The 72,089-nt window shown below is 46.5% G+C and overlaps 1 protein-coding gene and 1 pseudogene across 1 annotated transcript; both read left to right on the forward strand.

Annotated features, from left to right (window-relative positions):
- The first annotated feature begins 24,427 nt into the window (after positions 1 to 24,427).
- Positions 24,428 to 26,540, forward strand: LOC134945662 (E3 ubiquitin/ISG15 ligase TRIM25-like). Its single transcript, XM_063935100.1, has one exon. The coding sequence runs from the start codon at positions 24,428 to 24,430 to the stop codon at positions 26,228 to 26,230; it is 1,803 nt and encodes a 600-aa protein (XP_063791170.1). The 3' UTR covers positions 26,231 to 26,540.
- An 11,266-nt stretch (positions 26,541 to 37,806) lies between these two features.
- On the forward strand, positions 37,807 to 37,925 carry LOC134947213 (5S ribosomal RNA; annotated as a pseudogene).
- The last annotated feature ends 34,164 nt before the right edge of the window (positions 37,926 to 72,089 follow it).

A 72,089-nucleotide genomic window follows, 5' to 3' on the forward strand; every position in this document is an offset into this window, starting at 1 on the left:
CCAGGGACCAGCTCACCTCCAGCTGCACCCAGTAACACTGCCAGGGACCAGCTCACCTCCAGCTGCACCTAGTAACACTGCCAGGGATCAGCTCTCCTCCAGCTGCACCTAGTAACACTGCCAGGGACCAGCTCACCTCCAGCTGCACCTAGTAACACTGCCAGGGACCAGCTCACCTCCAGCTGCACCTTAGTAACACTGCCAGGTACCAGCTCACCTCCAGCTGCACCTAGTAACACTGCCAGGGACCAGCTCACCTCCAGCTGCACCTAGTAACACTGCCAGGGACCAGCTCACCTCCAGCTGCACCTAGTAACACTGCCAGGGACCAGCTCACCTCCAGCTGCACCTAGTAACACTGCCAGGGACCAGCTCTCCTCCAGCTGCACCTAGTAACACTGCCAGGGACCAGCTCTCCTCCAGCTGCACCTAGTAACACTGCCAGGGACCAGCTCTCCTCCAGCTGCACCTAGTAACACTGCCAGGGACCAGCTCTCCTCCAGCTGCACCTAGTAACACTGCCAGGTACCAGCTCTCCTCCAGCTGCACCTAGTAACACTGCCAGGGACCAGCTCTCCTCCAGCTGCACCTAGTAACACTGCCAGGGACCAGCTCTCCTCCAGCTGCACCTAGTAACACTGCCAGGGACCAGCTCTCCTCCAGCTGCACCTAGTAACACTGCCAGGGACCAGCTCTCCTCCAGCTGCACCCGGTAACACTGCCAGGGACCAGCTCTCCTCCAGCTGCACCTAGTAACACTGCCAGGGACCAGCTCTCCTCCAGCTGCACCTAGTAACACTGCCAGGGACCAGCTCTCCTCCAGCTGCACCCAGTAACACTGCCAGGGACCAGCTCTCCTCCAGCTGCACCTAGTAACACTGCCAGGGACCAGCTCTCCTCCAGCTGCACCTAGTAACACTGCCAGGGACCAGCTCACCTCCAGCTGCACCCAGTAACACTGCCAGGGACCAGCTCTCCTCCATCTGCACCTAGTAACACTGCCAGGGACCAGCTCACCTCCAGCTGCACCCAGTAACACTTCCAGGGACCAGCTCACCTCCAGCTGCACCTAGTAACACTGCCAGGGACCAGCTCACCTCCAGCTGCACCCAGTAACACTGCCAGGGACCAGCTCACCTCCAGCTGCACCTAGTAACACTGCCAGGGACCAGCTCACCTCCAGCTGCACCTAGTAACACTGCCAGGGACCAGCTCACCTCCAGCTGCACCTAGTAACACTGCCAGGTACCAGCTCACCTCCAGCTGCACCTAGTAACACTGCCAGGGACCAGCTCACCTCCAGCTGCACCTAGTAACACTGCCAGGGATCAGCTCTCCTCCAGCTGCACCTAGTAACACTGCCAGGGACCAGCTCACCTCCAGCTTGCACCTAGTAACACTGCCAGGGACCAGCTCACCTCCAGCTGCACCTAGTAACACTGCCAGGGACCAGCTCACCTCCAGCTGCACCTAGTAACACTGCCAGGGACCAGCTCACCTCCAGCTGCACCTAGTAACACTGCCAGGGACCAGCTCACCTCCAGCTGCACCTAGTAACACTGCCAGGGACCAGCTCTCCTCCAGCTGCACCTAGTAACACTGCCAGGGACCAGCTCTCCTCCAGCTGCACCCAGTAACACTGCCAGGGACCAGCTCTCCTCCAGCTGCACCTAGTAACACTGCAGACTGCATGACAGGAGGGATGAGCACATAACATATAGTATTACAAGCAGCTGCAAAATATAGAAGTAATACTGAGCAGACGTCTTATTTACTATTGTAAAGCAGAGCGGCAGAGTTTCCAGCAAGAAGTCCAGTGAATTACTATATACAGTATCTAGTTGCATTTGCAGCCTCTCTGGATGTTATATTCCATGTGATCATATGAACTCTACTGTGCAGTACGTCAAAGCATAACCATATTGCAGTAATACGCTAACTAGACAATATCTGCACAAAAACTGTTCAGTCATAAGTCTCAATAAAGAAGCTATACGTATGCAATTGCATCAGTCACAGTAAAAGTAAACTAGAGGAGGATTACAGCTTATGTGCACCACCATTCTTGAAGCAACTTTGTGACACTAAAAGCATATGCAAATTTCAAGGGGCTTATACTGCAGTATAAGAAGTTACTCAGTAGTTTGTAATCAAAACGCTGAATGTCATTATTCTATACGCAGAATGTCTTTTTAAGAAATGGAGAGTTAGAGCATGTTATAATTTTCTAGGATAAAATTCGCTTGCAAAAGTAGATTAAAAGGAAATATACATAAGGTATAGATGTGTGTAACTTCATAAATCTTCTAAGGATTTATATTTAGCCTACAGGGACCCTGACATAATTAGTGTGCGCACTGGGGGGAGGAAAGTTATATTGTGTGTTGATAACCTATTGCTTATCACCTTATCGGAAAATCATCCTGTGAAGAGTTCCTGCAAAATAAAGAACTGTTATCTTATTTCCGAAATGTTTTCATTAATAAATAGAAATCTTAATGATGATAATATTTGCATATTTTGGTTGTAATGATCCATTTAGTTTGGGATTAACTGTTAATGCATAGGGCTTACCCAAGCAAGCCCCATGAGATACCTCTAACAACGTAGCTTGGGTGGAGGCACAAATTATTTCACTTAACCTACCTAGACGAGACCTAAGGTAGGTTACAAATTGGAGGCACTGCTGATACGAAGTTGATTTCTCAGGAAAAGCTTCTGTTTTATAAAGATGATGCACTTAAAGGAGGAGGAGATTTTTGAGTGGTGTAAGAAAAAGGATGTCCTCCCAGATAAATCTATGGCTTTATCTGGGAACTTAGATGATGTTAGAAGTGCAGAAGTGGAGATTGCTGTTCAGCAACTCTATGGGGTAAAGGAACCTAGAGTGGTGGATTGTCGGAAAGGGGAAATGGGAATGCATAGTGCTGTTTTAATAACCACCAAAGAGCCATTAGAAAAGGAAATGTTCCCTCCCTTGGTACCTGCTCCTGAGAATCCTGGAAGTAGATGGAAAATTATCTGGCCTGTACATAAACACAATGAAAAAGATGTGAGGGATTCAGGGGATAGCAATAGTCACATGCATACACAGGAAACAAATGACAACCAGGGGGAGATCACTCAGCAGCATGACCCTAATCTGGGCAAGGATCAAAATACAGCCATGTTATCAGCTGTTGATAAGATTGTGGGAGAATTTGGTAGGATTCATTATGAAGGGGGGTACAGAAGATTAAGGAGTTTTTCAGGAATTTGCCCTGTACCTGTGGGAGAGGATAGCTTTGAAATTTGGAGGGAGACAACGATACAGCAATCAGAGGAGTGGCATTGTCCTGATACAGTGAAAAAACAGAGATTGGCAGAGAGTCTAAGGGGTCCAGCAATGGAAGTAATTCAAGCGACTCGCAGATGTGACCCTAATGCCAGTTTCAAAGATTATTTAGCTGCTCTGGATTTAGAGTTTGGCACTCTGGAAAATACAGGTGATCTTATGTATCGGCTACGCCATACATACCAAGAGTCTGGTGAAAAATTAACCTCTTATATCTATAGGTTAGATAAATTGATTCATCAAATTGTAGAAAAAAGGGGTATGACTCCTGATGAGATTAACAAAAATAGAATGCAACAACTGTTAGAAGGGGCTTTGACAACCGATCCCATTGCCCAAAAGTTAAGATACACCACTGTGAGTCGTCAGCCCCCCACTTTTATGCAATTGATGAGGGAGGTCAAACAAGAAGAGGCTCTTGTAGAGGCCCGGGAAAAGAACACTAAAAAGGTCAAGGTAGTAATGCCCAAAGTCAATGATAATGTAAACCCAGTAGTGGATCTGACCAAAATAGTAGAATCCTTGAGGGAAGAAGTAGGACAATTGGCCACGCAATTGGGTGAGGTGAAGAAACAAACAGAGTCTTTTAGACCCATAACAGGGGTTCGTAGTGAGGTCCATGGGGAAAGAAATTTTAGACAACAGAAGTGTTACAAATGCGGTTATCCAGGACACAGAGCATTTGAATGCAGTCAGCATTGGAATAGTGAAGGGAACTATGTCCCTCCAAGGTCGAGTAGAGGTGCTAGGTCATCGGGAAACGCTCAAGGGAGGCCGATGAACCCCGCATCAGCCCCCTAGAAAACTCTCAAACTGTAATGGGGAGTTCCCGTGGTGGAAATTCTTTACCGGATGGTTTAATGGGACCGGCTCCACTGATACCAGCATTTATTAATGGACATTCCTGCACTGTATTATTAGACAGTGGATCCCAGGTGTCTATCATATTTGAAGGGTGGTATAGACAACATTTGGCTGACATTCCTATCTCGCCTCTGTCAGGTCTTGTAATCTGGGGATTGAGCGATCACAGTTACCCCTACTTAGGGTTTATAACAGTAACCCTTAAATTTTCATCAGAAGTAGCTGGAGTGAATGGGGAAATTACAACCATGGCTCTTATCTGTCCAGAATCAGAAGGAGAGGATCCCAGTGTCCCGGTCATTATTGGAACCAATGCTAATCTATTTAGGACATTAGCACAGTGGTGTCGAGAGGTAGGTGGAGATACCTACTCGCAGTCTTTAAGTATACACCCATCTTGTCTAAAAGTATATAAAAAGATTGAAGAGGAAGAGCATCCTAAACTTAATGTTTGGACTCAAGATGCTTTCAATCCATGTTTTCAAGGCAGTGATATACATAGTGATGATAAGAACCTTCTAGTGAAGGATCTAATGCATAGACAAAAGGTTTTCTCCCAGCATGAGTGGGATTTAGGACTAGCCACCGATGTGCAACATAGTATCCGGTTGACTGAAGATACTCCTTTTAGGGAAAGGTCTCGGAGACTGGCACCAGGAGACCTAGAAGATGTCCGACAGCACTTAAGAGAGCTACTGGATAATGATGTGATTATAGAGTCCAAAAGCCCATATGCATCTCCCATTGTCATTGCCCGGAAGAAAAACGGTGATGTGCGTATGTGCATTGACTACCGCACACTCAATAAAAGGACCATCACAGACCAATACACTGTTCCAAGAGTAGATGAGGCCTTAGACTGTTTACAAGGGAGCCAGTGGTTCTCAGTACTAGATCTAAAGAGTGGTTTCTACCAAATTTCCATGAATCCAAAAGATGCAGAAAAAAACAGCATTTATTTGCCCTTTGGGATTTTTTGAGTTTTTGCGAATGCCCCAGGGAGTAAAGGGTGCCCCAGCTACTTTCCAGAGGAGCATGGAGAAAGTGGTGGGAGACATGAACCTCCGCGAGGTTGTAGTTTATCTGGACGATGTTATAGTTTTTGGTAAAACACTCGAAGAACACAATCAGAGAGTTCTGAAAGTGTTAGATCGGCTAATGGATCATGGATTTAAACTTTCCCTAGAGAAGTGCCAACTCTGCCAAAAGACTGTTAAATACATAGGCCACATTGTAAGTCGAGAAGGGATTTCTGCTGATCCTTCAAAGGTGGAAGTTGTACGAGATTGGCCAAGACCTACACAACTTAAAGAACTACGATCCTTCTTGGGCTTTTGCAGTTATTATCGACGATTTGTTCCCCAGTTTTCGAAAATTTCAAAGCCTTTGAACAATTTAACTAAAGGATATCCACCTACAAAAAAAACACTGGCTACAAAAAAGAAAAAGGAGCTAGGTCCTTTCTACCGTGTCAATGATAATTTTGGAGAGCGGTGGACTTCCCAATGTGAATTGGCTTTCCAAGAATTAAAGAAGAGTCTGACGCACACACCAGTTTTGGCCTATGCTGATCCCACCAAGCCTTATGTGTTGCATATTGATGCATCCTTTGAAGGGTTAGGTGGAGTACTCTACCAAAGCCATGATTCAAAATTACGCCCAATATCGTATATTAGTAGGGGTTTAACTTCCAGTGAGCTAAATTACCCTGCTCATAAATTGGAGTTTCTTGCTTTAAAATGGGCAGTAGTGGACAAGTTACATGAATATCTATACGGAGTGGACTTTGAAGTTCACACTGATAACAATCCACTAACATATGTGCAAACCACTGCTAAATTGGATGCCACTGGACATAGATGGCTGGCCGCATTGTCCGTCTACAATTTTCAACTAAAATACAGACCTGGAAATCAGAACATAGATGCTGACACTTTATCCAGATTAAAGCGTGACTCTTTGGAACACCAAGAAGAGGAATGGATTGAAATTCCAAAAACAGAGGTGAAAGGACTTTGTTACCTGACATCTTCTTTTCAGTATGATGCCGATTATGTTGGGTCATTAGGGGCCACAGGGCAAGCACTTCCTCTAGCCTACTGCTGGTTGTCACAAATGGAATTAGGAGAACTCCATAGGATGAGCCGGAGCCAAATTAAGGACGAGCAACGGAAGGATCCATATATTCAGGATATATGGAGGGCAGTTGAGAAGGGCTATGGGCGTCCGCCATTGGTCTTACCAAATGAGAAGGCTAAAATTCTAGGCCGTCAGTATAGTAAGTTATTTTTGAAGCATGGTGTACTATATAGGAAAGTAATCACCAAAGGGGGAACAAAGAACCAGATGGTTTTACCTGAGAAGCTCCGTTCTTTGGTTTTCAAGTCCCTACATGATGATCATGGCCATTTCGGAGTTGAGAAAACATTTGGGCTGATATCTGACCGTTTCTATTGGCCAAAGATGGGTACTGATGTGACTCGGTACTGTGATACTTGTGGATATTGTATTCTTAGGAAGACCTTGCCTGGGAGGAATGCCCCTCTTCACAATATCACCTCAGATGGACCCATGGATTTGGTGTGCATCGATTTTTTGACTATTGAGTCTGAAGCAGGAAAGAAATTTAATATCTTAGTAGTCACGGACCACTTTACTCGCTATTCCCAAGCATACCTAACAAGGGATCAACGGGCTATAACTGTGGCGAAGACCCTATGGGAAAGATTTTTCATTCATTATGGTCTCCCTGCTCGCTTACATTCTGACCAGGGGCGGGATTTTGAAAGTCGGCTCATCAGGGAGTTATGTGAGGTCTGTGGTATAAAAAAATCAAGAACCACACCTTACCATCCACAAGGAGACCCGCAACCCGAAAGGTTTAACCGTACCCTTCTTAATATGCTGGGCACCCTGGATCATAGACAAAAGTCTCAGTGGAGTCGGTACATATGTCATCTAGTGCACGCATATAATTGTACGAAGAATGAAGCCACGGGATACTCCCCTTATTTATTAATGTTTGGAAGAGAGGCACGTTTACCTATCGATGTTTGTTTAGGAGTTTCGGCAGAACAAAGGTGTTCTGTTCCCCATACTAAGTATGTAGAACAGTTGCGGAAAGACCTTAAGATAGCTCATCAGCTTGCCCAATTAGCAGCAGAAAAGTTAGGGGAAAAAAATAAGACCCGTTATGATTTAAAAGTTAGGGATAGAGTACTGCTTCCTGGGGATAAAGTTCTCATCCGAAACTTAGGACCTTCCCAGAGGTGTAAACTAAGTAATAGATGGCGTTCCGAACCGTATGTTGTGGTGGAGCAGCTGTCCGGTTGCCCATCTTACAAAATCATACAGGAAGGAACCTCAGGTCCTATAAAAACTTACCACCGGCAACATCTCCTCAATATTGGCCGTGAAGTTAGACTTACCTCAGATCTCTCATTAGAGCCTGAAAGGGAAGAAGGGTCTCTGAAAAAGGATAAAAAACGACCCACAGAGTGCAAAGTAGACTTCTCTGATGAATATGATTCTTCGGACGAAGAATTAATGGGTTGTATCTATCAAGAAAGTGATAGAGTAAACACGCAAAGAGGGAAACAGTCTAATTTAAGTGAAATCTCAGGATTTTCATCAGGTGATCTGTCATTTAAGTATCCAACACAATCCCCACCTACTGTTAGTGAATTTGAGATAGGAGATATAGAACATTGCGAGGACTTGGGTATTTCAGATGCTGAGTCTAGAGAAAGCAGGAGCATTTTTGAGGAGGATATTTCCCGTCCCAAAAGAAATAAAAGGCCTCCTACAATTCTGACATATGATACATTGGGGGATCCATCAGAAGTTTTGCGGACAGTAAATCCTAATATAATTTACTCCTGGCCTTATTTTGGGTGGCTATTTAAGAGGTGAAGAGAAATTTGTGTAGGCAATGGGAATGTTGAATTGGTTAAATAATATCTTATTAGTTTATGGTGTACAGACCCCAATTCATAGTTCTTGTTGTCAGCACACCAGGGGGAGAGTGTAACCCTTGGTTATAACTATAAGTTAGAAATTATAAAGTGTATGTATATAGATGTTTATAAACTGTGTATAACATAATAAATGTTTAATGTATCCCTCCCCTAAAGTGATAGTAGACTGTGTGGCTAGAGAGAGTTAGTAGCAGCCCTGAATTGGTTAAATGCAGCACTGACTGAGTTAAATGCTGCTTTGAACTTTCTAGAGTGTCCACGAGCTGCAGGAGAGTTTTTTTCTAAAAGAGTTCACGAGCAAGGAGCAGGATACATCCGGGAACTGTGTGAATCTCTATAAATAGCTTGACCTTTTGCTCTGAGGGGAGAGGAGTGAGAGACTGTCAGTGTGAGCAGCGTCTGCAGCAGGACTTTACCTCAGGTCTGCACAGACTATGCCTCTGTCTGCTCCATGTCCCTGCTGCAGGGGAATGGAAGGAGTGTAGCCCGACTGCCAGGATCCTGTTCTCTGATCCACCCCTCTGATGTCACTGCTGACAGAGGGGAGCTCCAGCATTACTGAGCTTCTTACTAATAAGAAGGGGCCTGTTCATGAGGAGAGGAAGGTGCCGCCCAGTGTGACCATATAAGGGTATGTGCCTGATCAGCTGTATCTCCCTGAGAGAGCCTGCCAGAGACAGAGGGACCATAGAGGTAATACAGAAGCACTTCTAATGTACAGCAGAACAGTGACCTGTCATAGGTACTAGCAAACAGCAAAGTATTGATTAAAAGCAGTTTATTAGCACATGCTATTGTGCTTGGATAACATCATAAACAGTCTCCTCAGCATGTCATTAATGCAGATCTATTGCAGTTTCTCACACTTAAGCCATCCTTGTAAGATCTACTATAATCTGCTGGGAGACAGGGAGACACTGCCAGGGACCAGCTCTCCTCCAGCTGCACCTAGTAACACTGCAGACTGCATGACAGGAGGGATGAGCACATAACATATAGTATTCCAAGCAGCTGCAAAATAGAAAAGTAATACTGAGCAGACGTCTTCTTATTTACTATTGTAAAGCAGAGCGGTAGAGTTTCCAGCAGGAAGTCCAGTGAATCGCTATATACAATATTTAGTTGCATTTGCAGCCTCTCTGGATGTTATATTCCATGGGATCATATGAACTCTACTGTGCAGTACGTCAAAGCATAACCATATTGCAGTAATACGCTAACTAGATAATATCTGCACAAAAACTGTTCAGTCATAAGTCTCAATAAAGAAGCTATACGTATGCAATTGCATCAGTCTCAGTAAAAGTAAACTAGAGGAGGATTACAGCTTATGTGCACCACCATTCTTGAAACAACTTTGTGACACTAAAAGCATATGCAAATTTCAAGGGGCTTATACTGCAGTATAAGAAGTTACTCAGTAGTTTGTAATCAAAACGCTGAATGTCATTATTCTATACGCAGAATGTCTTTTTAAGAAATGGAGAGTTAGAGCATGTTATAATTTTCTAGGATAAAATTTGCTTGCAAAAGTAGATTAAAAGGAAATATACATAAGGTATAGATGTGTGTAACTTCATAAATCTTCTAAGGATTTATATTTAGCCTACAGGGACCCTGACATAATTAGTGTGCGCACTGGGGGAAGGAAAGTTATATTGTGTGTTGATAACCTATTGCTTATCACCTTATCGGAAAATCATCCAGTGAAGAGTTCCTGCAAAATAAAGAACTGTTATCTTATTTCCGAAATGTTTTCATTAATAAATAGAAATCTTAATGATGATAATATTTGCATATTTTGGTTGTAATGATCCATTTAGTTTGGGATTAACTGTTAATGCATAGGGCTTACCCAAGCAAGCCCCATGAGATACCTCTAACAACGTAGCTTGGGTGGAGGCACAAATTATTTCACTTAACCTACCTAGACGAGACCTAAGGTAGGTTACAGTATATTTGTTAGGTTTTCTATTTTCAGGGAGCCTGCTGGCAACGGACTCCCTGCATCGAGGGACTGAGGGGAGAGAAGCAGACCTACTTCTGTGAGTTTCAAGGCTCTGCTTCTTAGGCTACTGGACTCCATTAGCTCCTGAGGGAGTCAGAACACAGATCTCACCCTGGAGTTCGTCCCGGAGCCGCGCCGCCGTCCTCCTCACAGTGCCGGAAGATAGAAGCCGGGTGACTATGAGAAGAAAAGAAGACTTCAGAGGCGGCAGAAGACTTCATGATCTTCACTGAGGTAATGCACAGCAGTACAGCTGTGCGCCATTGCTCCCACACACCTCACACACGGCAGTCACTGTAAGGGTGCAGGGCGCAGGGGGGGGCACCCTGGGCAGCAATATAAACCTCATTTCTGGCAAAAGAGATATATATACAGTTAGGCACTGTATATATAAAGAGCCCCCGCCAGATTTTATTATATTTAAGCGTGACAGAAGCCCGCCGCCAAGGGGGCGGGGCTTCTCCCTCAGCACTCACCAGCGCCATTTTCTCTACAGCACAGCTGAGAGAAAGCAGAGAGGAAGCTCCCCGGACTCTCCCCAACTTATCCACGGTGAAAGGGCGTTTCAGAGAAGAGGGGGGGCGGGCACATAATTGGCAGCAAATAATAGTATTACAGGCCTTGTGGGGGAACTGTCTTCAGATAAGAGGATTCCCTGAGTGTGTGGTGTGTCGGTACGTGTGTGTCGACATGTCTGAGGTAAAAGGCTCTTCTAAGGAGGAGATGGAGCAAATGTGTGTGTGTGGTGTCTCCGTCGACAACGCCGACACCTGACTGGATATGTGGAATTAAGTGCTGAGGTAAATTTATTGCACAAAAGATTAGAGAACAGACAGGGATTCTACCCATGTCTGTCCCTATGTCTCAGGGACCTTCAGAGCCTCAAAACGCCCACTATCCAAAATAATAGACACTGATACCGACACGAAGTCTGACTCCAGTGTCGACTACGATGATGCAAAGTTACAACCAAAACTGGCAGAAAAGTATTCAATATATGATTATTGTAATAAAAGATGATTTGCATATCACTGATGACCCATCTGTCCCTGACACGAGGGTACACATGTTTAAGGGGAAGAAAGCTGAGATAACATTCCCCTCCTCTCATGAACCAAATGAATTGTGTGAAAAAGAGCGGGAATCTCCAGACAAGAAACTGCAGTTTCCCAAAAGAATTCTCATGGCGTACCCTTTCCCTGCTAGGGCCAGGATACGATGGGAATCCTCCCCTAGGGTGGACAAGGCGTTGACACATTTACCAAAAAGGTAGCGCTGACATAAGATACAGCTACACTCAGGGATCCTGCAGTGTACTTTCAAAGTACTTTGAAATCCATTTACACACATTCTGATACACTACTCCGGCGATTGTGTCGGCATGGGTTTATAGCGCTGTAGCAGCGTGGACAGATACCTTATCAGCGGAGATTGAAACCCTAGATAAGGATACCATGTTATTGACCCTAGGATGTATAAGAGATGCTGCCTTATATATAAGACATGCCCAAAAAGACATTGGTCGACTGGGTTCTAGAGTCAGCGCTATGTCGATTTCTGCTAGACGTGTTCTGTGGAACATGCAATGGACAGGTGATGCCGACTAAAAGAGGCATATGGAGTTTTTACCTTACAAGGGTGAGGAATTGTGTGGAGAAGGGCTCTCGGACCTGGTCTCCACAGCTATAGCTGGAAAATCTGATCTTTTGCCTTATATTTCCTCACACCCTAAGAAAGCACGACATTATCAAATGCAGTCCTTTCGGTCGCAGAAAAACAAGGAAGTACGAGGAGCGTCCTTTCTTTTTTTTTTTTTTTATAAATTTCTTTATTAGACAGCCATAGAGTTACATCATAAGTTACCAGAGTCAAATTACAGGAATATTCAACAGTGACACAAACAATCAAATTCAAGGAGAATAAAAATAGAGTAAATTGAGGGCTGTACAGCTTTTTTTTTTTTTTTATTTGTAGTAAAAGAGAAAGAAAAGTGAAAACATTTCACATAGAGTAATTTCAACTCAGCTGTCTGGCACAATAGTAGGGGGTATGATTCACCGGGGTGCACCTTTATCCCCAACATCAGGCAATATACATAATATGTAAACTAAACATCACAGCTGTTAGAAAGAAAGAGAGACAGGAAAGGAAAGGATAGAGATGGAAAGTAAAGAGAAAGAAATATTGCAGAGATACTATAAACAAATGGTGTATATATTGTTGGGGGGGGGTGGATGGGGTGGAGGGTTAGTCGGAAGCACAGTCTGGATTAGGAGGTGAAGTCCTGGTTTTGGGGTGAGCATTGTAGTGTGCATTACAACATCTCTGGAGGATCTATGTTATAAGTGGGGTCTACCCAGTAATTCTATCTTTTAAAGTACATGAGATCAGCTAATAGTTCCCGTTATCCGGATAGTCCAGTACCATGTTGTGTCCCGGAATACCCTCCAAAAGCATTCACGTCTGTCCAGGGGTAGACTCTCAATATACATTCCCCATTTTTTATGAAAAAGTATAACTCCATTTTCAATTTGGAAAGTGGCCATGTTTCTCTCACAAAATAGTACGTCCAATAAAGCGGATTCCCATTCACCTACTGATGGGGCAGTTTTATATATCCAGTGCCTCAGTATCACTTGTTTTGCCAACGTAACCATCACAGTCAGTAGAGGGATCATCGGGGTGAGATCAAACTGTGACAGCCAGGGCGAAAAGTCAGCAAACAGCAGCGGGGCCACTAGGGCAGGAAGAGTTACTTTGAGTAGTCGGGACAAATATTGGAGAATCTTACACCAGAATCGTTTAATTTTCCCACATAACCAGAGATTGTGTGTCAGGGATGCTCCACTTACTCCGCATTTAGGGCAATTGCCCGACTCACCTGGGCGGAAGTGTTGTCTTTGGGAGGGGGATATATACATCCTGTTTATTACCCTTAGATGTATTTCTTGTAGCTTAGCGGACTTTAAGGCCTTGAGGACTCGGTCAATGTTCGTGGAGACCTCACCCATGTCAGGTGCCCCTGGGAGTTCCCGCCGCCAGGTATCAGAGAGAGGGGACCAAGAGGGGGCTGACACCTCAATCAGGTCATTGTAAAGATATCAGATTTTGAAGGGATTTTGTCTGCAGAACGTGAGAGTGTCGAGAACTGTTCGAGTAGAGGCCACTTTGCCTAAGGGGTCATTAAGAGAGTTAATATAATGGCGTGCTTGGAGAAACATGAAAAAGTTGGAGTGGGGTAAAGAGAATTTGTCTCGTAATTGCATAAAGGAGAGCATCCTTCCACCAGGATCAAAGACATCTCTAATAGTGTGTATCCCCTTACATTTCCATGTGTAAAAGTGGCGGTTATCTAAAGAGGAGGAAAAGTTGGGGTTTCCCCATAAGGGTATGTATGGTGACTCAAATGGATCAGTACAAAATAGTTTATGGATGGAGGCCCAGGCCCTATAAGTGTCCAAAAACAAGATATTAGTCTTAACTTCCTGAGGTAGTTTAGCCTTTGGTGTGTGAAGCAATGCTGTAGGTGAGTAAGGAAAGAACAATGCCTCTTCCAGTTCCAGATTCGTGAATATGTCTGACCGTAGAAGCCAATCTGAGGCGAACTTAAATAGTGCTGACCTAGCAAACATCGTTATATTGGGCATACTCAGCCCGCCTTTTTGCTTATTAACATAAGTTCGGGCTTTGGGCATGCGTGGTTTTGAGTTTTTCCAGATAAATTTTGAGAATATTTGCGAGCAGAGTATGGTGTCTTGCTTAGTCATCGTAATGGGGAACATCTGAAGCAGGTAAGCCAATTTTGGGAAGACAATAGCCTTTATCACCACTACCCTACCCAACAGAGAAAGTTTGAGGTCTTTCCAAGATTCTAACCGTGTTTTGATTTGTTGAATAATGGGTGTATAGTTAAATAGATATAATCGGGAGAGTACCGAGGGGATATAGATACCTAAGTATTTTAGTTTAGTAGGGGTCAGCGTGAATTAAGAAGAGAAGTCAGAATAAAGAAGAGGGTCTGCTATGTTAGTCAAAGGGAGTAGTTCGGATTTATGGGTATTTATGCGGTAGCCAGCAAAGGTACTAAAGCGGTGTATGGTGTCAAAAATGGCAGGTATCGAAGTGCGGGGGTTGGAAACAAATAAGATCATATCATCCGCAAATAGTCCAAGTTTAACTTCCCTTTTCCCCACTGATATTCCCGAGAAGGTTGGTAATTGTCTCAGTGCTACAGCCAGGGGTTCTAATGCTGCTGCAAAGAGTAAAGGGGACAAGGGACATCCCTGTCTGGTCCCCCTATGAATCATTAAGGGCTGAGATAAATATCGATTTGTGAAGACTTGTGTAGATGCATTATGGTATATGGTTTGTATAATGGCCACGAATTGGTCTGAAAATCCGAAGCGTCGGAGTGTCTCAAATAGGTGATCCCACGTCACCAGGTCAAATGCCTTTTCCGCATCCAATGATAATAGGAAGGCGGGGTCACCCGTCGCAACCTCCTTCAGGGATTGTAAAACTGTTAGAACTTTACGGATATTGGTCACCGAGTGTCTGCCTGAGATAAAACCGGTTTGATCACTGTGGATTATTTCAGGCAGGATAAATTTTAGCCGATCTGCTAATAGTTTAGTAAATAATTTGTAGTCTACATTAAGTAAGGAAATAGGGCAATAAGAAGATGGGAGGAGTGGGTCTTTGCCAGGTTTGGGTATCACTCGGATCAGAGCTGAGTTAAAATAGTGTGGGATAGCAAGGTTGGAAAAAATAGAATTGAAAAAGGCTGTTAAAGAGTCCACTATTTTAGGTGAGAGTAATTTAAAGAATTCCCCAGATAAACCGTCAGGGCCTGGTGTCTTCAGTGTCTTAAGGGCTTTAATAGCCTCCGTCACTTCAGTGACTAACAGGGGTCGTAAGGGATTCTGATTGTTCTGGGGAGATCTGAGGCAACTGTAGTGTGTCCCAGAAGGAGGTTTTGGTAGATTGGTCAATATTACTATGAGAGTATAGATCGCTAAAGAAGGAGTAGAAGATGTCAGTGACCGCCTTCCCTTCGGTCCGCACTGCTGAGGTCGAATCCCTCAAAGCTGTCACATATTGGGGCCCTTTGTCAGTTTTAAGTAAGTTGGAAAGCATTCGTCTCGGCTTATCTCCATATTGAAAGAGTTTGTATTTACCTGCTATAAGGAATCTATTATCCATATGTGTCAGAGTATGGTCAAATTGGGTCTTAGCGTCTCTATATTTCTGTTTGTTAGCTACCGTAGGTGAGGATTTAAAGCTCTGAAATGAGGAAGTGAGTGCAGATTGTGCCGCCCTATATGTGGCGTCTTGGTCTCGTTTATATTTTGTCATGTATGCAATTATATCCCCTCTTAGAACCGCTTTAGCAGTCTGCCAAAATAAGGCAGGGTCAGATATATGGTCAGAGTTATTGAGAACATAAGAGTCCCAGGAATTCATAAACATAGTTTTAAAGTCTGGAGAGGCGGCCATCTTAGCAGGGAATCTCCAATGTGAATTAGAACCCAAAGTGAGTCTACCTTGAAGCACTAGTGAGATAGGGGCATGGTCTGAAATAGTTATAGGGTTAATAGCTGTCTCAGTGATCCTTGGTGACAAATCAGTGGAGACAAGGAAATAATCTATACGCGAGAAGGAATTATGGGATGAAGAGTAGTAAGTATATTCCAGTTCTACAGGGTTATGGAGGCGCCATATATCAACCAGTCCCAACTGTGCTGATATGTAATCTAGGTTGATCTTGGGTAGTCGGGTTCTCTGAGACGAGGTACCCTTCCTGTCCAAAACCGAAGAGGATACCATATTCATATCTCCTCCAACGATGAGAGAGGTATGCGAATATGGGCAGAGAATATTAGTTATCTCCAGATAAAATGATTTTTCATAGACAGCCGGGGCATAAATATTGCATAAGGTTAATCTGGTGCCTTCCAAGGTGATATCTAAGACTATGTATCTACCCTGAGGGTCAATAATCTGATGATGTATGTCAAATGTCACCCCCTTACGGATAAGAATAACGACCCACCTTGCTTTAGATGAAAATGAAGAAGATGCCACAACTTCTTGTCTAAGCATAGTAAGTTTAGCATGTTCAGGAGGGGTCAAATGTGTCTCCTGGAGCATGGAGACGTCAGCTTTTATCTTATTTAAATAGGTAAGGATACGTCTCCGTTTAATAGGAGAGTTAATACCCCTAACATTCCACGATATTATATTAAGTTGTGACATCTACAACATCATCAGAGGAGTATAGAAGGATAGTAAGAGGCCTTATGATAAGAAATATCGTTATACAAGTAATCCAGAGTATCATAGAGACACACAATTTCCACCCCCGCATCTGCAAATAAGAGGCATCAGAGAGGAAAGTAAAGGAAGTCAGGGAGAGGAGAGAAAGGTAGAGACAAAAATAAAGAGAAAGATAACATATAAGAGCGTCTACACCAGCATACATCAGTAAAAACTTTCAACGTGAAGCCACCGTAATGTAGAACAATAAAATAACATAATAACCAACAGGCAATCTGAAGATGATAAACTCAAGGGATCGTCCCTATGACCCGTATAGAAAAGTAAGTGCTTTTCTAAATGGTCATGATAGGAGTGGAACCCAAATTACCTCTCAATAGAGTAGAACAAGTAACTACATCAACCAGTATAAGAATATGAATCGAGTCCCGGTATCAGATTTCAGACATTATCATCTGCCTTGCTTGGAGAAGATGGTATTGAGGTCGAGGACGACCGTGTGGATCCGCTCAGCTCCGTCATAAAGCCTCTAGCCGAGTCCACCGAAGTGAAATCTTTTGGACCCTGCGGGGTGAAAATGCGCAGCCGCGCAGGGTAAAGAAGAGCAAATCGGATACAATTTTTCACAAGATGAGAGCATATTGGAGACATTTCTCTTCTAGCTCTAGAAACTTCTGCTGAGTAGTCCTGGAAGAGGAACAGCCATTGACCATCCCACTGGAGTGAACCTTTGCTTCGGGCCGCAGACCATATCAGTTCTTTGTGTCTGAAGTTTAAGCATTTGAAGATTACCGGACGGGGTCTAGATTGGTTAGAGTCACGTGGGGGACCCAGTCTATGGGCTCGTTCAATTTCCAACGATGAGAGTTCCTCGGGAATACCCAAGAGGTCTGGAAAATCAGAGCGGAGGAATTTCAGAAGGTCCGGTCCCTTCAATGTTTCTTTAAGACCCACAATTCTCAGGTTGTTACGTGTCGAACGATTTTCTAGGTCGTCCATCTTCATCATCATATGTTGACGTGTAGTTGTTAAAGATACGACTTGTTCTTTAAGGTCATCAATTTCTTTGAAGTTAACTCCAATCCTGTTCTTGTTCACCGATATTCTGCGGGACATAGAGCCGAGCTCCGATTTCAGGTCTGATACTGCGGACATACATTTATCTGCCTGAGTTTGTAATAAAGGTTCTACGGTTTCCTTAATTGCTTTCACTATATCCGAGTAGGAGGGAGGAGCGGGGGGAGCCTTTGGTGCCATGGTAGGCAATGATTCAACTGTGTTATCTAAACTGATAGGCTGGTAGGACAGTAGCGGGGAGGTGGTGTCTGATTCTCCACGTTTCTCGCCACTCCTGTATCTTTGGGGTTTCGGTGTAGAAGATCTTAAGAATTTGTCCATATTAGTAATTATGAGCTCATGAGGGTCGGATGAGTGATATGGTTTGCCGTTGGTTATAAAAATGAGGGGGGATCTACATTACAGTTACGGGCGGTGCAAATTCACATAACACTGTGAAATGTTTCCATCAGTGGAGAACTGAGAGCGTTTGTATGACGCCAAGTTGATAGAAAAATTTAATTGTGTCTACCAGGTAGAAAGTTGCTATCACCAATATATGTGGTAGCAGCAAGACTCAGAGAGCGTGGTAAATAATGTTGGTAATGTAGTATTTCAATGACAACGGCAATCCGGCCTGCGTCATCACCGAGTGAGCACGCCAATTGGAGATAAATTAGTAGGTACTGAGTAAATCTCACTCACCTCCCACACACACAGCGATGGGGAGGGGGGATGAAGATGTAATTCACTTTGTGGCAGCGGACTGGAGAAATAGTGCTATATCTTGGGATCAGCTGTAGTAGTGATTAGTGTGATCTGTTTCAGTACGATGCTATCCAGGATATATCAATCTGTAGAGGGTGGGGGGAAGGAGGATATGACAGATCTGTGGTGTCTCTGTGGTTGTTTATATATGGGCAAGTGTTCAGATAGATATCATACCTATAAATCGTCTCCCCTCCGGGTCCCTCTTCTGCCCCACTGCTGGTACAGATGATAGTTCCAGGGGTAATGAGAGTGAGGTGCAGGGAGGTTGTTACCTCCTCAGATGGACTCCGCTGAACTCCGAGGGAGACCCGTGCCAGCGCAGCACCGGAAGTGCGGTCCCGCGGCTCTCTCTGTCTCCGAGCGCCGGGTCCCGACTCCTGCCTCGCAGGGCTTCAGGTACAATGCAGGTGGGGTATCTTCCAGGCTCCCCAGCAGGCCGCAGGGTCCACCAGGGTGTTTTCGCGGTCGCGGGTAGTCCCGGTGTCCGCGTCCATCTCCCGGAGCTTCCCGGCGGGCAGATGTTGAAATTTAGGCCGCGGCTCCGGCATCCAGTGTAGGCCACAACCTGCAGAGACCGCAAAAACGGTCTCCCGGCTCCGCGACCAGGCACACCGATACCCTGAGCCGCAATGTGGGTAGTGAGGGTAGGTTGGGGGAAATTATTTCTGCTGGTTTTATTGCTTTTTCTAAAGGGAAAGCAGGAGGTTCAATTCCCTGCTTCCAGTCGTCTCTCCAGTCAGGCCACGCCCCCCCCAGGAGCGTCCTTTCTTACCAGAGGTAAGGGCGCAGGGCACAGCTAGTTCCCAGGAACAGAAGTCCTCCCCGGCCTCTACTAAATCCACCACATGACGCTGGGGCTCCGCTAAGGGAGTCCGCCCAAGTGGGAGCACGTCTTCGACTCTTCAGCCACACCTGAGTTCACTCACAGGTGGATCCCTGGGCAATAGAAATTGTTTCTCAGGGTTACAAGCTGGAATTTGAAGAGGTGCCTCCTCGCCGTTTTTTTCTTATTGGCCCTACCGGCTTCTCACCCAGAAAGGGAGATAATATTAAATACAATTCACACATTGTATCTCCAACAGGTGGTGCTCAAGGTTCCCCTCCTTCAACAAGGAAGGGGATATTACTCAACCTTGGCTGTAGTCCCGAAACCGGACAGTTCGGTCAGACCTATTTTAAAATTAAAATATCTGAACCTATACTTGAAAAGGTTCAAATTCAAGGTGGAATCGCTAAGAACGATCATCCCCAGCCTGGAAGGGGGGGGGGGGGATTTTATGGTGTATCTAGACATAAAGGCTGCATACCTTCATGTTCCCATTTATCCACCCCATCAGGCGTACCTGAGAATTACGGTACAGTATTGTCATTACCAATTTTAGGGTAATTGGCGGAAATTATGGTGCTCCTACGCAAGCAAGGAGTCACAATTATCCCATACTTGGACGATCTCCTAATAAGGGCGAGATCAAAAGATTAGTTGTTGAACAGCGTGTCACTTTCGCTGAAGGTGTCACAGCAACTCGGCTAGATTCTCAATATCCCGAAGTCACAGTTGGTTCCTATGACTCGTCTGCCCTTCTTGGGTATGATTCTGAATATGGACCAGAAATGGGTTTATCTTCCAATAGAGAAGGCCCAGGAACTAATGACTCCGGTAAAAAAACCTATTAAAGCCAAAACAGGTGTCAGTGCATCATTGCACTGGTCCTGGGATAGATGGTAGCATCTTACGGGGCCATTCCCTTCGGCAGGTTCCATGCAGGGACTTTCCAATGGGATCTACGGGACAAGTGGTCCGGATCACATCTACAGATGCATCAGTTAATCACCCTGTCCCCTAGGGCCAGGGTGTCTCTCCTATGGTGGCTGCAGAGTGCTCACCATCTGCAGGGTCGCAGGTTCGCCATCCAGGACTGGATTCTGGTAGCCACGGACGCGAGCCTCCGAGGTGGGGGAGCAGTCACACAGGGAAGAAACTTCCAAGGTCTTTGGGTCAAGTCAAAAAACTTGTATTCAAATCAACATCCTTGAGCTCATGACCATATACAACGCTCTTTGGCAAATGGAAACATTGCTTCGCGACCTACCGGTTCTGATCCAGTCAGACAACATCACCGCAGTGGCTCATGTAAACCGCCAAGGCGGAACAAAGAGCAGAGTGGAAATGGCAGAAGCCACCAGGATTCTCCGCTGGGCGGAAAATCATGTAAGCGCATTTTCAGCAGTTCATTCCAGGAGTGGACATCTGAGAAGCAGACTTCCTCAGCAAACACGACCTGTATCCAAGAGATGACTTCTTTAGGAAGCCTTTGCACAGATTGCAAGTCAATGGGAACTGCCACAGATAGACATGATGGCCTCCCGCCTCAACAAGAGGCTACAGGTATTGTACCAGGTCACGAGACCCTCAGGCAGTAGCTGTAGATGCCCTAGTGACACCGTGGGTGTTCTAGTATATGTATATGTATATGTATTTCCCCCTCTTCCTCTCATACCCAAGGTGTTGAGAATAGTAGGAGGGAGAGGAGTGAGAACAATCCTCATTGTTCCAGATTGGCCACGAAGGATCTGGTATCTGGATCTGCAGGAAATGCTCACAGAAGATCCGTGGCCTCTTCCTCTAAGACAGGACCTGTTGCAACAGGGGCCACGTCTATTCCAAGACTTACCGGGGCTGCGTTGGACGGCATGGTGGTTGAATGCCGGATCCTAGCGGATAGGGGTATTCCGGATGAGGTCATTCCTATGCTAATAAAGGCTAGGAAGGACATGACATCTAAACATTATCACCGTATATGGCGAAAATATGTTTCTTGGTGTGAGGCCAGGAATGCTCCTACGGAAGAATTCCATCTGGGCCGTTTCCTTCACTTCCTGCAAACTGGAGTGAATTTCGGCCTAAAATTAGGATCTATTAAGCTTCAGATTTCGGCCTTATCCATTTTCTTTCAAAAGGAATTGGCCTCTCTCCATGAAGTACAAACTTTTGTGAAGGGAGTACTGCATATTCAGCCTCCTTTTGTACCTCCGGTGACGCCTTGGGACCTTAACGTGGTGTTAAGTTTCATTAAGTCACACTGGTTTGAATCACTTAAAACGGTGGAGTTGAAAGATCTCACTTGGAAGGTGGTCATGTTATTAGCCTTGGCTTCGGCTAGGCGAGTGTCGGAATTAGCAGCTTTATCACATAAAAGCCCCTATCTGGTTTTCTATATGGATAGAGCGGAATTGCAGACCCGTCCTCAATTCCTGCCAAAAGTTGTTTCATCCTTTCATATGAACTATTGTGGTGCCTGTGGCTACGCGTGGCTTGGAGGATCCCGAGTCCCTTGATATGGTCAGGGCTTTGAAAAATTTACGTGGCCAGATCGGCTACAGTCAGAAAAACAGAAGCACTGTTGGTCATGTATACAACCAACAAGATTGGTGCACCTGCTTCAAAGTAGACTATTGCTCGCTGGATCTGTAATACGATTCAGCAGGCGCATTCTACGGCGGGATTGCCATTACCTTAATCGGTCAAGGCCCATTTCACTAGGAAGGTGGGCTCTTCTTGGGTGGCTGCCAGAGGGGTCTCGGCGCTACAGCTGTGCCGAGCTATTACTTGGTCGGGTTCAAACACCTTTGCAAAGTTCTATAAGTTTGATACCCTGGCTGAGGAGGACCTCCTGTTTGCTCAATTGGTGCTGCAGAGTCATCCGCACTATCCCGCCAGTTTGGGAGCTTTGGTATAATCCCCATGGTTCTTACGGAGTCCCCAGCATGCTCTAGGACGTAAGAGAAAATAAGATTTTAAACCTACCGGTAAATCTTTTTTCTCGTAGTCCGTAGAGGATGCTGGGCGCCCGTCCCAAGTGCGGACTACTTCTGCAAGACTTGTATATAGTTATTGCTTAAATAAGGGTTATGTTATAGTCTCATTGGTCTTGGACTGATGATATGTCGTTTTCATACTGTTAACTGGATAATATATCACAAGTTATACGGTATGATTGGTGTGGGCTGGTATGAATCTTGCCCTTGGATTAACAAAAATCCTTTCCTCGTACTGTCCGTCTCCTCTGGGCACAGTTTCTCTAACTGAGGTCTGGAGGAGGACATAGAGGGAGGAGCCAGTGCACACCAGATCTTTCTTAAAGTGCCCATGTCTCCTGCGGAGCCCGTCTATTGCTCAAGCGGCTCCTTGCTGGTTAATCTTAGACCCAGATTGGGGTAATGGAGGTTTGAGGTGTGGTGCCTCTGGACTGGCTGAGCTGGATGGCCTCAGTGTGGCATACCTTTACATTCTATTAACACTTTTCACTTATTAATTTTTTAACACTATTTCTCTATTTTAATTGCATTTCATTTTGTATCACTTTCTCTATAGCTTCGGCTTCCTAAATACTAATTTATTAACACTATAGTTTTTTCACTGGTATGCAACGCTGGGCTTTCTGGCTTATGCTAGTGTTTTGGGGTGCCACAACCTGCACCTAGATATAGCGCTAGGGACCCCAAATATACAGAGACGCCTTGATGCGGCTTTGGGGCTTATTCACACATTTGCGCAAATATGTATAACGAAGATCTCTGAATTCTAATATTATGTGGAATTTATATCTGGTTACTGTTATCATTCAGGGTGCTGGGGAAACCAATGGCTTTTTTACCCCACTGCGAACGCCTGGACACGCCTACGTTTTTCCAAACACTCCCAGAAAATGGTCAGTTGACACCCACAAATGCCCTCTTCCTGTCAATCTCCTTGCGAACGCCCGTACGAAAAGATTCTTCGTACAATCCATCGCTGGACAGCGATCTGCTTTGTACCCGTGCGACGCACCTGCACACTGCGGTGCATGCAAAAAATGGCAGCGTGCAATCAGGTCGGCATGACCCCACGAGTACGCAAGCTTTGCACGGGGCGGTTTTTTACTCTGTCTGGATGGCGCCTATCTGATTGCAAACCTCAGCAAATTGACAGAGGAGGGATCAGGTGTGAATTAGGCCCATTGTCACTCTGTTTGTGTAAGTGTCAGTGTTGCTACTGGCAACTACAGTGTGAAGAATTGTAAGTAGAACTTCTGTATAAATGAGGCGTGTAATATGGCCGGGGCATTTCTTATTTATGAAATAAATGAACAAGTGGAAATATATTTCACAGCACAAATCTCTGCACATCTGTAAGAAAGTTCATTTGTTTTACCCTTAGAAAAATGTGTCACATATCTTTTCCCTGACTCTACGTCAGCAGTCCACACATACACGCACACACATATAGATTATTATCTCAATTATTACACAAAACTGCAACTTGTGAACATGAATAAATACACCCATAGGTGAAGACAGCCGCCGCCCATAGAGAGTGAAAACCCGCCCCATGCAAGTGTGCAAATGCATGTGTACACCGTGCAAACACTTCGTCAGGCAGCGGACATCTGCAAATCCGTTCCCAACTCACTCACCATGGAATGATTTTTCCATACTGTGTAGTCTCTGCGCAGCCCGGGACTTACTCCTACAGTGCAATAGAATCAGGGTGATCGGGGCCAGAGCTGACGTCACACACCCACCCTGTAAACGCTTGGGAACGCTTGGGAACGCCTCGGTTATACCTGACACTCCCAGAAAACGTCCAGTTACCACCCACAAATGACCGCTTCCTGTCAATCAGCCTGTGTACGCCTAGAGATAACATAAAATGCAGGATTTATTCGCAGTTTGTCCTCGCACCTGCGCATTACGATCTGTACGCATGCGCAGTCATTCGATATTCAGCCGATCAGGTCTGAATTAGGTCCTTTGTCCCTCTCTAAGCTTTCATACATCTCACTGATAGAGTTATTTGTACCTTTAGTAATATGTTTTAATTACAGAATATAACAAGATAAATAACTGTAATTTCAAGTGTAAATCCCTGTAAATGTAGAGAAGAAATAATTTTTGTCTTAGTAAATAACCTTTATTGTTTTCTATATAAGTACATTTCCTGCATGATGCCCCTTTATGTATTATCTGTGTCCCTTAGTGTAACTGAGCATGTAGCTATAATGTGGGTGACAGCTCAGCCTCGCCCTGTGTGCAGAATGTGACCCCCCCTTGGTGTCTGAGTGTCAGAGACTTTCACTTTCATTTCTCTCTCCTGCTGCAGCTATGGCGTCTGCTGATCTGAGACAGGAGCTGGACTGTTCCATCTGCCTGAGCATTTATACAGATCCTGTAACCCTGAGATGTGGCCACAACTTCTGCCGGGTCTGTATTGATCGTGTGCTGGATACACAGGAGGGGGCTGGAGCTTATACCTGTCCTGACTGCAGAGCAGAGTGTCAGGAGCGTCCTGCACTGCAGAGGAACATAACGCTGTGTAACATAGAGGGGAGTTTCCTGTCTACTCGGCCAGATCAGCAGGAGACTGGGATCCTCTGTACTTACTGTGTGGACTCTCCTGTACCTGCTGCTAAATCCTGTCTGATGTGTGAGGCTTCTCTGTGTGATAAACACCTGAGAGTACACAGCAAGTCAGCAGAGCACGTCTTATGTGACCCCACCACTGCCCTGGGGAACAGGAAATGCTCCGTCCATAAGGAGATCTACAAGTATTACTGCACTGAGGATGCTGCCTGTATATGTGTGTCCTGCAGGCTGGATGGAGAACATCGGGGACACCTGGTGGAGATGCTGGATGAGGCCTCTGAGAAGAAGAAAGAGAAGCTGAGGAATGTGCTGCAGAAACTGACCACAAAGAGAGCGGAGTCTGAGAAAAGAGTCCAGAGTCTGCAGGAGCGCAGGAGAGAAGATCAGGGAAAAGCAGCTGGTGAAATAGAGACAGTCACTGCCCTGTTTAGAGACATCAGGAGACAGCTGGAAGACCTGGAGAAGAGAGTCCTGAGTGAGATCTCCAGGCAGGAACAGCGCGTTTCACTCTCAGTCTCTGATCTGATCCAGCAGCTTGAAATAAAGAAGGACGAGCTGTCCAGGAAGATGCGTCACATTGAGGAGCTGTGTAACATGTCTGATCCAGTGACTGTCTTACAGGAACCAGGCACAGGGGACTTGTGTGACACTGAGGAGCTGTGTAACATGTCTGATCCAGTGACTGTCTTACAGGAACCAGACACAGGGGACTTGTGTGACACTGAGGACACAGAGAGACATGATAACCAGGTCCGTGGTGCAGGAGATCTGGATGTGGGTCTCATCTCAGAGACATTACACACATTATCTGATATAATAACAGGGATAAATACAGGGATCTATGTGCAGGAGGCTACAGCCCTATTACTGGATGTAACCACAGCTGGTGATACAGAGTCTGATATAATAACAGGGATAAATACAGGGATCTATGTGCAGGAGGATACAGACATATTACTGGATGTAACCACAGCTGGTGATAATATACAGATATCAGGTGATGGGAAAACTGCATCCTGGTCACATATAAAACAGAATCGCCCAGTAACACCAGAGAGATTTCTGTATGATCAGGTAATAAGCAGCAGGATATTCTCCTCAGGGCGACATTACTGGGAGGTGGATGTCAGTAAGTCAGTGAGGTGGAGGGTGGGGATGTGTTACCCCAGTATGGACAGGAGAGGAAGATATCAGTCACTCATTGGGAATACTAACAAGTCCTGGTGTCTGTATAGGTATAATAATCAGTACTCAGTGATACATGATAGGATAGATATCCGATTACCTGACAATATCCCCTGTGACAGAGTGAGGGTATATCTGGATTATGGGGCAGGACAGCTGTCATTTTATTCTCTATGTGACCCCATCAGACACTTACACACCTACACTGCCGCCCTCACTGAGCCCCTCCATGCTGCATTATTGATAGCGACCGGGTGTATAACTATATGTGGGGGGAGTCGGGAGATGGCAGTAATTACCATGAAGAATCTGCCCAGATACTGTGAGGGGTATATGACTGGGGGAACATTCAGCTAACAGAATGATGTATTGGATGGAGCTACAGCTGAACCCCTCCCCCTGTGTAACCATGTGACCAGTGTGTGGGTGTTTTCCCATATCCAGGGCCGGCAACAGAAATCTTGGGGCCCCATACAGTGATATCTATGTGGCCCACTCTAAATATATATATATATATATACATATATTTATATATATATATATATATATATATATTTATATATTTATATATATATATATACCAGCTGAATACCCGTGCTTCGCTATGGAATTTAAAGAATATCGCAAATCTTTGTCAGGCCGCAGCTCAGGGCTTCCCTGGATTGATGCTGTCAAAAGGCTGGTGCTGAGGAGAATAATCCTCCTCCTTCTCTGCCCCGTCCCGCCTCTGATGCTGCCCTGCTCAGTGCTGTACATGCTGGTGCTGAGGAGAATAATCTGCCTCCTTCTCTGCCCCGTCCCACCTCTGATGCTGTCCTGCTCAGTGCTGTAACTGCTGGTGCTGAGGAGAATTACCCGCCTCCTTCTCTGCCCCGTCCCACCTCTGATGCTGCCCTGCTCAGTGCTGTAACTGCTGGTGCTGAGGAGAATAATCTGCCTCCTTCTCTGCCCCGTCCTGCCCCTGATGCTGCCCTGCTCAGTGCTGTAACTGCTGGTGCTGAGGAGAATAATCCACCTCCTTCTCTGCCCCGTCCTGCCTCTGATGCTGCCCTGCTCAGTGCTGTAACTGCTGGTGCTGAGGAGAATAATCCACCTCCTTCTCTGCCCCGTCCCACCTCTGATGCTGCCCTGCTCAGTGCTGTAACTGCTGGTGCTGAGGAGAATAATCCGCCTCCATATCTGCCCCATCCCCCCTCTGATGCTGCCCTGCTCAGTGCTGTAACTGCTGGTGCTGAGGAGAATAATCCGCCTCCTTCTCTGCCCCATCCCACCTCTGATGCTGCCCTGCTCAGTGCTGTAACTGCTGGTGCTGAGGAGAATAATCCGCCTCCTTCTCTGCCCTGTCCTGCCCCTGATGCTGCCCTGCTCAGTGCTGTAACTGCTGGTGCTGAGGAGAATAATCCGCCTCCTTCTCTGCCCCATCCTGCCCCTGATGCTGCCCTGCTCAGTGCTGTAACTGCTGGTGCTGAGGAGAATAATCTGCCTCCTTCTCTGCCCCATCCTGCCTCTGATGCTGCCCTGCTAAGTGCTGTACATGCTGGGATGACAGACCAAGCTCCGCCTACTGTATGCTAAATATGTTAGGTTTGCAGGCTGATACTATGTCAAAGGGCCCTAGGTCTCCTTGCTTAGCTTCAGCACTAAAGTATGCCTCTGCCCCCACCTGTGTGTGTATCTGCCATTACCCGTGTGTGCCTCTATCCTTACCTGTGGGTGCCTCTGCCCCTGCCCATGTGTGCCTTTGCCCCAACCAGTGGGTGCCTCTGCCCCTCTCCGTTTGTGCCTCTGTCCCTACCCGTGGGTGCCTCAGTCCTTACCTGTGGGTGCCTTTGCCCCTACCCGTGTGTGCCTCTGCACCTACCCATGGGTGCCTCTGCCCCTACCTGTGTGTACCTCTATCCTTAACTGCGGGTGCCTCTGCCTCTACCCATGTCATTCTCTGCCCTCCCCGTGTGGGCCTTTATCCTTACCTGTGTGTGCCTCTACCCCTACCCATGTGTGCCTCTATCCTTACCTATGGGTGCCCGTCCCCCTACCCTCTGCCCCTACTCATGTGTGCCTCTGCCTCTACCCGTGGGTGCCTCTGCCCCTACCCATGTGTGCCTCTATCCTAACCTGAGGGTGCCTCTGCCCCTAACCTCTGCCCCTACCCGTGTGTGCCTCTGTCCCTACCCATCGGTGCCTCTGCCCCTACCCGTGGGTGCCTCTTTCCCCTACCTGTGTGTGCCTCAATCCTTACCTGTGGGTGCCTCTGCCCCTACCCATGTATGCCTCTGCTCTTACCTGTAGGTGCCTCTTCCCCTATCCATGTGTTCCTCTGCCCCTACCCATTTGGGCCTATGTCCTTACACGTGGGTGCCTCTGGCCCTACCCATGTGTGCCTCTGTGTAAATTGCTCCAGGTATTCCAGAGTTATGCTGGAACAAGCAGAGAAGTGCCACTACAGCTATCTGCATTGTTTTTAATTATATGTTTTTTTTTCTGATGAAGTCTTACTGATATACCATATGGTGAATTGTTATCTGACACCTACATAACACTCTATCTGCTATACTGAGGATTTTCTATGATGAATACTCTCTATGCAGGAGTCTGATTGTTAACCCCTGATGAAGTCCCAATGACGAAATGCGTTGGTTTATTAATAGCGATCTTGCTACACTTCAGAGAGGATTGTTTGTCAGAAATGATGTTGACTCCAATGGAATAATGTCAATATGAGCTGTTGTATGCACTAAGAACATTTTTATGTATCTTCGTCATAGATGATTTGGAAACAGTATACATTCATTGTCTATTTTATGAATATTTTTTTATATATATAATGGTAATCAATTAAAGATAAGTTGAGACTTGAACATGCCAGACACTTCTCAGGTCCCTTGGGATTGTTTTATCTATCTATCTATCTATCTATCTATCTATCTATCTATCTATCTATCTATCTAATAAATAGAGGCGGCACACACAGGCTTTCAGTGTGCATAAAAGACACCTGTCAGGCTGTGCCGTTTAATTCCTCAGAAGGTGATACAGTGCAAAACATTGAATATAAATACAGAACATAATTGGCGCCCTTACCCCCCACAAATGATTCCCATCTGCGAGGACCACGGATCTCCCAGACCTTCCCCGTCCCGCACTTCCAGTTTTGGCGTCACAGGAAGTGACGTTACCCAGACTGGCCGGTTACCATGGCAATGCGCTGAGAGCTGTCAAATAACCACAACAATGTATTAATTTAGTGTACAGACACAAAGTGAGACACATATACTGTAATATGAAAAACATCACATCGCAGCAAAAACACATCCTGTGAGCTAGAAAATATAATAACACACATAAAAAAAATTACGCTCACAAGGAGCTGGGGTGTGCTAAGTGACCACAATTCAGACCCAACAAATATGAACTGCGATGTGCTAAACCTGTTATCACAGATACAAATCATCATGATGATTTATGGCATATTCAAATGAATAATAACATGTTATACTTCAACTAATACAATGAATCAATGTAGTGACACAAAGTAATCTGGATGAACCAAAATTCTATATAATCCATGTACTATGTTGCTGACCAACACCACCAACAATGGCTTACATACAGGAGGACGGCTAGAAATGTAATTATCCACATATAAATTCAGTATTGCGGGCACCTAGCGGGATGTAATGCCCGTCACATAAGCTTATCCGAAATGATAGTATAAAAATGATGTCATCACAGAAAATTGATAAATCCGAAGGACTCATTTAAACCCCTGGGTGCAATGCAGTCCAATCGCAAAATCCACTTAGATTCTAACTGAAGCAAATTCTTGCACCTATCCCCCCCATGGATGGAGGCAGGTACGTGATCAATGGCCTTAAGCGTAAAGCTGGCTAAGTTGTGTCGCTGTAAGGCAAAGTGACGGGCTACCGGCTGCTCCCTCCTACCTGAACTTAGAGCCGGGCCGAATCGCCGATCTATTTGTGTAAGTCGCACTTTCAGTTGACACTCGGTTTTGCCCACATAGTAGAGCCCACAAGGGAAAACAATTACACAAACAACAAAGCGTGTTGTACAAGTTAGAGGCCATTTCATTTTTAATCTCTGCGTACCCTCTCTCGCGAAATGTAATAACCATCTCGTCCAGTTGTCTATCCCTGTTATCTGGGTCAGAGCACTACATTTGGCCACCGTGCTCGATCCTAGATTTAAAACCTACGTTGTATCTCTCTTTCCGGCAGACACAAGTCTGCAGAGGTTCAAAGACCAGCTGGTGAGAAAATTGTCAAGTCAAGCGGAATGTGACCCGTCAACAGCTCCTCCTTCACATTCTCCCGCAACTGGGGGTGCGAGGAAAAGGCTAAGAATTCCGAGCCCACCCGCTGGCAGTGATGCAGGGCAGTCTGGAGCGAGTGCTGACATCTGGTCCGGACTGAAGGACCTGCCAACGATTACTGACATGTTGTCTACTGTCACTGCACATGATTCTGTCACCATTGAAAGAATGGTGGAGGAATATATGAGTGACGGCATCCAAGTAGGCACGTCAGACAGTCCGTACTTGTACTGGCAGGAAAAATATGGGCCAGGTGTTTGTGTCGGCCACTTGGGTCGCTTAGCTTGGTCACACAGCTACCTCATTGCACCTCTTTTTTTCTTTGCATCATGTGGGGACTATTTTTTGAAGTGCCATCCTGTCTGACACTGCAGTGCCACTCCTAGATGGGCCAGGTGTTTGTGTCGGCCAGTTGGGTCGCTTAGCTTAGTCACACAGCGACCTCGGTGCAAATTTTAGGACTAAAAATAATATTGTGATGTGTGAGGTGTTCAGAATAGACTGGAAATGAGTGGAAATTATGGTTATTGAGGTTAATAATACTATGGGATCAAAATGACCCCCAAATTCTATGATTTAAGCTGTTTTTGAGGGTTTTTGTAAAAAAAACACCCGAATCCAAAACACACCCGAATCCGACAAAAAAATTTCGGTGAGGTTTTGCCAAAACGCGTCCGAATCCAAAACACGGCCGCGGAACCGAATCCAAAACCATAACACAAAACCCGAAAAATGTCCGGTGCACATCACTAGTGTTTATTGACATATTACAATGTTATTTTTAAAAGTTTTTAAAAGTGCTGCTGTATATGTGTTTGATTGTGATGTCTTTATGTGTATTAAGTGATGATTTTTTTTATTTCTTAAAAACAAACTAACACAACAATCCTGCAATGTTTAGTTGAGTGAGGAGCCTAAATGAAAGGTAAGTTTGTTGAAAATGTTCAACTTACAGTAGCATACACTCGCAATTGCCTCTGCAACCGAGAGCACGGACCATACTGTTAATGTGTACTAATAGCAATAAAGCTAATTTGTATTTATGAGCATCACAGCTGTCGACCAATCCACAGCAGGCAGACAGTCTAAATATTCGCACTTATGATTAATACGCCATTGGCACCATGCGAGCTACTGCATTTAGCAGACGTGAGCTGCGATAATCACATCCATGACGGATCGCCGCGTAGGCCGCACGGGCTCATATGTGTCCAACACCCATAAGCGTGTGGCCTACGCGAAGGTCTGCCAAAAGCTGTGGGCGAAGCTCCACAGCAGGCGGAGCATAGTACAATTAGAGCGGCAGTGGTCGGACCTCCACTGCAGACAGCCCCGTTTGCTGGCGGAGTTATGCCAGCAAATTCGTGTACGTAAGTATTGCATACTTTAGAATGTAAGCTCTCACAAGCAGGGCCCTCTTCCCTCATGTGCTTGTCCTTTTTCTTACTTTAATGATCTTCAACTGCATCAAATCCAGCAGTGTTCTGCCACCTGATACTTATTCCAGTGTCATCTGCTGATGTAGCTATGTGTATATACCCTGTACTTGTCCTATACTGTCATCAACTGTAAGTTGCTGTTTTCCTGTTTGATTATTTGTTTATGTACTATGTAATTGGGCGCTGCGGAACCCTTGTGGCGCCATATAAATAAAGGATAATAATAATAATAATAATAATACTGTAACATTTGTGTGTGCATGAGTGTGTTTTCATCTTAAAGTTTTGTAATATTTGCATCCATAAGTGTGTGTATGTTGTTTAGCCTGAAGATCTGGGAAATGTATGTTGTTATGCATAAATGTTTGGATGTATAGAGTATGTGTGTGGGTTATATGTTGAGTCAAGTACAAACATTAGCATACCAGTAATAATGTTATGTTTGTTTTATAGTTAATAAAGTTTGTTGATGTTATTTTATGGGTACAATTAAAAAAGGCTTCATGTTTAATATTGAGTAGGGATTGTTTATTTAAAAAAATGCTTTTTCTAACACATAAACTGTGTTCCTCTCTCCTTAGGAAGAACAGAAAGAAGAAGACAACCCCGACAGCAACCTCCTTCACCATCTCAACCTCCCTCGCCCCCTCAACCACCATCCCCCATTCAACCACCCTCTCCCCCTCAACCACCTGCCCCCAATCAACCACCCTCTCCCCCTCAACCACCCACCCCCATTAAACCACCCTCTCCCCATCAACCACCCTTCCCCATTCAACCACCCTCTCCCCCTCAACCACCCTCCCCCGTTCAACCTCCCTCACCCCCTCAACCACCATCCCCCATTCAACCACCCTCTCCCCTCAACCACCCACCCCGCAATCAACCACCCTCTCCCCCTCAACCACCCTCCCCCATTCAACCACCCTCTCCCCCTCAACCACCCTCCCCCATTCAACCACCCTCTCCCCCTCAACCACCTGCCCCCATTCAAACACCCTCTCCCCCTCAACCACCTGCCCCCATTCAAACACCCTCTCCCCCCTCAACCACCCACCCCCATTCAACCACCTTCTCCCCCTCAACCACCTGCCCCATTCAAACACCCTCTCCCCCTCAACCACCTGCCCCCATTCAACCACGCTCTCCCCCTCAACCACCCACCCCCATTCAAACACCCTCTCCCCTTCAACCACCCACCCTCATTCAACCACCCTCTCCCCCTCAACCACCTGCCCCCATTCAACCACCCTCTCCCCCTCAACCACCTGCCCCATTCAAACACCCTCTCCCCCTCAACCACCCACCCCCATTCAACCACCCTCTCCCCCTCAACCACCTGCCCCATTCAAACACCCTCTCCACCTCAACCACCTGCCCCATTCAACCACCCTCTCCCCCTCAACCACCTGCCCCCATTCAAACACCCTCTCCCCTTCAACCACCTACCCCCATTTAACCACCCTCTCCCCCTCAAACACCTGCCCCCATTCAACCACCCTCTCCCCCTCAACCACCCACCCCCATTCAAACACCCTATCCCCCTCAACCACCTGCCCACATTTTACCACCCTCTTACCCTCAATCACCTGTCCCCATTCAAACACCCTCTCCCCTCAACCACCCACCCCCATTCAACCACCCTCTCCCCATCAACCACCTGCCCCCATTCAACCACCCTCTCCCCCTCAACCACCTGCCAGTGTGGAAGAAGAGGAGGAAGAGTATGAGCCAATGGAGGAGTGTATGTTTATTTATTTTTTACATTTGATTAGCCTTTAAACAGATACTTCAACATGTGTCTTCAACCTTTGGATATCCAGCTGTTGTAGAACTACACATCCCAGCATGCCCTGCTCCAATTTTTGCATGGTCACATTGAAGGAGATGCTGGGCTGTGTAGTTGCAGGACAACTGGATAGTCAAAGGTTCACCATGCCTGACCTAGACAGTGGAGTACTGAAGTGTGTTTTGTTATTTATTCCTATACTAGGTGATTAATCGTGCCCTGCGGGGGCTCTTCACACCGTTGTAAGAGGCTACGCCCCCGTAACCCCTATATAAAGGTGAAGGGATAGAACAGTAGTTGTAAAATGTAGTGTGGTGGAATGTGGCTTTTGGTGTTGGTAAAATGTTATATGGCAAAATGGAATGTGATGGTGAATGGTGTGTAGGGGGTTGTGAGTGTGTGAAGAGTGTATGCAGGGTACGATGTAGAGAATTAGGATGGAAATGAAATGTAAATGAAAAAGCTTTGGTTAGGTAAAGTATGTTTTGGAGATTGTGTTTGGGGATGTACTGGCTTATCAGCAGTAAATGTGCCTTGCAAGCCTTGGCTTTGTTTGGCTCGCCATCTTGCCTGGCGCTCTTTGTTTTTGCATTGTTTCCATAATCCGGGATCCTCATCCAAATCCATAGCAATCTAATGTTGTGTACATAAAAAGGGTTACTGGTGCTAGTTATTTGTGTTGAGGAAGTTTTCGGAAGGAGAGGCAAATGTATGGAAATTGTATTTATGTAATTGGCAGAGATTAGGGAAGTATGAGGGTGAGTGTACATGATGTCTGCTAGGGGTGAGGGTTGTTTGTGTGGGTTGTAGGTGTTGTGTTTGGTTGATGTATGTGGTGGGGTGGTCGGGAGTATGGTGTAGGGTGTCAGCCGGTGCCATAAGTGGTGGAGGTCCATATGCTGTGTGTGTCGGTGGATGGGGTAGCTTATGTAGGTGGGTGTTGTGTGCAGGGGAGTGTGGGGGAGTGGGAAAGCTGAATGGGTGAGGTAGTGTTGAAGTGCAGGGTGGGGTTAGGTGGTGATGGTTGTGGGGAAGGTGGGTGTGGGGTAAGAAATTGTTTGGGTGGTGGATGTACTTGTGAGTGTGGTGTGGTGGGGTGGGTGTTGTACAGGTGGGTGTATTGTTATTGAAGGTAGCACGAGCAGATATTGTTTCATTTGATTGTGAAAGGTTCTGGTTGCAGTGAGGTGGTGTGTGGGGGTGTTGTTGTGACCGTGTGATCTAGCGTGTTCCTGTTATTGGGGAGGGGTGTTGTTAAAGGTGTGTGTGGTGAATGGGTGTGTGTAAATGGTTTGTGTGGATGGGGGTGTTGCGTCATAGGTTAGTCACATGCTGTGAGTGGGTAAGGGTTTGTTGGGGGGGGCATGTAAATGGGGGTGGAGGAAGTGCTCTGTGCCGTGTGAAGTAGGAAGGGGTGTTGGAGAGGTGTGGGCGGAGGGGTTTTAGTGTCCAAAAGAGGTTGTTTTTAGTTAGTGGTGTGTGAGGCTAGGTTTGTGTGGCTTATGGTTAGGGGTAGAGGAAGTATGTGATAGGTGGTGTTGGGGTTTTGTGTGGATTGTGGAGGGTGGTGAAGGTAGTGTGGTTGGTGGAGTGTTGGTTGTAAAGGGAAAGTGGTGTGTGCAGTGGGTTCCCGATATGGAGTGGGTGGTGGATGCGTGGTTGTGTGAGGATGGGTGGGGTTTGCTGTATATGCAGGTTGCTAGAGGGGTGAGATGGTGGAGGGGGCACGAACTGAAATTTTTTTTGAGACTTTATGGTGTGGGGGTAGTGCACTTCAAGTGGGCGAGGGCTTAGGGCTGGCCTAGGAGGTAGGAGATGTTGACCTTGGGGGTTTTGTGGTGGTGTGGGGGATGGGTGAGGGTGTGTGAAGGTGCTATGGTCAGTGGACGTACACAGGGATAGTGTTGTTGAAGGGTGGAGTGTAGTTGGGGTGTGGATTGTGTAGGTTAGGGGTGGGGAGTGTTGCAGGGGGATGGGAAAGGATGTGTATAGGGGCGGTAGTAGGTGGGGGGTGGGATATGTGTATAAGTGTTGTGTTAGGTATGGGGTTTGTTTATTTTGTGAATTGCATTGTGAGGTGTTGTGGGTGGTGGGTAGGCATTTGCATTGTGGTTGTGGGGCAACTGGGAGTAGTGTGTTTGTTGCATGTGAAATGGCGTATATCTTGTGAGGTGGAGTGGTGGGTCCATCTGGGTGTGTGTGTGTGTTGTAGGTAGTGAGTGTTTTTGGTGTGGACTGCTGTTTACGGCGGTGTGTGTGGTTGATAAGTGTTTGTGAAAAGGTGCTGTGCATGCTAGGTGTGTTGTAGAGGTAATGTAGAAAAAGGGGAAGGTACACGTTGTGATTGGTAGAGGGTTAGGTCTGGTCCGTATGTAAATGGTGGCAAGGGGAGAGAGAGAGTGTGTGTGTGAGGGAAAGAGGGTTGTGGGTCATGTGATTTTAGAGGGTGGGGAGGTTATGGCATAGGGGGTGTGTAGGGTATTTTTTGGTGGGTAGTGGGGGATTGTTGTTGGTATACGTGAGGGTTGGAGGATGTATGTGTTAAGTATTGTTAGGTTGTGTGTTGTATTGTGGAGGCTGATGAAGGTGCTGTGGTTGTGGGTGGGCTAGTTGTGAGGGGAAAGTGTTGGTATGGGGGGGCTTTGTAGTGGTATAGTTAGTGTTGGGGAGTGGGGTAGGTGGAGTGTGATGGTTTTGTTGATGTATAGGGATAGGTGGAGCGGTGGTGTATTGGAATAAGCTGTGTGTCAAGTATGGGGTGAGCGTTTTTGTTGGATGTTAATGTGAGAGTTTGTGGGTGTTAGCCATGCATGTGTTGTGTGACTGTGGGGCAACAGTGTACATGGTGTGTTGTTTGAAGTCAGCACATTATTAATTAAACAGAATGACCACGGCTGTACAGCGATCTAAATGCGAGGGACACGCCCCCCACTGATTGGACACCTGCTGACCTTCATCCTGATAAAAAGCTGCAGGAGCCCACTACGCTACAGGAAGTGACCAAGTCCGGCGAACGGGCGAAACGCGTCTTCCGACCCCGGGCTGTCCGGGACCACCCACTCCAACCTCCTGCCTGCGCCGCAGCTCGATCCAGGACAGCGGCTTCTCAGCAACCCTCGAACCGGAGAAACGTCCGCTGTATAGCATCTGACGTTCGGACGAACATGACCGGCTCACAGCACAGAGACTCTCCAGTATCTTCCACCAGAGAACCTTTTTCACTGCGAGGCATCCCACGATCATCCCCTATACATTCACGGGTAATATCTGCACTGATTACCTGTGCATACATGTAACCATTCCACGCTTTAATTAAAACCATCACGGACCTACCGTTTAAGGCTGCAGTTGGTTACTACCCTAAGGGTATTATATCACTGACACCTATGATCATTATTAGGACTGTGTGTGAATAGTACTTTAGTATCCAGTCACCATAACTTGTTTTGATCACAGTATCATCACCTTATGACCGCAGTTCCCTATTGGAAGAGGATATTTGTGACTTTGTGATACGTTGCTGAGTGTATATATATATACATGTACTTTATGACCAGTATACTTATTCTGGCCATAGTATTGTTTTGCTTTTTCCGCCTATACGGTGGGGGTATATATGTACAGCTCCCCTTACAGTTGCCATCTTGTATTAGGAGATAAGAACCATTATTATTATACACTATATATATTTAACTAATTTTGTACATACTGCTCCCCTTACAGTTGCTATCTTTCATTAGGAGATAAGAACCACTATTATTATATTATATATATATCTAACTAATTTGGTACATATCTTTCATAGACCATCATTGGATATCCATATCTTATTCAATGCATTGTGCATAAATGTTTATTCATTTGCAAAAAACCCGTACCTTTGGAAGCTTATGAGGTTCTCAATCCTCTTCTTATTTACTATTACTTGGTATTTGTACCTGATATCTTCATTATTACCTGATACCTACAGCTAATTATCACTCTGTATACAGATCGCAGTTCCTCATCAGGAGAGGATTATTGATAAAAAAAAAAAAATTCACGCTGCTCAACGGAGTGTATGCCTATGTATGTACTCCACACGGAGTGTATGCTCATATATGTACTCTATGATCAGTGCATATTGTACCCAGATTTCAATTTATCTCTAAAATTGAATGTTCCCCTGTATCGAATCCCATAACCTACTTGTCATACTTTACTATCTTTCGGGACTCTCACCATTGATTCAGGGTTCTCCCTGTCTAACGATGGCAGCAGATCCCCCTTCATAGCTCTCCTCCCAGGGCCCCTTACCATCTCCCATTTCCCAAAAATTTTCGTGAACTCTCATCAGTGATTCTAGAGCACAAGGTTATCGGCACATATATATTTTTTCTACTATCATACCACACTGGAAACGCCCGAACCCAACCGATCTTGGAAGATAATCAGTGTCGGGCTGAGTCAGTACTCAAATAGGAGACTTTTGAGGAATACTCGGTGTAGTAGAAACTTTCGGGTATTCATGCTCTATGTCTAACGCTGACAGCAGATTAATCTTTCCTATCATATTCTCTTCTTTTCCTCTCCGCCTACACAATTAGTATGCCCTACTAACTAACAATTGAAGCAATTGTAACCAGTGTAGAGCTCATATCATATATCTCTCCTTTTCAGGCAGGCCTTGGAGTTAAATTTGTGGACTTATTGTTTGATTGTAAACTTGATTCAACCCAGACGCTCACAATTACATTCCAATATTTATTGGCACCATTGACTTATTATTTTCATGTGTGTTGTTTTTCTTTAACATGTGTCCAACTACTTGATGTTTTATTTTATGATACGAATAAAAATTCAAGATTTTTAACTATCTGATTCTTAATACTATAAATCATTCAAGAGTGCACCCACAAAAGAGTCTTCTTTTCTCCCTTGTTGCCAATCTAGTGAGTATACAATGTATGTCATAGATTCACTGCTTATTCAATATCATAATAAATAACATATTCAACCTTTCTTTTTTTACTAAAAACAAAATTACATGTAAAAATGTTTTGGCTATTGTGCAAATAGGACAATATATATATATTAAACAGATATGCACAGTATGTTGCCTTAATTGCTGACTGTCATTGGACAATTAGGTTGACAAACTCTTCATTTTGCAGTGTTTGATCACTTAATTGTTCAATCAAAAAAAAACATTGTGCGATTATTTGCAAGCTGGCGAATGCAACGCACATCTACAAAAAACTCCATGTTGCTAGTGATGCAAATTGCAGCCTTGCGAACGCATCGCTCCCGTGCAAAGCAGAATAGTATACACCTCTTTTGTGCACTGCTACACATTTGTGTGCACTCATGCATGGTGGGTGTGAATTTGAACTCTTGCGTTGCGTTCGAAAGCCTGCAAACGCTGCATGCGTGTGCATTGAACACTGATCAGGTCTGAATTACCCCCATTGTGCAAAGGGAACATCTACTGTACCTGGTGTAAATACTGGAGACCCAACCTGAGGTACACCTGGGGGTATATTTACTAAGCTCACGATTTTGACCGATTTGGTGTTTTTTCATCAAAGTGTCATCTCAGGAATTTACTAAACTCAAATCTCGGCAGTGATGAGGGCATTTGTATTTTTTGGGAAGTCAAAGAAAAAAAATACGAATGAATACACCATCGGTCAAATACGCCTGTTATTTTATACAACTCGGTAAAATTCGTATTCACAATCACTGCCGGCAATAGCCAAACACTGCCGTGAAAAAATACAAATCGTAAAAAAAAAGCAGTTTTCAAATAGACCTGCTTTTTTTTACCGTGTTCTGATAGGCATGCACGGATCCGTGAGATCTGTGCATGTTTATCAGTGGGAAGGGCTGGGAAAGAGTTATTAATCTGGGAAAAAAATTGCTTGGGGTTCCCCCTCCTAAGCATAACCAGCCTCGGGCTCTTTGAGCCGGTCCTGGTTGTAAAAATACAGGGAAAATATTGACAGGGGTTCCCCCATATTTTAACAACCAGCACCGAGCTCTGCGCCTGGTCCTGCTGCAAAAAATACGGGGGACAAAAGTCGTAGGGGTCGCCCGTATTTTTAACACCAGCACCGGGCTCCACTAGTCAGAGATAATGCCACAGCCGGGGGACACTTTTATATTGGTCCCTGCGGCCCTGGCATTAAATCACCAACTAGTCACCCCTGGCCGAGGTACCCTGGAGGAGTGGGGACCCCTTAAATCAAGGGGTCCCCCCCTCCAGCCACCCAAGGGCCAGGGGTGAAGCCCGAGGCTGTCCCCCCCATCCAAGGGCGGCGGATGGGGGGGCTGATAGCCTTTTGTGTCAAAAATAGAATATTGTTTTTTGTAGCAGAACTACAAGTCCCAGCAAGCCTCCCCCACAAGCAGGTACTTGGAGCATGCGGGGGGAAAGGGCCCGCTGGTACCTGTAGTTCTACTACAAAAAAATACCCATTCAAAAACACAACACACACACCGTGATAGTAAAATTTTATTAAACATACATGCACACTTACATACATACATACATACTTACCTATGTTGACACGAAGAAGTCGGTCCCCTTGTCCAGTAGAATCCCGGGGTACCTGTAAATAAAATTATACTTACAAAAAATCTGGGGTAGATCAGTCCTCTTCTTAACAGTTTTAATCCACGTACTTGGAAAAAACAATAAACCGCAAAACCCGGACTACGCACTGAAAGGGGATCCATGTTTACAGATGTATCCCCTTTCCCCGACCTGCGGGACCCCGTGACTGCTGTCAAAGAGGGTCCCTTCAGCCAATCAGGGAGCGCCACGTCATGGCACTCTTCTGATTGGCTGTGCGCTCCTGAACTGTCAGTCTTGCTGCGCACTGTAGATACAATGTAGCGCAGAGGCGCTACATTATATCCAATGGTGGGAACTTTGCGGTCTGCGGTAGACTGCGAGGTTAAGTGGGGTCACTCTTGTGGTTGGCCCCACTTAACCTCATGGTCTACCGCAGACCGCAAAGTCTCCCGACCGCCGGTCACATGAATACCACCCGTGCGTAGCATAGCCATCCACAGCTACCCAGCCGGCCAGTGCAGCCTTCACGGAGATGAACCTTTGGTGAGGTGGTAGGTGTCACATAACGCAGTGAAGGAGGCACCGAGCAATACAGGCACACTCACACAGTTGCAGCTGCCATGCATGCAGGGTGTATGCCCATGCTGCTGCACACATAGGTGGGAGGACAGCTCATACATTGCAGTACGTGCACAGAGACTGACATGCGGCAAAGTGAGGGGCCGAGCTAGTGAAGCCTTCTACTGCACCGGCACGTAACTTCTGTCACGCTGCACAAAGGATCCGCTGATCACACAGGGAGCGCAGTGAGTTATTCCTTCCCCCATTACCCTGCAGCATCTTGGCGTATAGAATAGAGCCCGGGTATCGCAGGGTCTCTCCTGGAGCAGCTAATAACCCAGCTCCCAGCAGCAGAGATCTCAACCCATCGCCTAGCAACCGGCGGCCAGTGCGGTGGTTGTAACCTGTTTAAGCGGCCGGAGATGTGATCAGTCAGGCAGCGGTGGCGGCGCAAGGAGACAGAAGCCTGTGTCTGTGGCTCCCAACATGCAGGGGTGGGGAGAAGAGAAGGGGAGGGATCTGCCGCTGCCTCCACGGCCGCAGCACTCTCCATGGTGACTAGCAGGGCTGTGCTGGCCTAACGCTGCCGCGATCGGAGCTAAGCTGTTTCTGGGGTCCTGCTCATCCTTAATAAACTCACCTTTATGCAGCTGCCTCTCCCCCTGATTACCCCTCATTGTCTCTCCTCTCCATCACCCCAAAACTGCTTGAGCTGATTTATCTGCACCTTCCCTATCACCTCTATTTCCTCTTTGCGTCTTTCACCCACATCAGTGTAATCTTATTACTCTCTATACTGAAACTGCCCTCACTATGGGGTCTACTTACTAAGCCTTGGAGAGAGATAAAGTACCAGCCAATCAGCTCCTAACTGCCATTTTTTAAACACTGGTGCATATTAATCATCACTTACTTTCTAGTTCTACACATGTAGATAAAAATGAACATTTGCAGCTGGCCGGTGTTTGCAAAGCTTTTCACACAGAGGCTCTCATTCCTAATTGATCGCTCGCTAGCTACTTTTTGCACTGCTGCGGTCAGATAGTCGCCGCCTACAGGGGAGTGTATTTTAGCTGTGCAAGAGTGCGAACGCGTGTGCAGCCGAACGGAGCAAACAGCTTTTGTGCAGATTCTGAGTAGCTCTGAACTTACTCAGCCGCTGCGATCACTTCAGCCTGTTCGGGACCGGAATTGACGTCAGACACCCCACTGCGAATGCCTGGACACGCCTGCGTTTTTCCAAACACTCCCAGAAAATTGTTAGTTAACACCCATAAACGCCCTCTTCCTGTCACTCTCCTTGCGAATGCCCGTACGAAAAGATTCTTCGTACAATCCATCATTGGGCAGCGATCTGCTTTGTACCCGTGCGACGTGCATACGCATGTGCAGTTGTAACCTGATCGCTGCGCTGTGAAAAATGGCAGCATGCAATCAAGTCGGATTGACCCCCCCGAGTACGCAGACTTGCACGGGGTGGTTCTTTACTCTATCTGATAGCAAACCTCAGCAAATTAACAGAGGAGCGATCAGCCCCAGTCTGTTAGCCCCTCACCGTTTAGATTGTAAGCTTGCAAGAGCAGGGACTTCTTTCCTCATGTGCCTTTTATTTTCCACTTGTAGCACGGGTCGCAGCCGGGAGCCTGACACGGCTGCGACCCGTGCTACAGCCCCCTTCTCCACTAGCTCCACCAACCCGGCATATTGCATATTGCCAGGTTGGTGACGCGGCAGGGGCGGCGCTGGGAAATCACATGATCTCCCAACGCCGCCCTTCCATGCACTGTGAACGGGAGCCATGTCGCCTTGACACGGCTTCCATTTATACTACACAAATTACCGGGTTGAACACGTGTTCAACCCAGCTAGCTACCTGGGTAGGATTCCGGAACCCGGATCACTTAATCCGGGAATTTGCAGGGGGATCCTTTTCCACTAGGAAAAAACACGGGTAAATGCGCTGTAGGGTGCTGTGGTAGTGTCCTGTGACTGTGTATCGTTCATCATCATTCCAGTCTGGGGGGTGACAATTCCACAGTGCCTTTGTGCTTCTCAGTAATAGTAGTACAGTGTCTTGTGCTGCATCTTTGCCATCTTGCTGCTGTAGGGTGCTGTGTTAGTGTAAGAGAGAGGCAGTGTGGTGTAGTGCCTGCTGCCGTGCAGGTGTAGATACACCACTTACCAGGCGCCGCACTCTCTCACCTTTCGGTACAGGTATACTCTAGGAAGTAGGACCATGCGAGTTGGAGAAGTATCACCAGGATACTGTGCGCATATCATACAGCCTGATACGTGTACTGAACAGATGAGAGAGTTTGGGATAGGATATTTCACCTGGAAGGTTTGTAATATGGTGATGTCATATTCTGTCCCATATGTCCTCCCCGATGATGCATATTTCATATGTGGGAGGAAGGCGTATAAGTGGCTTGCCCCAAACTCAGAGGGATTGTGTTACATTGGAAGAGTGTTGCCGGAAGTAATGACCATAACCCATAATAAGATGAAAGATGTTCACCGCAAAGTTCAAGCTCCTTACACTCACACTCACTATGAGTACATCGTTAAGAGACACCTTATAGATAGGACAGAGCACGCAGTCTCTGATTTGATCCACGAATCCACCGGGATTCAATTCCTACTTGCCTTAGATATCACCCGTACCGCCAGAGGAATTATAAATTATAGGTATATCCATGCGCTAGCAAATCTAATAGATAATATCACCGAGATCTATGATGACACCTTCAGGTATACTGGGAGGGAGTTGCAAGCTTACAAAACGGAACTGATCCAGCACAGGATGGTCCTCAGTTATATCACAGCGGTGACAGGCGGGTATTGTGTCACCTTGTCAACTCAGTATGGTGTGAAGTGTTGCACGTACATCACAAACAGCACTGATGACCCAACCGAGGTCATAGATCAAAAGATGGACGATATCCTGCAATTGAAGTGGGAGTTCCGGAGGAGACACAACCTTACCCTTACTGCTGTGAGTAATGAACTGACCGGCTGGGTCTCATGGTTGAACCCACGCAATTGGTTCTCAGGTTTAGGAGAATGGGCTGAAAATGTTATCGTGAGTGTAGGAAAGTTTCTCCTTTGTATCCTGGGAGTTGTCATAATGATTGGTTTGATATTTAGGTGTGTTCGAATTTTAACGCGGCGCAAGCGCAGTACCAAAGTGATGAGTTTGAGGAGCGGGGGATTTGTTACAGCAACTTACAGACCCTTAATACGGGATGAGAAGGATTTAATGTATACTTCGCAATACCTCGAAGCTTATCTAGAACATATACGGCACTATGATACATGCCCCTCAGACATGGATTTCATACATACATGCTTTTACTATCCCACTAGGTCCTACATTTCCTGTCTACAGCTCTCATCCTACCATCCAACCATCTGTAGATATTGTATTGTATATTTTTCTGTTTAATGTTTAGATAGTGGCAGTTATTGTTGACTGCCAAAGGGTGGACTGTCAAAGTCGAAAAATATCGTAATGCATATGCCTTGTACTAACCCCATGCACATACCCGCTGCTCGTGCACTAAGTCCGCCGTGCGTGCACCAGGGACGTGCGGTGAGCTAAAAGGCTAAGGAGGCACTAGCTAGCACCAGAGCCAGATTTACACACAAAATATGAGCCAAAGGGTACATCTGGGTATTATACACAGGTGCAGCAGTATAAACTCCTGGAAATTTAGTGAGTTTTGATCAGAGATGTGTGGGAAAGATAAGCAGGTGAGGCACTGCCTCACCTGTTATAGACCTTTTACTTCAGAGTTTTGGGTATAAAAATGATTAGAATAATACAAAGAAGATATTTCAAAAATATTCTTTGTATTTTTCATATACTTTATACAGTCAAAACTCTAGCACAAACGTAAATATGACAGGAAAGGCTCTGCCTCACCTGCCTCACCCCACCGCACGTAACTGGCGTGCACATATCCGCAATTTGCGTAAGATCGCTCCGGCGATAATGCGCGTGATATTTACGGCGGAGTTTGTGAGCGTGTAGAGGGTTATTAGAACATTACATATTTAACCCAAATAGTGTACATTTTAGATATAACTCCCCTACACCACATCAGTGAGTATAAATAGTTTAAACCGTTCTTGGACTAAGAGATTCACCTTTGCATGATAGGAAGGGTCAGATAAAGGTTGGAAGGTGATGTCTAGTATCCAGCTGTAGGGTATTTTGAGGGTAACATTCCAGTGTTGGTCAGAGAAAGATCGCATGCTCCTGCGTATAGTTATGTGCAAAAGTAAAATATAGATATTAACTGTATTTACTGTATATTATGTATGCGGCGGGAATCCAGAGGATACCACCCACAAGAGCAGTTGGGGAAAGACATCGCCCATCTATTCAAATCCACCTATGACCTCTTCTGTAATGTAGAGACACATCCCTGTGTCCAATGGACATTGAGATTACAGTGATCATTGTATTGTGTATGCATGTTGTGTATAAAAAGCCCATTGTTGCCTGGCCGGTCAGAAGACTCTGAACGCTTTCTATCTGACTAGCGGAGGACCGGACGGGTTGCGCTTGCGAACATTCTCACGTATGTACATTCTATGTAGCCATTATTCTGTTTAGATTTATCTTGTTAGCCTGTAGTGTATGATTTGTACTATTTTACCTTTTGGAATAATCCACTGTGGCCTTAGAACCCTGTGGTTGCAACTACAAATCAGTGTTGTGTCTTCACTTTCCTGAAAGGGTTTTAGAGTGTATTTATCTGTATAAGGTGTATAAGTATTGATAAGGTGTACGCACTGCGGGTACTTTATACCTTCAGCGCTACTTAAGGTTTAAGGTATAACATCGTTGCAGTACTTTGCTGCTAAGGGTTTAAAGTGTAATCATATCAATCACATTGTATCATTAACAAGGTTTAAAGGTTATCAATTGTGTGTGCGCACGCTGTGTGCACTCTGTACACTCAGCGCGGCGTGTGTACGTCAAGTACGTACCACGTGCAGGACTCTGTACGCAAATAGCGTACAAAGTGCGTAGCACGTGTATTCAGTCTAGGGGCCATAACGGCTCCATGGTAAAAGTGTATTTAGAGGTATAGCTTTACGGTCTAAGATAAAATCAACATTATCAAGATGGCAGCCCTGGCTGCATACTCTGGGGTCCCGACAAGCAGATTGCCAGAGTGTGTGTGGGGGGGGCGCAACAAAAATACTTGTGGGCTCGGTGGATCCCTACGGTCGCCACAGGTTCTATTCCCGCTCTATGGGTGTCGTGGACATTAATAGAACACGTCCTGGTAGAGTATATAATCTGTGTGATAAATTACAGTTATCTATAAGGACTTATGGCACAAGCCATACATATTCATGGAGACATTTATCTCTTCTCCAGGAGTTGCCCCCATCATTATCCTCACCTTCAAAGACAGAGGAGATTTCTTGGAGATGGAGAAGCAGTTCAAGCTGATAGGGGCTGAGACTGTGATAGCCGTGGAGAACTACACCAAGGAGAGCAGTATCAAAATTCTGGACAGAACCACAGACTTCCTGATGTTCATTGATGGCGCCATACAACAAGTAAAATTCCATATGGAACAGACAAGGAACCCGCGGGAAGAGCGACTACAGAGGAAAATATTCCTGCTCCAGTACAAACATGAGGCTAAAATTAAAAAGGAAGAAGAGAAAAGAGAGTGGGAGAGGCGCCAGGAAGTAGTTAATAGTAGAAAGGGAGTTTGGGCATGGTATAATTGGGTGTTACATAGGTAGAGATGCCAGATCAGAGCAGTGGTGAATAGATGCTGTGCACATGCGCACAGCATCTATTCCTGGCAAAGTGGGACAGAGGGCATGGCCAGCATCTCTCTCAGCGCTGTTCATGCCCCCATAATGATGAAAATGTGAGCTTAACTTACGATCGCGGCACTGGCCGCAAGGCCATGCCCCTTTCTGATAGGCCACCCCCCCTAACTTTGGGGGCGCGCATAGATGTTCCTCCTCGGCAATCATCAAAGTTGGGAGGTATGATAGTCCCTGGCACTGCAAACTGATCCCTGCCTACTGGCCCCTAATAGGCATCAGTGCACAAACCTCTGGGTAAATGGGAGTTTTAAACTTTTCCCCTGCACCTGTTATGCACACCAGTGCCTGCAGGAATGTACTGGTGTCAGAACTGTTATGCACTCCAGTGCCTGCAGGAATGTACTGGTGTTTGAACTGTTATGCACACCAGTGCCGACAGGAATGTACTGGTGTCTGAACGGATAGGTATGCAAAACAAATGAACTCACAGACAGACTGGGGAATATGACATTACGTACACAGAAGGTGATAGGGTAACAAAATACACACAAAGTGAACAGAGAAGCCCAAAGGCTAAGGAACTGGGTGTCTCCCTAGTATTAGTAATGCTCAGATGGGAAAAGCTAGATGTTGTGTTTTAATACGTAGAGAACCCGAAATGCTGTTGCTAAGGGCAACAGCAAAACCCTAAAGGGTTACCAACGGGTGTGGCAGTAAACTCCTTGGTCAGAGATGGAATGATAGACACAAGGAGAGTCTCCACAATCCTAATTCTCACTTGCAGTGCACAGGTTCAGCTTACTGCCACTAAACTGACACCTGACACCTTGCACAGTGAGACAGGATTTAGGCAGGCAAGTCTTAGAATACAGCCGCAAACTTGCTAAGTTCACAGAGTAGTAAAAGAACCCCAGCAAGCTAAACGGCTGACTCCAGTCTTACTGCTAGGTCTGGATTGGCAGAGTGTAGTACCAAATCCCCAGGCCTATTTGCAGTCAGCAACAACAAATACAAAGCTACACAGTACTGGCTAACTTTCAGGAACTGACTAACCAACAAAGATTTAGCAGCATCTGCTTAACCTGAGAAGAGGCCTTATAAAGCAGGTGCTGTCCACGCCCCACTCAGACCTCACAGTGTTATGATTCCCGTACTCCAGACCAAAGGAGATCTTATGACAGAGGTCTGAGTACTGGAAAGATATGCTGGTTACGGGAGCAGGAAAGCCTAGTAACCCCTGGCGCCCTAACTCCGTTGTCTCGCCCGTGTTATCAGAAATCCCCTGCGAGACTATGGTTGCTTGAGCCCATGGCAGCCGCGTTTGAAGGGCGGATTATGTCTGCCCCACTTCGATGCCCCCTCAGGTCTTAATGGGAGACAAAGGGAAATCCGAGACAGGGTGATAACAAGGGGCCCTCTGACTAAGCAACCAGGCCAGGGGCTACAAGCTAACTAACTTAAACCAAAAGTATGTGCGGACAAACCGCCAGGGAAAAGGACAACCAAAAATCCACTGATCCGTTACTCCTATCCGGCACCGCTAGATACCAGAGTGGATTTGTGGGAGCGGAATCCTCCGCAAAAGCTCCGAAACACAATATAACTAAATAATAAACAGTAAGCGGTCAAGCCGCAACACACGGCTACGCCGCGACTCACGAACACCACAGGATGTTAAAGGTGCTCGGTCGGACTCCAGGAATAGATGACAACTTCCGAGTACTGGACCACTGAGGACAGGAACAACCGGATTGAGCAGGACTGGAAACTCTCTGTAACTGACACAGCAAACAGGAAGCTATTACCGGCGTCTGTGAGAAGCCCAGGAAGTGTTCTTAACAGAGAGTCCTCCAATCAGATGTTTGGAGGCTGATTGGATTAAATGCCATGCAGCTGCCAAGCTGCATGGCCATCGAAACAGATGAGTGATTAATTACAACATGCCGTGCAGCTGCATGCTACACGGCCAGGAAACCAATGAGGTGATTAACTTAGACCCAGCAACGGGGAACGCGGTCCGACAGTGGCATCCCCGTTGCTAGGCGCCGGGCCGCACTGACGAGCGGACCCTCGGCGCCTAACAGTACCCCCCCCTTGAGGAGGGGTCAAGGAACCCCTAAGGCCAGGTTTCTGAGGAAATTCTCGAAAAAATGCCATCTTGAGCCTCGGGGCATGGAGATCCTTATCCAGGACCCAAGACCTTTCTTCTGGACCATAACCACTCCAATGTACCAAAAAATAAAGCCGACCCCGGGACAACCTGGAATCGAGAACCTTCTCCACCAAGAACTCCTGCTGACCCTGTACATCTATTGGTGATTTCCCCTGAGAGATCTTGCGAGGAAATCTACTGGACGAAACATATGGTTTCAACAAGGAGCAATGGAAGGTATTTCCGATCCGTAAAGTTTTTGGTAAACGTAACCGGAAAGCAACTGGATTTACTTTTTTTATAATATGAAATGGTCCAATAAATTTAGGGCCCAATCTGGCTGAGGTTTGTCGAAGTTTAATGTTGCGAGTCGACAACCATACCCTATCTCCTACTTTAAAAGTGCACGGCCGCCGGAGCCTGTCAGAAATTTTTTTCTCCCTAAATGCCGCTTTTCTGAGAGCAAGGTGCACTTTTCTCCAAATGAGTCTGAGATGCGAGGTCAAGGTCAGCGAGGAGACAGAGGAATGTTGAAAAAAGGAATTAGCTCTGGGATGAAAACCAAAAACTGTAAAAAATGGAGACACATTGGTGGAGGAATGACAGGCATTGTTGTAAGCAAACTCCGCCAACGGAAGAAACTCAGACCAGTCATTTTGGAGTTTGGCCGAGTACAAACGCAAATATTGTTTTAATGATTGATTAACTCGCTCAGTCTGCCCGTTGGATTGGGGATGGTAGCCAGACGTTAAAGATAATTTCATCTTTAATGAGGCACAAAAAGACTTCCAAAATTGTGCAATGAATTGTGGACCCCGATCAGAAACAATATCAGTGGGTAACCCATGGAGTCTGAAAACATGGCGGAGGAACAAGACTGCCAATCCCTGGGCAGATGGCAATCGGGGAAGAGCAATGAAATGGGCCATTTTGCTAAAACGGTCCACTACCACCCATATGACTCGGCATCCGGCTGACAGAGGGAGGTCCACCACAAAATCCATGGAAATATGAGACCATGGCCTAAGAGGAACATTCAAGGGCATAAATTGACCGATAGGCAAGGAACGGGGAACTTTATGCTGTGCACAGACCTGACAAGAAAAAACAAACTCCTTAATGTCTTTGGAAAGACCAGGCCACCATACTGAGCGGGAAACTAATTCCAAAGTTTTAGCGATCCCCGGATGCCCGGCAACTTTGCTATCATGAAACTCCGTCAAAACAGTTGCTCTCAAAAACTCAGGGACATAAAGACGACCAGCAGGAGTATTTCCAGGAGCTTGATGTTGAAGCTGCTTTAACTGGGTAAATAAATCTTGTGTGAGGCCTGCCCGAATGACTGAAGACGGAAGTATGGGAGTAACAGGACTGTTATCTTGAACTGGAAGAAAACTGCGTGACAGGGCATCTGCCTTGGTATTCTTGGAACCTGGCCTGAAGGTGATAATGAACTTGAAACGAGTAAAAAATAAAGCCCAACGAGCTTGCCGGGCATTCAGCCGTTTAGCTGATTCAATGTATTGAAGATTTTTGTGATCAGTCAAAACTGAAATGGTATGAGTGGCTCCTTCAAGCCAATGCCTCCACTCCTCGAAAGCCTATTTAATAGCCAGTAAATCCCGGTTACCAACATCGTAGTTGGATTCAGCAGATGAGAATTTCCTGGACATAAAGGCACAAGGATGTAATTCTAGAGAATCCGGATCCTTCTGAGATAGGATAGCCCCTACTCCAACCTCCGAGGCATCAACCTCAACAATGAAAGGCAATTCTGGGTTGGGATGTCTGAGGACTGGGGCTGAGACAAAGGCTTGTTTCAAGGCCTGAAAAGATAACTTAGCTTCTCGTGACCAGTTGGTAGGATCTGCTCCCTTCTTAGTCAGTGCCACAATGGGAGCAACTAGGTCGGAGAAAGAGTGAATAAATCTTCTATAGTAATTCGCAAACCCTAAAAAGCGCTGAATTGCTTTTAAGTTGGTGGGTTGCGCCCAACTAAGGATGGCTTGGAGCTTCTTTGGTTCCATACAGAATCCCCGAGGGGAAATGATGTACCCTAAAAAGGATACCTCCGTGACATGAAATTCACACTTCTCCAGCTTGGCATATAGGTGATTTTCACGTAATTTTTTTAGAACCTGACGCACCTGGGTAACATGTTGTTCTATAGAGTCGAATATATCAAGATATCGTCTAAGTAGACTACAACGAATCTTCCAAGAAATTCACGGAGCACATCGTTAATGAGATCCTGGAAAACTGCCGGAGCGTTAGACAGGCCGAATGGCATAACCACATACTCATAGTGACCCGACTGAGTACTGAATGCCGTTTCCACTCATCCCCTGACTTGATTCGGATGAGGTTATATGCTCCTCTCAGGTCAATCTTAGAAAAAATTACAGCCGAACGTAGCTGATCAAAGAGGACAGAAATCAGCGGCAAAGGGTAAGTATTTTTTACTGAGATCTTATTCAAGGCTCTAAAGTCAATGCAAGGTCTGAGTGATCCATCCTTCTTCTCCACGAAGAAGAAGCCTGCACTTAAAGGGGATTTAGATGGCCTGATAAATCCTTTCCCTAAGCTTTCTTTAACATACTCATTCATGGCCACAGTTTCTGGTCCGGACAATGCATATAACCTTCCCTTAGGCAAAGTGGCACCAGGAATTAGCTCAATAGCACTATCATAAGGCCGATGGGGAGGCAGAATGTCCGCATTGCCCTTGGAAAATACATCAACAAAATCCTGGTATTCCACAGGAATGGGTGCGGGAATGACAGCAGCTATTCTGATGGGCAACGTAATACATTCCTTATTACAGATGGTACCCCATTGTGAGATCTCCCCCGACTGCCAATCAATGATGGGATTATGAAAGGCCAGCCAAGGGTGACCCAGAACCACTGGAACTGCTAAGCAATGGGTAAGGAAAAACTCAATTTTTTCAGAATGCAGAGCTCCTACCGAAAGTAGAACAGGAGGTGTACAGAGAGAAATAACCCCATTGGACAAGGGACTCCCATCTAAACCATGCATGGTGATACACCTACCCAAGGCTAACTGAGGAATACCTAAGGCCTTGGCCCATGTTAAGTCCATAAAGTTCCCTACAGCTCCACTGTCCACAAAAGCTGACACCGAGGAACAGAGGCTGCCAAAGGAAACTTTAGCTGGGACTAACAGTGAATTATTTGAGGAGATAAGCTGCAGACCAAAGTGAACCCCCTCACAAATCACTTGGTCGAGGCGTTTCCCGACTTGTTCGGACAATTACGGGCAAAATGTCCCTTACCTCCACAGTATAAACAAAGACCAGAATTTTGCCTTCTGGTTCTTTCTTCAGGAGACAGTTTGGAGAGGCCTATCTGCATGGGCTCCTCTATGTCCACAGGAATGGAAAAAACACTAGGAGTAGACCCGACAGGTGCTCCTTTTTCAGCCCTCCGCTCTCTGAGACGATGATCAATCTTAATAGAGAGCTCCATGAGTTTATCGAGATTCTCAGGAGCGGGATACTGAAGGAGACTGTCTTTTATAGACTCGGATAAGCCGAGGCGAAACTGACTGCGCAGGGCTGGGTCATTCCATCCACAGTCGTTCGACCAACGGCGAAACTCCGTACAATAAATCTCTGCGGGATTCCTACCCTGTCTGAGAGCACGCAACTGACTCTCGGCGGATGCCTCTCTATCAGGGTCGTCATACAATAGCCCTAAAGACCCCAGAAAGGCGTCTACAGACAATAATGCCGGATCGTCTGTTCTTAAACCAAAAGCCCAGGTCTGAGGATCCCCCTGAAGTAAAGAAATAATAATTCCAACCCGCTGAGATTCCGTACCTGAGGAGACTGGTCTTAAACGAAAATAAAGTTTACAAGACTCTTTAAAATTAAAAAACTGCTTTCTATCCCCAGAAAAACGGTCAGGCAAATGCATTTTTGGTTCAGGAATGACCCTCGGGGAAGTCCGTAACAGATCTTCCTGTGACCTCACCCGAAGGGACAGATCCTGAACCATCTGAGTAAGTTCTTGAATCTGGCTAACTAGAAGCTGGCCAGGATTTGGCCCAACACCGGTGGGATTCATGAGGCCGACAAATCTTCCAACTGAATAAGGGAAAAAATTAAATCCTGTTTAATTTTTAAATTTTAGTCTGGCCGGTAATAATGTTATGATTCCCGTACTCCAGACCAAAGGAGATCTTATGACAGAGGTCTGAGTACTGGAAAGATATGCTGGTTACGGGAGCAGGAAAGCCTAGTAACCCCTGGCGCCCTAACTCCGTTGTCTCGCCCGTGTTATCAGAAATCCCCTGCGAGACTATGGTTGCTTGAGCCCATGGCAGCCGCGTTTGAAGGGCGGATATGTCTGCCCAACTTCGATGCCCCCTCAGGTCTTAATGGGAGACAAAGGGAAATCCGAGACAGGGTGATAACAAGGGGCCCTCTGACTAAGCAACCAGGCCAGGGGCTACAAGCTAACTAACTTAAACCAAAAGTATGTGCGGACAAACCGCCAGGGAAAAGGACAACCAAAATTCCACTGATCCGTTACTCCTATCCGGCACCGCTGGATACCAGAGTGGATTTGTGGGAGCGGAATCCTCCGCAAAAGCTCCGAAACACAATATAACTAAATAATAAACAGTAAGCGGTCAAGCCGCAACACACGGCTACGCCGCGACTCACGAACACCACAGGATGTTAAAGGTGCTCGGTCGGACTCCAGGAATAGATGACAACTTCCGAGTACTGGACCACTGAGGACAGGAACAACCGGATTGAGCAGGACTGGAAACTCTCTGTAACTGACACAGCAAACAGGAAGCTATTACCGGCGTCTGTGAGAAGCCCAGGAAGTGTTCTTAACAGAGAGTCCTCCAATCAGCTGTTTGGAGGCTGATTGGATTAAATGCCATGCAGCTGCCAAGCTGCATGGCCAGGGAAACAGATGAGTGATTAATTACAACATGCCGTGCAGCTGCATGCTACACGGCCAGGAAACCAATGAGGAGATTAACTTAGACCCAGCAACGGGGAACGCGGTCCGACAGTGGCGTCCCCGTTGCTAGGCGCCGGGCCGCATTGACGAGCGGACCCTCGGCGCCTAACACACAGACTGTGAGCACAAAAACCAGCACCGGATCCCCTGCCGTGCACAGAGCTTGTAACCACTGCACAGCAAAAGACCCGAACTGGAGTATCAGCTGCGCTCTGGTTACTCCGCTAGCACTTGTCTCCCGGTTGCCATGACGACATGGCAGCACAGGGCAGGAGACCCTAACAGTACACCCCCTCTGACGAGGGGTCAAAGAACCCGGACTACCGGGTTTATCGGGGAACTGCGAGAAGAAAGAGCGTATCAGTCTGGGGGCATGAAGATCACAACTGCGCACCCACGACCGCTCCTCCGGACCATACCCCTTCCAGTGCACCAAAAATGACAGCCGACCCCGAACCATCTTGGAGTCAAGAATCCTTTCAACAACAAACTCCCTCTGGCCACGTATCAGAAGAGGGGAAGGTCTTCCACTGGAAGAAGGATTACTAATCGCCCGTTTTAAAAGGGAACAATTAAATGTTTTATTGATACCCAAAGAACGGGGCAGATCTAACTGAAATGCCACCGGATTGATAACCCTGGTGATCTTATAAGGGCCGATGAACCGGGGGCCTAACTTATGAGATGGCTGTCTCAACTTCAAATTCTTGGTAGACAACCAGACGAAGTCTCCTAATTTGAAGCTGCAGGGTCTTTTCCACTTATCAAAAACCCTTTTGGTCACTAATGACACAGACACAAGGGCTTTCTTCACTTTCCGCCAAATACCTCTAAGGACCGAAACCACAGAGGAACCACCAGGCGTGGAGTCCAGGGGGTCAAAAGAATTGGCCTTAGGATGATGCCCATACACACAAAGGAAGGGAGAGATCCCTGTAGCAGAGTGAGCCGCGTTGTTATAGGCAAACTCCGCCATGGACAGATGAGCAACCCAGTCAGTCTGACACTTGGAGACATAACACCTGAGGAACTGCTCCAAGGACTGGTTCACCCTTTCAGTCTGCCCATTAGACTGCGGATGGTAGCCTGACGACAAGCTGACAGAAATCTGGAGATCGGAACAAAATGCCCTCCAGAATTTGGCCACAAACTGGGATCCGCGGTCAGAGACCACATCAAGTGGCAACCCGTGGAGACGCACCACATGCAGCATAAATAATTCAGACAGGCGTCTGGCCGATGGCAGCCCAACCAGTGGAACGAAGTGCGCCATCTTCGAAAACCTGTCAACGACAACCCAGATGGCTGTCATCCCCGAGGATTTGGGCAAGTCCACCACAAAATCCATTGAAATGTGGGTCCATGGCTTAGATGGGATAGAGAGTGGATGTAATGGGCCAACAGGAACCCCTCTAGGAGTCTTATTTCGGGCACAGATGTCACATGCCCGAACCCACTGATCCACATCCTTAGCCACTGAGGGCCACCACACCGCCCTAGATAGCAACTCCCGAGTTCTGGCAATACCCGGGTGACCTGCCGACTTCTTGGCATGGAATTCCAGGAACACTCGCTGTCTTAACCTAGGAGGCACAAACAAAAGACCTACCGGAAGGTTTGGAGGAGCCTGCTCCTGTGCTCTAAGGACTAATGATAAGAGGTCCTGGGTAATGCCCACTTTAATACATGATGGGGACACAATGGGCAATGGCTCCTCGGTGGTCTCCTGGATTGGAGCAAAACTCAGCGAGAGTGCATCAGCCTTGATGTTTTTTGACCAAGGGCGATATGTTATCAAAAAATTAAAGCAAGCAAAAAACAAAGCCAATCGTGCCTGCCTGGCATTGAGACGCTTCGCTGACTCTAAATATGCCAGATTCTTATGGTTGGTGAGAATTGAGACCACAAACTTAGCCCCCTCAAGCCAGTGTCTCCACTCCTCGAGTGCATCCTTAATAGCCAACAATTCCCGGTTACCCACATCATAATTCATCTCGGCAGGCGAAAATTTACGGGAAAAGTAAGCACAGGGATGAAGGCGATTATCAGACACTCCCATCTGAGAAAGCACTGCCCCAATACCCATCTCAGAGGCATCCACCTCCACCACAAAAGGACGCTCTGGATCTGGGTGTCGCAGCACCTTGGCCGATACAAATGCCCTTTTGAGACGGGCAAAAGCCGCTTTAGCCTCACAAGACCAGTGAGCAACATCCGCCCCTTTCTTAGTGAGTGCCACCAAGGGCGCCACTATAGACGAAAATCCAGCGATAAATCGTCTATAAAAATTTGCAAAGCCCAGGAAACGCTGAAGCGCCTTCAAACTAGTGGGCTGCACCCAATCCAGGACTGCCTGTACCTTGGAACCCTCCATTTGGAAACCTTCTGGGGAGATAATATATCCTAGAAATGCGATTTGCTGAACTTCAAATTCGCACTTCTCCAGCTTCACCCCAAGCCGGTGGTCTCTGAGTTTCTGGAGGACTAAGCGTACATGCTTCCGATGTTCCTCCAGGGAATGGGAGAAGATTAGGATGTCATCTAAGTATACAACTAAGAATCTATCCAAATATTCCCTGAGCACATCATTCATGAAATCCTGGAAGACTGCCGGGGCATTACAGAGCCCAAAAGGCATCACCAAATATTCATAATGCCCTGAGTGGGTATTAAAGGCAGTCTTCCATTCATCCCCCTCTCTTATTTGGATTAGATTGTACGCACCGCGTAGGTCAATCTTAGAAAAAATGGTGGCAGTAAGAAGCTGGTCAAACAAGACCGAAATGAGAGGCAGTGGGTATGAGTTTTTAATCGTGATACGGTTCAATTCCCTGAAGTCGATGCAGGGTCGCAACGAACCGTCCTTTTTACCCACGAAGAAGAACCCTGACCCAACTGGAGACTGTGAAGGTCTGATAAATCCCTTAGCCAAGTTCTCCTGAATGTACTCTGCCATAGCCTGAGTCTCAGGACGTGACAGGGAGTACAACCTGCTCTTGGGAAGCTTAGCATTTGGCAACAAATCAATGGCACAGTCATAGGGGCGATGGGGAGGTAGTACCTCTGCAACTTTTTTGGAGAACACGTCCGCAAAATCTGCATAACACCCTGGCAATCCTGGCAAACTTAGTTGCGAGAGCCTGACTGGAAGGTTCAAGCAACTCCTGAAACAATCAGTACCCCAACTAAGAATCTCCCCAGAGACCCAGTCAAATTGAGGATTGTGGACCCTTAACCAGGGTAACCCCAACACCAATGGGGCAAAAGTACAGACAGTCACATAAAAGGACAATTTTTCAGAGTGTGTGGCTCCAATAAACAAAGAAATCTGGCTAGTGCAAGAGGTAATTTTACCTTGGGATAATGGTTCCCCGTTTAACCCACAAATCTCAATTTCCGATGCCAAGGGTACTAAGGGAACAGAGTGTTTGCGGGCGAATTGGCGGTCCATAAAAACCCCGTCGGCCCCACTGTCCACAAAGGCCTCAGTCTTGACAGTTTGACCGAGGATCTTCAAGGTCACCGGAATGATAAAAGTCTTCTTGGGAAATTCTGACTTCTGACCTGACAGGATATTTCCCATCACCCTCAGGCCCTGAAGTTTTCCGGCTTTTCTGGGCATGATACTACCACATGACCTTTCTTACCACAGTACAAACACAACCCCTGCTGTCTCCTCCGCGTCTTCTCACGTGAGGAGAGGCGGGTAGCCCCAATCTGCATAGGCTCCTCGGAAAATTCCTCAGAGTCTGAGGTTCCCTTGGAAAAGAAGAAAACCTCAGTCTCCCTTTCAAGCTTACGCTCTCTCAGCTGTCTATCCACCCGGATGGATAACTGCATGAGCTGATCCAAGCTATCAGGCAAGGGATATTGTACCAGTTGGTCCTTTATCTGGTTAGAAAGACCTCTTCGGTACTGGTGTCTCAGGGCTGGGTCATTCCACTGGGTATCATGGGCCAACCTCCGAAACTCTGTACAGTAAACCTCAACTGGCCTTCGCCCTTGCTTAAGGATCGAAATCTGAGCCTCGGCTGAGGCTGTCTTGTCAGGGTCATCATACAACATTCCCAGTGCCGTAAAAAAAACATCAACACTTTTAAGCGATGGACAATCAGGCTGCAACCCATATGCCCAGACCTGTGGGTCTCCTTGTAGCAAGGAAATCACTATGCCCACCCGCTAAATCTCCGACCCAGAAGACTGAGGCCTAAGCCGGAAGTATAGCTTGCAGCTTTCCTTGAAACAAAAGAACTGTGAGCGATCTCCAGAAAAACGATCTGGGAGATTTACTTTCGGCTCCTTAACCCCTGAAGGTGCTGCTGCTGCGGGAGCTCCGCCAACGGCCTGGGAGGTGTGCATTTTAATGGACAAATCATTAAATTGTCGAGTCAGGACCTGCACCTGATCGACCACCTGTTGCAACGTATATTCCCACAAAATTTCAACAGGAGTATTGGGCTGCTGAATATGTTATGCACACCAGTTCCTGCAGGAATGTACTGGTGTTTGAACTGTTATGCACACCAGTGCCTGCAGGAATGTACTGGTGTCTGACTGGATAGGTATTCAAAACAAATGAACTCACAGACAGACTGGGGAATATGACATTACGTACACAGAAGGTGATAGGGTAACAAAATACACACAAAGTGAACAGAGAAGCCCAGAGGCTAAGGAACTGGGTGTCTCCCTAGTATTAGTAATGCTCAGATGGGAAAAGCAAGATGTTGTGTTTTAATACGTAGAGAACCCGAAATGCTGTTGCTAAGGGCAACAGCAAAACCCTAAAGGTTTACCAACGGGTGTGGCAGTAAACTCCTTGGTCAGAGATGGAATGATAGACACAAGGAGAGTCTCCACAATCCTAATTCTCACTTGCAGTGCACAGGTTCAGTTTACTGCCACTAAACTGACACCTGACACCTTGCACAGTGAGACAGGATTTAGGCAGGCAAGTCTTAGAATACAGCCGCAAACTTGCTAAGTTCACAGAGTAGTAAAAGAACCCCAGCAAGCTAAACGGCTGACTCCAGTCTTACTGCTAGGTCTGGATTGGCAGAGTGTAGTACCAAATCCCCAGGCCTATTTGCAGTAAGCAACAACAAATACAAAGCTACACAGTACTGGCTAACTTTCAGGAACTGACTAACCAACAAAGATTCAGCAGCATCTGCTTAACCTGAGAAGAGGCCTTATAAAGCAGGTGCTGTCCACGCCCCACTCAGACCTCACAGACTGTGAGCACAAAAACCAGCACCGGATCCCCTGCCGTGCACAGAGCCTGTAACCACTGCACAGCAAAAGACCCGAACCGGAGTATCAGCTGCGCTCAGGTTACTCCGCCAGCACTTGTCTCCCGGTTGCCATGATGACGTGGCAGCACAGGGCAGGAGACCCTAACAGCACCTGGCTTCCTGCTGTCTCTGGGTGAGCTGGAAAACCTGCACCTCTGTTTCTCCGTATATATAAATGGCAAACATAATTTGTTTCAAAGCAAAGTAAAGCTCTCCCTTACCTGTTATTTTTACACAATTATCCATAAACATTTTCATTTCTTGCTCTCTACATTCTGTAAGTCCAGACCTGACACTAGAGTATTAAATAAAATGTATCAAAAATCAATCAATGAAACGCTGAAAAAAAAAATCAGTTTATGTCAGAGAAGATCATACTTACCGACTTTGTCCGGGAGAGAGCAGCCACGTCGGCTCAGCAGGGGGCGGTGCAGGGCAATGATGGGCAGAGGCAGAGGCAGAATGGGGGTGGGACGGAGGTGGTACAGGGGCGTGGTTGACCAGGCGCATCATTTAAGACACCCCCCGCTCTTTAATGCCGATAATACAGGCATTATACTGCAGGGGGCGAGGCTATGATGACGCAATTCAACAAGAATCGCGTCATCGACTGCCCGGACTGCCCACATTACTCACTAAGTTGGCAGCCGGGCAGGGGAGACCGCAAAAATCGTGAGGCTTGCCTGCTCTTCCGGGAGGGGGGCAGAAGGATCACTCGATTTTCGGGAGCCTCCCGGCCATTCCGGGAAAGTAGGCAAGTATGGAAAAGATGCAATAAAATAATAATAATAATGATTCAACATTTGTTACTTCAAGATAGAGAGCTAAATGTTTCTGGGGTCCTGCTCATCCTTAATAAACTCACCTTTATGCAGCTGCCTCTCTCCGTGACTACTCCTCATTGTCTCGTCTCTCTTCTCCGTCACCCCCAAACTGCTTTAGCTGATTGTCTGCACCTTCCCTATCACCTTTATTTCCTCTCTGCCTCTTTCACCCACATCAGTGTAATCTTATTCCTCTCTACTGAAACTGCCCTCACTATGGGGTCTACTTACTAAGCCTTGGAGAGAGATAAAGTAATAATAATAATAATAATAATTTTATTTATATAGTGCTCTTTCTCCAATAGGACTCAAGGCACTTAACAGATATATAGCATAATATAGTACAGAAAATAATGAAGTACATTTTCATAAAATACAGAAGCATGAAGATACTAAAAGAGACACTATGGAAATGCTTGAGTAAACAGGAAAGTCTTGAGTCTACTTTTGAAGGATTCTATAGTTGGGGCCTCTCGCACTGTGCGGGGAAGTGAGTTCCATAGAGTCGGAGCCGCATGACTAAAAGCTCGACCCCCAGATGAATTACGGTAGATTCAAGGTACTGCTAAAAGTCCTTCATCTACAGATCGCAGTAATCGAGTGGGGCAGTATGGGGTCAGAAGCTGTTTCAAGTACCTTGGGCCTTGGTCATGTAATGCTTTGTAAGTCAGTAAGCCAATCTTGAAGAGGATTCGCCATCTTACAGGCAGCCAGTGAAGGGAGTAGAGGATGGGTGTTATGTGGCTAGAACGGGGCTGGTTGGTTAACAGCCTGGCAGCTGTGTTTTGCACCAGCTGTAAGCGTTGCAATTCTTTTGCTGGTAGACCAAGGTAGAGGGCATTACAGTAGTCTAATCGAGATGATACAAATGCATGTATGACTTTTGGCATATCATCTGAGGGAATTAAGTGCTTGATTCTGGCTATGTTCCTCAGGTGAAAGAATGAGGATTTGATTGTGGCTGATATCTGATGTTTAAGTGTCAAGCCATCATCCAGGACAACGCCAAGATTCCACACATGATCACTGGTCTGTAATTCTGAATCCCCGTGTGTAAGTCCAGTTGGTTGGCTATGCTGCAGTCTTGTCCTTTGATGTTGCGGTCGTATTATAAGGACCTCTGTTTTATCCGGGTTCAGTCGCAGCCAACTGGCGCTCATCCACTCCTGTAGTTCAGCTGGACAGCCATTTAGGGTTGCTACTGGGTTATCAGTGCTCGGAGCAAAGGACAAGTACAGTTGTGTATCATCTGCATAGCAGTGGTAGACCAGGCCATGGCGCCTGATTATTTCACCCAATGGGAGCATGTATACTGCAAAAAGCATGGGGGATAGTATAGAACCTTGTGGGACACCACATGGTAATGGCATTGGTGGTGATGAGAATAATCCAGATGATACTCTCTGTGACCTGCCTGTGAGAAATGATTTGAACCAGTTTAGGACTGTGCCATCCAGACCACAGAAGTGTATTAGTCGCTCAATCAGAAGCCCGTGGTCCACGGTATCAAATGCTGCAGAGAGATCCAGAAGGATTAATATTGAACAGTCACCTCTGTCTTTTGCCAGACATTCAGCTCCTAACTAGTGATGAGAGGGTTCGGTTTCCGAGAAACCGAACCCCCCCCCCCCGAACTTCAGCCTTTTTACACGGGTCCGAGCCGTACTCGGATTCTCCCGTGTGGCTCGGGTAAACCGAGCACGCCCGAACGTCATCATCCCGCTGTCGGATTCTCGCGAGACTCGGATTCTATATTAGCAGCCGCGCGTCGCCGCCATTTTTACACTTGCATTGAGATTAATAGGGAGAGGACGTGGCTGGCGTCCTCTCCGTTTATATAGTTATTATACTACACAGTTGATCTGATTGCTTAGATTATTGTGGGGAGGATTGGGGAGCAGCTGTTAGGAGGAGTACAGTGCAGAGTTTTGCTAGTTTATTTTTATCCGTTCTCTGCCTGAAAAAAACGCTCCATGCCATATCTGTGCTCAGCCTCAGTGTGCTGCATGATATATCTGACTGTGCTGAGTGCTCACACTGCTTAATTGTGGGGGAGACTGGGGAGCAGCTATAGCAGGAGACAGGAGTACAGTACACAGTTTTGCTGACAGTGACCACCAGTATTCGTTTGTCTGCCTGAAAAAAAAACGCTCCTGTGGTGTCTTTTTTTCTTTATACCATAAGTAGTCTGCTGACAGTGTCCACCAGGTCCATTATACTGTATATAGCTGTACGGTAGGCCACTGCTGTACCTACCTCTGTGTCTTCAGTCACTCGTCGTCATACATAAAGTATACTATCCATCCATCTACATTGTATACCTGTGGTGTCTTTTTTTCTTTATACTATAAACGCAGTCTGCTGACAGTGTCCACTAGGTCCATTATACTTTATATAGCTGTACGGTAGGCCACTGCTGTACCTACCTCTGTGTCTTCAGTCACTCGTCGCCATACATAAAGTATACTATCCATCCATCTACATTGTATACCTGTGGTGTTTTTTTTCTTTATACTATAAACGCAGTCTGCTGACAGTGTCCACCAGGTCCATTATACTGTATATAGCAGTACGGTAGGCCACTACTGTACCTACCTCTGTGTCTACAGTCACTCGTCGTCATAAATAAAGTATACTATCCATGCATCTACATTGTATACCTGTGGTGTCTTTTTTTTTTATACTATAAACGCAGTCTGCTGACAGTGTCCACCAGGTCCATTATACTGTATATAGCTGTACGGTAGGCCACTGCTGTACCTACCTCTGTGTCTTCAGTCACTCGTCGTCCATAAAGTATACTATCCATCCATCTACATTGTATACCTGTGGTGTCTTTTTTTCTTTATACTATAAACGCAGTCTGCTGACAGTGTCCACCAGGTCCATTATACTCTATATAGCTGTACGGTAGGCCACTGCTGTACCTACCTCTGTGTCTTCAGTCACTCATCGTCATACATAAAGTATACTATCCATCCATCTACATTGTATGCCTGTGGTGCCTTTTAGTTGTGCGCATTAAAATATGGAGAACAAAATTGTGGAGGTTAAAAAAATAGGAAAAGATCAAGATCCACTTCCACCTCGTGCTGAAGCTGCTGCCACTAGTCATGGCCGAGACGATGAAATGCCATCAACGTCGTCTGCCAAGGCCGATGCCCAATGTCATAGTACAGAGCATGTAAAATCCAAAACACAAAAGATCAGTAAAAAAATGACCCAAAAATCAAAATTAAAAGCATCTGAGGAGAAGCGTAAACTTGCCAATATGCCATTTACGACACAGAGTGGCAAGGAACGGCTGAGGCCCTGGCCTATGTTCATGGCTAGTGGTTCAGCTGCATATGAGGATGGAAGCACTCAGCCTCTCGCTAGAAAAATGAAAAGACTTAAGCTGGCAAAAGCACAGCAAAGAACTGTGCATTCTTCGAAATCACAAATCCCCAAGGAGAGTCCAATTGTGTCGGTTGCGATGCCTGACCTTCCCAACACTGGACGGGAAGAGCTTGCGCTTTCCACCATTTGCACGCGCCCTGCAAGTGCTGGAAGGAGCACCCGCAGTCCAGTTCCTGATAGTCAAATTGAAGATGTCAGTGTTGAAGTACACCAGGATGAGGATATGGGTGTTGCTGGCGCTGGGGAGGAAATTGACAAGGAGGATTCTGATGGTGAGGTGGTTTGTTTAAGTCAGGCACCCGGGGAGACACCTGTTGTCCGTGGATGGAATATGGCCATTGACATGCCTGGTCAAAATACAAAAAAAAATCAGCTCTTCGGTGTGGAATTATTTCATCACAAATGCGGACAACAGGTGTCAAGCCGTGTGTTGCCTTTGTCAAGCTTTAATAAGTAGGGGTAAGGACGTTAACCACCTCGGAACATCCTCCCTTATACGTCACCTGCAGCGCATTCATCATAAGTCAGTGACAAGTTCAAAAACTTTTGGGCGACAGCGGAAGCAGTCCACTGACCAGTAAATCCCTTCCTCTTGTAACCAAGCTCCCGCAAACCACACCACCAACTCCCTCAGTGTCAATTTCCTCCTTACCCAGGAATGCCAATAGTCCTGCAGGCCATGTCACTGGCAAGTCTGACGAGTCCTCTCCTGCCTGGGATTCCTCCGATGCATCCTTGAGTGTAACGCCTACTGCTGCTGGCGCTGCTGTTGTTACTGCTGGGAGTCGATGGTCATCCCAGAGGGGAAGTCGGAAGACCACTTGTACTACTTCCAGTAAGCAATTGACTGTCCAACAGTCCTTTGCGAGGAAGATTAAATATCACAGCAGTCATCCTGCTGCAAAGCAGATAACTGAGGCCTTGGCAGCCTGGGCGGTGAGAAACGTGGTTCCAGTATCCATCGTTACTTCAGAGCCAACTATAGACTTGATTGAGGTACTGTGTCCCCGCTACCAAATACCATCTAGGTTCCATTTCTCTAGGCAGGCGATACCGAAAATGTACACAGACGTCAGAAAAAGAGTCACCAGTGTCCTAAAAAATGCAGTTGTACCCAATGTCCACTTAACCACGGACATGTGGACAAGTGGAGCAGGGCAGACTCAGGACTACATGACTGTGACAGCCCACTGGGTAGATGTATTGCCTCCCGCTGCAAGAACAGCAGCGGCGGCACCAGTAGCAGCATCTCGCAAACGCCAACTCGTTCCTAGGCAGGCTACGCTTTGTATCACCGCTTTCCAGAATACGCACACAGCTGAAAACCTCTTACGGCAACTGAGGAAGATCATCGCAGAATGGCTTACCCCAATTGGACTCTCCTGGGGATTTGTGGCATCGGACAACGCCAGCAATATTGTGCGTGCATTACATATGGGCAAATTCCGAGTCGTCCCATGTTTTGCACATACCTTGAATTTGGTGGTGCAGAATTATTTAAAAAACGACAGGGGCGTGCAAGAGATGCTGTCGGTGGCCAGAAGAATTGTGGGCCACTTTCGGCGTACAGGCACCGCGTACAGAAGACTGGAGCACCACCAAAAACACCTGAACCTGCCCTGCCATCATCTGAAGCAAGAGGTGGTAACGAGGTGGAATTCAACCCTCTATATGCTTCAGAGGATGGAGGAGCAGCAAAAGGCGATTCAAGCCTATACATCTGGCCACGATATAGGCAAAGGAGGTGGAATGCACCTGTCTCAAGCACAGTGGAGAATGATTTCAACGTTGTGCAAGGTTCTGCAACCTTTTGAACTTGCCACACGTGAAGTCAGTTCAGACACTGCCAGCCTGAGTCAGGTCATTCCCCTCATCAGGCTTTTGCAGAAGAAGCTGGAGACATTGAAGGAGGAGCTAAAACAGAGCGATTCCGCTAGGCATGTGGGACTTGTGGATGGAGCCCTTCATTCGCTTAACCAGGATTCACGTGTGGTCAATCTGTTGAAATCAGAGCACTACATTTTGGACACCTTGCTCGATCCTAGATTTAAAACCTATGTTGTATCTCTCTTTCCGGCAGACACAAGTCTGCAGAGGTTCAAAGACCTGCTGGTGAGAAAATTGTCAAATCAAGCGGAACGTGACCCGTCAACATCTCCTCCTTCACATTCTCCCGCAACTGGGGGTGCGAGGAAAAGGCTACGAATTCCGAGTTCACCCGCTGGCGGTGATGCAGGGCAGTCTGGAGCGAGTGCTGACATCTGGTCCGGACTGAAGGACCTGCCAACGATTACTGACATGTCGTCTACTGTCACTGCATATGATTCTCTCACCATTGAAAGAATGGTGGAGGATTATATGAGTGACCGCATCCAAGTAGGCACGTCAGACAGTCCGTACATATACTGGCAGGAAAAAGAGGCAATTTGTAGGCCCTTGCAGAAACTGGCTTTATTTTACCTAAGTTGCCCTCCCTCCAGTGTGTACTCCGAAAGAGTGTTTAGTGCCGCCGCTCACCTTGTCAGCAATCGGCGTACGAGGTTACTTCCAGAAAATGTGGAGAAGATGATGTTCATTAAAATTAATTATAATCAATTCCTCCGTAGAGACATTCACCAGCAGCAATTGCCTCCAGAAAGTACACGGGGACCTGAGATGGTGGATTTCAGCAGTGGGGATGAATTAATAATCTGTGAGGAGGGGGATGTACACAGTGAAAGGGGTGATGAATCGGACGATGATGATGAGATGGACATCTTGCCTCTGTAGAGCCAGTTTGTGCAAGGAGAGATTGATTGCTTCTTTTTTGGTGGAGGCCCAAACCAACCAGTCATTTCAGTCACAGTCGTGTGGCAGACCCTGTCGCTGAAATGATGGGTTCGTTAAAGTGTGCATGTCCTGTTTATACAACATAAGGGTGGGTGGGAGGGGTGGGAGGGCCCAAGGACAATTTCATCTTGCACCTCTTTTTTCTTTCATTTTTCTTTGCGTCATGTGCTGTTTGGGGAGTATTTTTTTGAAGGGCCATCCTGTCTGACACTGCAGTGCCACTCCTAGATGGGCCAGGTGTTTGTGTCGGCCACTTGGGTCGCTTATCTTAGTCACAAAGCTACCTCATTGTGCCTATTTTTTTCTTTGCATCATATGCTGTTTGGGGAGTATTTTTTTGAAGGGCCATCCTGCGTGACACTGCAGTGCCACTCCTAGATGGGCCAGGTGTTTGTGTCGGCCACTTGTGTCGCTTATCTTAGTCACACAGCTACCTCATTACGCCTCTTTTTTTCTTTGCGTCATGTGCAGTTTGGGGAGTATTTTTTTGAAGGGCCATCCTGCGTGACACTGCAGTGCCACTCATAGATGGGCCAGGTGTTTGTGTCGGCCACTAGGGTCGCTTATCTTAGTCACACAGCTACCTCATTGCGCCTATTTTTTTCTTTGCATCATGTGCTGTTTGGGGAGTGTTTTTTTGAAGGGCCATCCTGCCTGACACTGCAGTGCCACTCCTAGATGGGCCAGGTGTTTATGTCGGCCACTTGGGTCGCTTAGCTTAGTCACACAGCTACCTCGGTGTTCAGAATAGACTGAAAATTAGTGGAAATTATGGTTATTGAGGTTAATAATACTATAGGATCAAAATGACCCCCAAATTCTATGATTTAAGCACCCGAATCCGACAAAAAAATTTCGGTGAGGTTTTACCAAAACGCGTTCGAACCCAAAACACGGCCGCGGAACCGAACCCAAAACCAAAACACAAAACCCGAAAAATTTTCGGTGCACATTGCTACTCCTAATTGGCATTTTTTAAACACACCAAACACAGGGGCACATTCATCATCATTTATACAAATGTAGGTGAAAATAAACATTTGCCGCTGGCCGGTGTTTGCAAAGCTTTTCACACAGAGGCTCTCATTCCGAATTGATCGCTCGCTAGCTACTTTTTGCACTGCTGCGATCAGATAGTCGCGTGTGCAGCCGAGCGGAGCAAACAGCTTTTGTGCAGTTTCTGGGTAGCTCTAAACTTACTCAGCCGCTGCGATCACTTCAGCCTGTTCGGGACTGGAATTTACGTCAGGAACCCCACTGCGAACGCCTGGACACGCCTACGTTTTTCCAAACACTCCCAGAAAACGGCCAGTTGACACCCACAAACGCCCTTTTCCTGTCAATCTCCTTGCGAACTTACAATCCAATGGACAGCAATCTGCTTTGTACCCGTGTGACGCGCCTGCACATTGCGGTACATGCGCAGTTGTAACCTGCAATCAGGTCGGAATGACCCCACGAGTACGCAAGCTTTGCACGGGGCGATTTTTTACTCTGTCTGGGCGGCGAATATCTGATCGCAAACCCCAACAAATTGACAGTGGAGGGATCAGGTGTGAATTAGGCCCAGTGTCACTCTGTTTATGTTAGTGTCAGTGTTGCTGTTGGCAACTACAGTGTGAAAAATTGTAAGTAGAACTTCTGTATAACTGTAACAGGCCTAGACAATGATGTAGCGCCTGCTGTCGTGCAGGTGTCGTCACTCCACCCACCTGTGCAACTCTCGTCACAGATGATGCCCAGAAGCGCCAGGGGCTCCGCCTTCCGTACCAATCACCAGCGCGAACACCTCCTTACGGTGGCGACGAACCTAGAAGGAAAGAATGTACCGGTTGAGACGTGCGTATCGACCTCCGTCCGGCTGGGCGGAAGGTCATCACTGGCAAGCAGGCCTCAGCTACCCAGTTCTCACACACTCGCACTCTCGCACGTCGTGTGGTGAGGGGGGGTCCTCACGTCCCTGAGCAAACCCCCGACCGGTATACGGGGGCGATGACAAACAGACACAGAGAAATACTCACTCCCAACTTGCTGGTCACCTTGATTGTCGCACCTCTCCGCTCCTGTTGGGGCAAGAAGAGCAGCCTCCCTACCTGCAAGCTACACTGCGGCTAACAACAACTACAGCCAACTACGCCTGCCTAAACAAACTGTCAACAACTGAGGTTACTGATTCTATTCCAAACAAGCAGAAACCGGACTAATTAAACACATTTACTAACCAACAAGCCAGTGGAACAATTCCCCGGCCCAACAGGTTAACCCCGAGTAACCAGTCCTACCTACCAGATGCTGGTCACTGACCACTGCCTTTCGCTCCCACTAGAGGACAGGGGTCCAGGGCGGACGGTGTCCCACTCCAGAGTCGTAAAATAGCGACGTGTGGGACGGGAATGCTACTCCACACTTCCAATTCCCCTGGGGTGTATACCGTGTGCGGCCGGACAGCTCCTCGCGCCGGCCAAGATTTTCTCGGAAGCTGCCGCACAACCCACTTCCTGCCAATCCTGGCCGGTCCGCACAAAATCACCCCGAGTCCTGTATGATGCGATAGGCTGGGGCCTGGGTGCAGGCCTGAGTGTGGGCGCAGGCCTGGGGCCTGGGTGTGGGCGCAGGCCTGGGGCCTGACTACTGGGGCACAGGCCTGTGCCTGACTACTGGGGCACAGGCCTGGGGCCTGACTACTGGGGCACAGGCCTGGGGCCTGACTACTGGGGCACAGGCCTGGGGCCTGACTACTGGGGCACAGGCCTGGGGCTTGACTACTGGGGCACAGGCCTGTGGCCTGACTACTGGGGCACAGGCCTGTGGCCTGACTACTGGGGCACAGGCCTGAGGCCTGACTACTGGGGCACAGGCCTGGGGCCTGACTACTGGGGCACAGGCCGAGAGGACCTGAATGTGCCCGCAGGCCTAGTGCCTGTCCCTGGTGCTCTAGGGTAGGATCAAATATAAGTATAGGCGGCCCAAGGCCGCCTACCTGTCACGGTGGGAGAGGCTGCAGCGAGGAGCTTCGTTAGCTCTTTTGCTCTCCACGCGCTGCAGCACTCTGTGTGGGGCGCCCTCTTCCTCCGCCGACGTCTTCTTCCCGACCGCCGGTTCCCTGGACTTCTCTTCGGGCTCTTCTTCTTCCGCCGCCGCCGGATCTTCGGTCTTCTGGAAGGAGTCTTCTTTCTTCTTCAGGAGCTCCTCTTCTGTCTTCGTCCGGCGCCCAACTGACTCTTCCCGCTCTGCAGTGTCTCTTATATGACGCTGGGAGCGGGCGGAGCCATGACGCGGCGAGCTCCAATTGGCTCGCCGCGGCGAGCTCCGATTGGCTCGCCACGGCGAGCTCCGATTGGCGGCCAAGGCTGTTCAAAATATGACGTCGCGATTGGAGGGACTTGAATCCTTCCGGATGCAAGCCCCTCCAGGCTAGGGCCTGCCTGCCGCACCGAAGCCTGTCGTTCCGCCGCGATGCACGGGGTAAGGGGGCAACCCCCTTCACATAACATAAGGCGTGTAATATGGCCGGGGCATTTCTAATTTATGAAATAAATGAACAAGTGGAAATATATTTCACATCACAAATCTCTGCACATCTGTAAGAAAGTTCATTTGTTTTACCCTTAGAAAAGTGTCACATATCTTTTCCCTGACTCCACGTCAGCAGTCCGCACATACAGCACACACATAAATAGAGACACACATATAGATTATTATCTCAATTATTACACAAAAGTGCAACTTGTGAACATGAATAAATACACCCATAGGTGGAGATAGCCGCCTCTCATAGAGAGTGAAAACCTGCCCCATGCAAGTGTGCAAATGCATGTGTACACCGTGCAAACACTTCGTCAGGCAGCGGACATCTGCAAATCCGTTCCCAACTCACTCACCATGGAATGATTTTTCCATACTGTGTAGTCTGTGCGCAGCCCGGGACTTACTCCTACAGTGCAATAGAATCAGGCTGATCGGGGCCGGAGCTGACGTCACACACCTTCCCTATAAACACTTGGGAACGCCTGCGTTTTTCCTGACGCTCCCAGAAAACGCCCAGTTACCACCCACAAACGTCCTCTTCCTGTCAATCAGCCTGCGTTCACCTAGCAATAAAAATAAAATGTAGTATTTATTCGCAGTTTGGTCTCATGCCTGCGCATTAAGATCTGTACACATGCGCAGTCATTCGATAATCGTCCGATCAGGTCTGAATTAGAACCTTTATCTCTCTCTAAGCTTTCATACATCTCACTGATATATTTATTTGTACATTTAGCTATATGTTTTAATTACATAATAAAACAAGATAAATAACTGTAATTACAAGTGTAAATCCCTGTAAATGTACAGAAGTAATAATATTCATCTTATTAAATGACCTTTATTGTTTTCTATATATGAACATTTCCTGCATCATGTCCCTTTATGTATTATCTGTGTCCCTTATGCTGCATTCAGACTGCAAATGCCGGATCCTACCCGGTAAGACAAACGTGTCCTTACCGGGTGGGATCCAGCATTTGCGCTCCGTTGCAGGCTGAAAGGATTCCTACCTCTCTTTGATTACCTCGATGTGATGATCTACCTGACGTCAGTGAGAGCAATCCTTAACATACGATGTATTGAGTCTGACACCCAGTAGTTAAGATTCACTCTGCTTTATTGAATGTTTAACATTGGTATAAAAAGAGAACACATAAGGGTGTAACTGATAAGTGTGAAAGGGCTCATTGGCTTAGGGGTGGTGCCTGGGTGGGGTACGTAGGGGTGGTTGCATACTTGACATAACATAATTGGATATAGCAGTTGCTAGGCAGATGTTATATACATTGCATCAGACGGAACTTAACACAGGATCTTTTAGTAACACACAGAAGTAGAAATAGCAGGTTTCATCTGGTATAGAACTGACCTTGGATGCCAGACCCACACAAGCCTGGTATCTGTATGAGAGACAAAGGCACCTAGCACAGGGCAGCACGCATCCATGCAAACACATAAGAGTTCATATAGCATGTTTTAACCCTTCACTAGGGAAATAGAAATATTCACTTTTACACTGTAACCACCACAAGGAAACTGATCATATAAAAAGTAATATGTACAAAGACAGAAGAGGTAACCCTTCAATCCCCTCTTAGAATCATGATTATTATATGACATGATTCTTGAGTGAGGCTCCTTTCTTGTTTCTCCAGTTCTTGAGATATTGGACATAATCGTCGGGTCCCTCACTATCAGAGGAGGTGACAGGACTGGTGGTTATATCATAATACATCAGGGCCTTATCAATGCCTTTGGAGGTAAGTTTCTTTCCACAGGGAATTACACAATAAACTATAATGCCTAAAAGAATTAAAGTTATGAGTATAAATATGCTTATTTGCACAAGAGCCTGTTTCCAATTTTCAAACCACCCAAAATATTGGCTCCATGGGTTATCAATACCTGAATTTTTCTTAAGTTCTATGGATAAGGTTTCTAACTTGTTTATGGCTAAAGTAACCTTACCATTGGGACCAGTGTTGTCAGGAATATATGTACAACAGCCTTCCACCTTACTAATGTAAACACATGTACCGCCTTTTTCTGCTAGGATCATGTCAAGGGCCATTCTATTTTGGAATGTCATTTGGGAAGTGGCTTCTAGCTGTTCAGCTATACCTTTAAGAGCATCTTTGGTATCATTAACAAATCTTTGTTGATTATAATATATATAATTAATCCAGGCTACGTTTTTATTTACAGTTACTATAGGAAACAATGACTCAAAACCCGCAGCCACCTCATCTCTAGCTTTGAACTCATTTGGAACACCTCTTGGGACCCCTATAGCATCAATGTATACGTGGGGGTCAAAGCTACCTCCTGGGAGTGCTCTTTTCTTTCGATTAGCAGGAGTATTAGAGGGAGGAGTGGGGTCATCGGTGATCATTAGGAGTGGCATTATGACTTTGGTCAGGGCACACTCACCATACCATGGTGTGTCTAATTTAGTTCTAAGCTTCATATCCCCACATATATAATAAATGTCGCCTAGTGATCTAGTTTGGTTAACTAAAACAGTTGTTCTTTTATTTGCACAATACCCTGGTGGGAAGGTTTTTAAATTTCTCCCTGTGGTGATGTTAGATGTATAACAGGTATAGTTTCCAGGATATATGGTTATGGTGCTTCCTGGGTTGGGATTTTTTGACAATATGGGATATTCCCTTTTCCACATTTCGCACTGACTGTCATTTGTTTT

The sequence above is a fragment of the Pseudophryne corroboree genome, chromosome 7 (genome assembly GCF_028390025.1).
Source record: "Pseudophryne corroboree isolate aPseCor3 chromosome 7, aPseCor3.hap2, whole genome shotgun sequence".
Taxonomy (NCBI): Eukaryota; Metazoa; Chordata; class Amphibia; order Anura; family Myobatrachidae; genus Pseudophryne; species Pseudophryne corroboree.

Bases quoted from the DNA above. Each gene is read 5' to 3' on its own strand.
- LOC134945662 (XM_063935100.1), top strand. From the start codon at position 24,428: ATGGCGTCTGCTGATCTGAGACAGGAGCTGGACTGTTCCATCTGCCTG.